The sequence below is a fragment of the Aythya marila genome (genome assembly GCF_965140915.1).
Source record: "Aythya marila genome assembly, chromosome: 1".
In the NCBI taxonomy this organism is placed as follows: domain Eukaryota; kingdom Metazoa; phylum Chordata; class Aves; order Anseriformes; family Anatidae; genus Aythya; species Aythya marila.
Genome location: NC_139042.1, coordinates 66,466,188 through 66,538,276, shown reverse-complemented (window position 1 = coordinate 66,538,276; position 72,089 = coordinate 66,466,188). Strand labels below are relative to the sequence as shown.

The 72,089-nt window shown below is 38.0% G+C and overlaps 2 protein-coding genes across 10 annotated transcripts; both read left to right on the top strand.

Annotated features, from left to right (window-relative positions):
- The first annotated feature begins 14,851 nt into the window (after positions 1-14,851).
- Positions 14,852-46,293, top strand: IL1RL1 (interleukin 1 receptor like 1). Of its 9 annotated transcripts, XM_082755366.1 has the most exons (15): positions 14,852-14,968; positions 20,171-20,321; positions 20,779-20,849; positions 23,031-23,232; positions 23,532-23,700; positions 23,788-23,950; positions 26,475-26,543; positions 28,488-28,620; positions 28,706-28,857; positions 35,352-35,495; positions 36,176-36,334; positions 39,579-39,800; positions 43,965-44,111; positions 45,538-45,630; positions 46,247-46,293. In XM_082755366.1, the coding sequence occupies exons 3-13, from the start codon at positions 20,783-20,785 to the stop codon at positions 44,003-44,005; spliced, it is 1,521 nt and encodes a 506-aa protein (XP_082611492.1). In that variant the 5' UTR covers positions 14,852-14,968; positions 20,171-20,321; positions 20,779-20,782; the 3' UTR covers positions 44,006-44,111; positions 45,538-45,630; positions 46,247-46,293. The 9 variants fall into 9 exon arrangements, with proteins under 9 accessions (XP_082611492.1, XP_082611491.1, XP_082611487.1 ...); XM_082755363.1 differs by lacking the exons at positions 43,965-44,111; positions 45,538-45,630; positions 46,247-46,293 and adding exons at positions 16,695-16,842; positions 19,252-19,348 and having other exon boundaries at positions 14,895-14,968; positions 39,579-41,419; XM_082755362.1 differs by lacking the exons at positions 43,965-44,111; positions 45,538-45,630; positions 46,247-46,293 and adding an exon at positions 16,695-16,842 and having other exon boundaries at positions 14,895-14,968; positions 39,579-41,419.
- Positions 46,294-48,050: 1,757 nt separating this feature from the next.
- On the top strand, positions 48,051-69,741 carry IL18R1 (interleukin 18 receptor 1). The gene is made up of 11 exons (XM_082755351.1): positions 48,051-48,095; positions 49,097-49,167; positions 50,223-50,460; positions 57,648-57,825; positions 59,081-59,234; positions 59,799-59,861; positions 62,098-62,254; positions 62,431-62,564; positions 64,053-64,214; positions 65,465-65,623; positions 67,189-69,741. The coding sequence occupies exons 2-11, from the start codon at positions 49,119-49,121 to the stop codon at positions 67,587-67,589; spliced, it is 1,695 nt and encodes a 564-aa protein (XP_082611477.1). The 5' UTR covers positions 48,051-48,095; positions 49,097-49,118; the 3' UTR covers positions 67,590-69,741.
- The last annotated feature ends 2,348 nt before the right edge of the window (positions 69,742-72,089 follow it).

Below are 72,089 nucleotides of genomic sequence, written 5' to 3'. Positions count from 1 at the left end.
CCATCCAGTGTAGCTGAGTACTGGGAGAGGTGTGACACTTTTTCCCTCTTCATCTGGTGTAGTTTGACTGGTGCTTATGCTCTGGGCTTGCTGGCTTGGACTGTCCGGCTCACACTTGCTCCAAGGCTGCCCCTTCTGTTGTACCAGCACAGCTGTGAAGTTGGCCCAAGAACTAAACCAACTGAAAAATAACTACGGTTTTCCTGTTCCTCTTGGCCAGTTATTTCTTAGGCAGATCTATTTTCTGAAGGTCTGCCATCTAGGAAAATACAAAGTTTTTGTTTTGTTTTGTTTTGTTTTCTAGTACTGAAAAGGCAGGGAAGTCAAAGTAATTGGTTAGGATAGCATGAGAAGTACTGCTCCTAAAGTATGGCTTTGGGAGGGTTAAATGCCTGGGTGATGTTCTGTCCTACCGTGGCCACACCATTTCTAGCACTCAAGCTCTACACACTGAAGTGTCGTGCCAGGAACACATTGTCTGATATAACATCTCCCTTATCTGGTCCCCCATTTGGGTTTGGGGGATTTTTTTCCATGCATTGCATCTGATAGACTTTTAGTTGCCTTGGTCAAGGGATTGAATGAAAAAGGTTATAAGCCACAGGGAGCAGCATGTTCTAGGACACCAGTATCAGATGAGGGGTATGTTTTGCAACCCACACAACTTTTCTTGTTTTGCTACCAAGTAAGCTTCAGCACAATTTTAGTGCTGGCAATCCAGTTCATTAAACTGAAATAAATGTCAGATTTTATGAAAAGAATAGCAGTACTGTAGCACTCCTTGCAAAAAAGACATTGCAGCAGTAGGAAGCCTACATGGGTTCCTGGGGAAGCCAGACTTGGAAGAGATATCCAATAGCAGGTGAATGAACAGACAAATTTTAACAGGCTCAGGGATTTCCTGGTACTGAGAGCAACTGGAAACTAGGAGAGTGCTGTGGAGGAGTGATGGTGTACGCTGGCCCTGATCTTACTCTTCACTTTTCTTAGTAGTCATTTCTGCAGAAAAAGTACTGAGATAGATGGTGTGAACCTGCACAGCTGTTTTCATATTCCTATGACTGGAAGTATAAAAACATGACAATGATGGAGCTTGCTCTGTCATTCCTTCAGTTCGCTAACACCACTGTAGACATTCTTTCATATCTTTTTTCATGTAATTTATTAATGGTCTTATTCCACAGATATCAAGGCTTACAGGAAATCCTCTTGTATGAATAGTAAACTCTTCAAAATTTGTCATCTGTTTCTTCTGTCGGTCACTACCTGTTCCACTGTTTCAACAAAGTCTGCTGTCATTGTCCATTACATTGCATCAACAGGCTTCACCATTGCTTTTTATCCCTCTGAGAATTTGTCATTCTGGCATTATTTCAGTCACCTAAATAGCTATTTTTCGACTCAAGATGTGAGTTTTCCAGTGTTTGTAGCTTTTTTTTTTTTTTTTTTTTTTCTTTGTCTTTTCAACCTTTAATGGACCATCAGATGAAACACCGTTGGTGAAAATCATCTGGAATCATTTGTGTAGAGCAGGCTCTTTTGTCATCATTATTCTATTGTATTAGCCTTTGAGATATAAATATTTATTTTCTCTTGGTGCAGATGATGCTGTTCCAGCTTCACATTGGATATTATTTTTTGATTTAAACTTCTCACTTCTCATTAATTTACTGTGATTTCTGTCATAAGATGTTGACTCTTTCCAAAAATATTGCCCAACAGTGAGATCACTTGGCTCTGACATATATAAAGAAAGAAAAAAAAGAAAATAAAATAGGATTTGGAACTTCCCAGACTTTTCTATTGCCCTGTTGTAGGGAGATGCATGAACTAGATAGAAATGTTCCATAGTGTTTGGAATGAAACACAAACTGTTATGGTGAATACTACTTATAACTTCCTTAAATTGCACATTTTAAGCTATAATGGTAGGTGAAATTGACCATAATAACAAAGTGCAGCTGTTATTTAATGGTGGGATTTCCACTATAGGTTTTGTATTCTCCAAATCAAAAGATCTCCTCTCTCCTCCTCCCAAACTCCACCCTCTTCTCTCCCCCCACCTCCAGGGGGAGAAACTTTCAGGGATGGGGTATCCACAGCTTCTAGAGGTAAACTCTTCCAGGGCCTCACCACCTGCCGAGTGAATAATTTCTTCCTAATATCTAATCTAAATCTCTCCTCTCTTGGTTTAGAAACATTACCCCTTGTCCTATCACTACACTCCTTAACAAATAATCCCTCTCCAGTTTTCCCATAGAAATGCTTTAGGTACTAGAAAGCTGCAATGAGATCTCCCCAGAGCCTTCTCCTTTCCAGGGTACGGTTGGCTTTTTGGGCTGCAAGTGCACGTTGCTAGCTCATGTTGAATTTTTCATCCACCAACATCCCCAAGTCCTTCTCCTCAGGTCTGCTCCCAACCCCCTCATTGCCCAGCCTGTATTCATGTTTGGAATTGCCCTGACCCAGGTGCAGGACCTTGCACTTGGCCTTACTGAACTTCATGAGCTTCATATAGGCCTTCACTGATCTATCAACCACAGAGTTGCTATTCTATTTATGACTACTTTTAAACTCTGTCTTTCCATCCTTTAGTGTATGAATTCGTAGAAGAAAAAAAAATACCACTTTGCTAGTGATGTAGAGAGAGATTAAACTGATTTTCTGGTTTTATTTTTTATGATGAACTCCCTTTTCTGCTGAACTATTCAAACTCAAAGTCTGTGTCTGTCCAAAGGTCAGATCTGACACCTAAGGTTTTTCTGGGGCACAAAACCAACCTGACAGAAACTTTATGCTGACTTGACTGTGTAGATAAGCTTTGTGATGGCAGTAGGCAGAAAGGCTGTGCAAAGAGCTACCCAAAAAAGCACCCCCCTTCAGAAGACTTCTGGTTATCTGAACTAACTAGGATAATTTAATTTTCATGAATGTAGGACTACTTCTGTGATATCCTGCAGAGTTAGAAACATGAGTGCCTTGGGCAATATGTTTGATTGAATTTCTACACACAGGAACAAAAGGGAAAGCGAGAGTCTGATATGCTTATCTAGTCAGCTGCAGAAGGTGAGGACCTCTAAGACCTTCAGAGGGAGCCCTTCTCCCTTAACTGGCTACCGTTGACCCTTGCTGTTGACTGCATAGGGAAATAATAAAAAAAATTTCTATTTCCACCCCCAGTCATGTTGTAAGCTGGCTATATATGTTTTCTGAGAATAGATGTTACCAGTGAACTCCCACTCAATTCTTCATTCTCATACTAGCTTTGTGGTCAGAGCAGTCAGTACAAAATACCAAAGCAGATCAAACTAAATCAAATGAAAAACAAGAAAAAAAAAAAAATCTTGCCCTGAAGAATGTGCTCTCTCACAACCTATTTGGACACTTCCTGTTTCTTCTGAGGTAGCTGGGCTCTTTTGTGCCTGGTAGTTAAGTTTTGCCTATTGAAGGAAAACAGGAGGGACCCCAACCCACCTAAGAGAAGTCAGAGTCTCAGAATAAACATTTTATATTAATGTCCATCCCACATTAATTTGGCTAGAGTAAAATTAATTCTTGCCTGTTCTTTTTCTTCCACGTGATTTATAATCCACCAATACATAACATCTCAGTTTCAGTGGGCAGGGGGGAGTGTTCTTTCAATAATGTATACACCTATACAGAACTTAGGAGCTGAGTCTTCTGGTTTCTAGATAAGTATTTGGACCGAAAGTCTTCTCTGGCCATTGTGGATTTTTCTCAGACCGAGTTGTAAATGATTTTACATAGGAGAGCAATCTTTGTCATGTCCAGAGGATGGGATTCTGAGTGTTTAGAGTACCTGTCTTTAGCACAGAAGAGATCCTGAATGAGTTAGTGTGGTGGTTTTACCGTGCTAGGCAGCTAAACACCACAACCGCTCTCTCACTCCCCCTCCTTAAATGAGGAGGGGAAGAAGTAAAGCAAAGAACAACTTGTGGGTTGAGATAAGGATAATTTAATTAAAGAGAAATAATAATAATAATAATAATAATAATAATAATAATAATAATAATAATAATAATAATAATAATAATAATAATAATAATAATAATAAAGCTTCTGCAGCTGTCTAGATACATGGAGACAACTGGGTCAGACAGAGTCTGTCCTATCACATCCACAGCGGTGTGGCACCTCTGCACAATTGTTGCTGAGGCAATAAGGAGCTGGCCAGGGAGCATCCTCAGCTCAGTGGCCTAGTCTGTGATCGGTGTGTTATGTACTGCACATAAATGCAATGCCACCTGAGGAAGTCAGACAATTCATGGAAGACACAAGCCTCAAGATCATTACTAAGCTAATCAGAAATACAGAGACAGGCTGTAGCAATCCTCATGTACAGTTACCTGAATGAACAATGCAGGGTGACTGGCAGTTGCTATGGGGTCCAATAAATGGTACACACTGAGTCTGTGGAAGTGCAGAGGACACGAGGGCACACCTGCCATGATTTGTCATTCTTTGCAGGACAGACTTTTGCTGAACAACCCACATGCATTTTTAATAATGTTTTTATCAGTTCTAGTACTTATGCTTCTGCATTAGGAATGTTCATGTACCCTAACAGGTACCAACATATGCACAATAGGTAATTAAAAAAAAATATCCTTTCTTGTTTCCTCTTTTAGGTTTGATTTCCTATTGCACTCACAAAGTGCTGAGGGACTGGTTCAAAAAATATCAATATATATTATAAAAAAAAAAAAAGAAAAAAAAAAGTATAGTGATGCAACCCCTGTAATGGAAGAGCATGGCTCCAGAAGTGTAGCTTACCTGCCACTGAGAAGGACACCCACAGGCCCTAATACCTAGCACAGGTGAGTGAAATGGGTGAGGCTCTAACAGAGCTCAGTGAGGTATTACTAAACTGGCTAGCAGGAAACAAAAAAGATGACTGTGCTGGAAACTCTGTTTCCTTTGGCACTTCAGTGAAACTGAGATTTGGAACAGAAAACTATCTGTTGGCATAAAATAATAGGTTTATTTCCTTAGAAATGAAAAAAACCTGCTACTAGTTTTTGCTACTCTCAGAGCTCAAAATCCACCAATTTAGGTGGCTCCTCTATGGAGAGTATTTCTCCATATTTTTGCATTTCTTTATATTTCTGAGCCATAAAGAATGAAAATTTGTTACTCTGGAATCTGTTACTGTCCTCAACCATTAAACTTGCCTCTTGCACTCAAGCTGTAGAAATGCAGGGCGTTTTTTCATACTTCATTCCCTAGTGTTTTCAACAAATGGCAGTAAATACATGTTTCTATAACGTATATTTGAAATTACTGTGATTTTTGAGGTATGTTCACACAAGTTATTTCACTCGTGTAAGAAGATAAAAAATTGCTGTCATCTTTGACCCCAGTAATGCCAGGGCAGGAAGCATGAAGCAATATCATCTGCTTCAAGGCTAGAACAAGTGGGAGGAAGGAAATGAGCTTTTTCAAAAAGCCCAACTAAAGACCTCAAAAGATCAGACCTCCAGGCTCTGCAGGATTTCCAGGTCTCAGGGAAGGAAAACCATCTTTCTAGCTCTTTGCAGAATTATTAATCACAGCATTTATGAGACGAAATGAAATAACAGACAAAAAAAAAAAAAAAAAAAAGAAAAGGCAGGGAATTTAAACTCAAAGGAGTTACCTCATTTTTAGTTAGTCTGTTTTGTTTGCTTCCTTATTAATGTAAGAAAATAAGAATTATCATACCAGCTCACACACATATATATGCAAAAACCTCACCTAGGTCTTTATCCTTTTGCTAAACAAAACCACGACGGGAAAAAAAAAAAAAAAAAAAAAAAAAAAGACCAAAACCGAAAAACAGACAAAGGGGAGGATCACAGAATCACACAGAATCACAGAATTTTCTAGGTTGGAAGAGACCTCAAGGTCATCGAGTCCAACCTCTGACCTAACGCTAACAGTCCGCACTAAACCATTTCCCTAAGCTCTACATCTAAACGTCTTTTAAAGACCTCCAGGGATGGTGACTCCACCACTTCCCTGGGCAGCCTGTTCCAGTGCCTCACAACCCTTTCAGTGAAGAAGTTCTTCCTAACATCTAACCTAAAACTCCCCTGGCTCAACTTAAGCCCATTCCCCCTCGTCCTGTCACCAGGCACGTGGGAGAACAGGCCAACCCCCACCTCGCTACAGCCTCCCTTGAGGTACCTATAAAGAGCGATAAGGTCACCCCTGAGCCTCCTCTTCTCCAGGCTGAACAAGCCCAGCTCCCTCAGCCGCTCCTCGTAGGACTTGTTCTCCAGGCCCCTCACCAGCTTCGTTGCCCTTCTCTGTACCTGCTCAAGCACCTCGATGTCCTTCTTGTAGCGAGGGGCCCAAAACTGAACACAGTACTCGAGGTGCAGCCTCACCAGAGCTGAGTACAGGGGGACGATCACCTCCCTAGCCCTGCTGGTCACACCGTTCCTGATACAAGCCAGGATGCCGTTGGCCTTCTTGGCCACCTGAGCACACTGCTGGCTCATATTCAGCCGACTATCCACCATCACTCCCAGGTCCTTCTCTGCCTGGCAGCTCTCCAACCATTCCTCTCCCAGCCTGTAGCTCTGCTTGGGGTTATTGCGCCCCAGGTGCAGGACCCGGCACTTGGCCTTGTTGAACTTCATGCAGTTGACCTCAGCCCATCGGTGCAGCCTATCCAGATCCTCCTGCAGAGCTTTCCTACCCTCAAGCAGATCGACACACGCACCTAACTTGGTGTCATCTGCGAACTTACTGAGGGTGCACTCGATGCCCTCGTCCAGATCATCGATGAAGAGATTAAAGAGGACCGGCCCCAGCACCGAGCCCTGGGGGACGCCACTAGTGACTGGCTTCCAACTGGACTTGGCTCCTTTCACCACGACTCTTTGGGCCCGAACCCTGTTAGTCCTTACCAGTGTCAATCAATCATATGGGATGGATGTCCTCTGTATAAAGTAACTTCTCCAATGGCATCTTAAACGTTGATCAATGTATCTTTTCTTCCTAAGTTCATGTCATAATTTGGAACACATTTGTGTATCTATTTTGGCAACTTCATGCAGCATCAAATTTCATCTTTATTTATGTGAAAGAGTAGCTTTCTCTGTTTTAACCATGTGGTGATAATTTCCCTATTTCTTTTATCATGAAAGGTACTGAAAAGTCATTCCCTGTGTAATTTTTCCTCATGCTAAAAGTCCTCTCTTTTCATAAGCGGAGAGTGCCAGTCTATTTGTTTCATCCTTGCAGCAGAAGTCCTCTGCACCTCTGATAGCCTCACCACTCCTTTCGGTAACATTTGTGCTGTTACATCCTTTTTGTCATTGGTGACCAGAATTGCATCCAGTGCACAAGATAAGAATATGCTGCATCAGTATAACGTTTCCTGTTTTGTTCTTTATTCTTTTTCTAATAACTCCTCACAATCAATTTGCCCACTTGGCAGCTGCTGAACATCAAGCTGTTTTCAGGAGAATAAATAAATAAAAACAAGTGCAAGATGTCATTCCCAGGTTGTGGAAGCTGATAATTTTCTGTGTGTTGGTAAGACCATTTGTCTGAGAATAGTGCTTTGTGTATATCAATGGCCAACAACACCAAGCACAAGAAAACTAGAGAACACCTAATTTCATGGGGTACCCCATGAACATTTGAACACACTGTTCATAAACTGCCTCACTGATGCAGAGCTGACCAACGGACTGGCATCATATTTCAATTAGTTTCACCAGATCTATGAAACTTCCAGCATCTGGGAACTAGGGTTATTTATGTATGGCTGTAGGTAGGGTTATTTAGTATGGCTGTCAGGCTCTGGCATGGGGTGAGGCTGTGATGTAGTGAGGGGAGGAGAGAGATGTACCTGCTCACATTGTACAACACACAGCATGCTCTTCACTGCTGATGTGGGAGGTTTGGGGTAAATTTGCCTCTGCAGGCTGTTGAGCGAAAAGTTTATGAATGGTTTGGCCAGTGGTCACAGATGCTGAGAGCAGTAAGATCTCTAGGAGTTGGGCAGGCTGCCTGACAGGAGTGATTGACAGCTGTAGCTTTTGAAGGTGGAGATGTTCTGCTGCGGGCTGTGGAAAAGAGGTAAAGCAAAGATGTTTTTAACTGAACACTTTTAGCTAAACAGATACTAACTGAATTCTATTCTGTTCAGAAATTAGGAGTTTGACCTTGCGGTGAATACAAAGATGAGCAATTGATACACCAAGACTGTGTTATGCAGGAGGAGTAGGCATGGTGACCATGAATGAGCAAAAATAACTCCTTTTAGAGTGATGGGAAAAGAAATGTGCTTCCTGAAACAGCACATCTCCCAAGAAGACTTGCAGTAAGTCCTGTGGAGAGCTGCAAGAAGGTGCTTTCAGAGGAATTTTTGGTTAGTGAAGGGACAGAAGGAAGGATGTATTAATTTTATATTTTCATGGTGAAAGGAACAAGAAATTCCCCAAACTTCTTGCAACTGACCAAGCCAGATGCTTGCATTTCTATAACAATCAGCAAAATCACTGACATATTCTATCCTAGTTTCCATATAACTAGAAGTTGGAAATCAGGGTCAAAGAAGGTTTTACTGCTCATAGCCCTCCCTATGTTGATAAGTGTTTTAATGTCTAAGGAGAAGAACAAATTTCTGAACACTAGCAGAGGATGTCCAGACACTTGGGTTAACATCTGTATACTACAGTTACAGAAAAAAAAAATAATAAAGTGTTGTTGTTGTTTTCTATTTTGGAAAAAAAAAAAAAAAAAGAGTTGGGTGACATTTCCTTTTCACAGGAAATGTTCTGGCTTTCATGGAAAACCTTGATTTCCTTTCCAAAATGCTTAGAACTTTTAGGGAGTGAAAACTCCGAGTGGCAGCCAGATCTGATGCTAAATACAGTGAACCAGTTCTCATAAAAAAAAGGTTTGTCTAAAAACTCAGTCCATAGCCTATAGGTAAAACAAAACATTTTCTCAAATAGCAATATTATTAAAAATATAAATAATTATTAAAACTAAAGCTCTGTTCCTACGTGCTGTCGATATGTTACGACCCTTTTTTATCAGTAAGACATTCACTTCCACTAATTCATATACATTTAGGAACAAACAAGGCTATTTATATGGAGTCACTATAAACTGTATCATTTGTCAACAAAGATATTAAACGACTTTTCAAAGAATCCCAATTTGGTTCAGTCTTGTAAAGTAGGAAGAAGTGTGTCATTCCCATCCAAGTCACAATTTCCAGTATATGATATATTTATAGAAGTTTCTTCCTAAGAAATAGTGTGGAAGAACTCTTTATTTTCAGGGAAGAAGTCAGATATGAACAACAAAAAACTGATTAACTTTCAATTTCAACAATAATGGGAAATAGAGAAAGTGCTGCACAAGAGGTTAGGCTTTTGCTGTTACACTAAGCAGTAACCTCTTGGATCAAGTTGTCTTTAAATTAAAACTGGAAGATTTAACTTGGGTATATCTTGTCTTTGTTCTGGACCTGTTTCCTAAAATTATTTGGACACAGGATGGTTGATTCATTCAGCTTTGCTTTTGTGGATAAACTTTGGATAGGTTTCTTGCCCAAAGATATTTGCCTGCTCAGACTCACTTTTGTCTCTGTCCTGTAAAGCAGTGTGGCATCCAAGGCAGCTTGACAGGACGACTGGTGGGAACAGAAGACCCTGGGAGCTCAGCGTAATATTTTTATTTCCATAAAAAGCAGCAGATGTACTGCAACAATCCTCTCTGGTTGCTTTTGTGGTCTTTTTATGTGGATCCTGCTGGTGACCCGATCACATTCAGAACAGCTGCTGCTATTTTCATTCTGGCTACGCTGTTTTCAGCCTCCTTAGGATGGCAGTTCAACTGCTTTCTGTCTGGGACAAGGCATGGAACACAGAAATTGAGAACTTTGTTGTAAAGGGAATCTGGTTTTAAGATGCAAAGGTAATGGTGTTAAGATTTTTGTTTGAACAATATCATCCCTAGCCTGACAGCCATAACTACCACTGTCAAGATTTTACAGAAACTGCTGGTGATCAAAGGACTTCCCAAGTAACATATCAATGTGCAAACCAGAGGCAAATATGTGCCAACCACATTAAAAAAAAAAGGCACACAATTCTTAGACAATTCTCTCTTTCAAGATACTCTCACCTCCATTTTGTATCCTCTGAACTTTAATACACTATTTAGCAATTACAGGAGAGCTGAAAGCCTGATAAGAAACTTAATAGCTGTGCCTTAGTGGGATGGAGGAGATCGATGAGTATGATGAAAATGCTATTGGCTCTGTAACATTTAAATTGCCATTAAGCCTTTTCTGTCCACATTCATGTCCTCATTTACTGTTGCGTGGGACCCTGCAATGCAATATTCACGTGGTCTATCAGTCACCCAAAGTAGCCCCCTGACTCAGTGTCGTGATAGAACTGAACGACTAATGATAAAGATCAGGGACGACTCTTACCCTGGGGAAAGATGAGTCCAGCCCCATCAGAATATCTACAACCCTTGAAAATTTTTCCGAGTCTTACTTCCCTTTTTACAGAAAGAATGCGATGAACTGTGTTGGGTTTATGTGACAAGGCTTTGGCAGCGGCGGGTGTGTTGGAGTGTCCTCTGTGAGCAGAACCCAGCAGCAGCCCCATGTCAGATCAGAACCAGCTCCATCTGGCTCCAATGGGGACCTGCCGCTGGCCAGAGCTGAGCCAGGGAGCAACACTGGGTGGGCTGCGGGGACAGCAGATTGAAGGAAAACCTGATGTGCAACAGCAGCTGGGAGAGAGGAGTGAGAAGCAGCCCTGCAGCCCCCCAGGTCAGTGCAGCAGGAGGGCAGGAGGTACTCCAGACAGGCAGCAGCAATTCCCCTGCGGCCTGTGGAGAGGTCTCTGGTGGAGCAGGCTGTCCCCCTGCAGCCCATGGGTCCCACATGGAGCAGATCTCCACGCTGCAGCCCCCCCATGGGTGGGGGAGCCCCTGGTGGAGCAGGTGGATGTGTCCTGGAGGAGGCTGCGGCCCATGGAGAGCCCCCGCAGGAGCAGGCCCTGGGCCGGAGCTGCAGCCCATGGAGAGGAGCCCATGCAGGAGCAGGGGGTCTGGGGGGAGCTGCCGCCCACCCGTGGGGGACCCGTGCTGGAGCAGTTTGCTCCTGGGGGATGGATGGACCCCGTGGGATGGAGCCGTGTGGGAGCAGTGCTTGAAGAGCTGCTGCCTGTGGGCAGCCCCCATAGGATCAATTTGGGAAGACTGGCATCCCGTGGGAGGGATCCCATGGGGAACAGGGGCAGAAAATGACTGTGAAGGAGTGGTGGAGACCAAGTATTAGGGACTGACCATAACCTCCATTCCTCATTTTCCTGTGTCACTCAGGATGTGGGGAAGGTGGGAAGTTTTTTTTTTTTTTTTTTTTTTTTTTTTTCTTTGTGTGTGTGTGTTGTTGGTTTTTTGTTTGTTTGTTTGTTTCATTTTGTTTTTAGTTTCTCACTGCCCTAGGAGTTGGGGTTCTTTTGAGAAGGGGGAATGAGAGAGCAATGTGGTGGAGTTCAGATGCCCATCAGTGTGAAGCCACCACATGCACATGCAAGCCCCGGGCAAGGTGCCAAAATGCACAGGAAAAAGAAAGTCTGCACGCTCAGTAGGGTGGATCTCCATCAACTAAAAAACATGAGACCTACTGTGGGTATGGGCACACATAACAGCAGCTTCCCCTGCCAGTCTGCCATTTGATGGCTTTCTGACTCATCCTCAAGAACTCTATGTAGTATAACCTTCTCTGCCAGGGTCACTTCTGTCCAGATGTTCTCTACGGTGGGCAATGGCAGTCTGCAAGCAGGCTGTAAAAAAAATACACACCAATTATTTCCTGGCTTATACAGACGAGTATTAGACTATCACATCTGTAAGCTAAGCACACTTTTTTGGAGCAGAGTGGATCTTGGTGTTGCTGAGTTGCTGTTTACCTATCTTGGCTTTTTATCTCAGGATTTTATTTTTCTCATGTCATCATTTTTTTTTTTGTCTTGAACTCTTGAGCTCCTATTATCATCTCAATAACATCATTTGAACTATATTTTCACTTTTCTTATCTAGCATGGCTTTAACTTGTGTACTTTTCACAGCTCAGGAGTAATTTTGCAGGCACAACTGAGTTAAGTTCATACAGCCATGCAACATCAAAACAGCCATTGGATCATAGCCAGCTGAGTCACAAGGCCATTGACTAGTGTTGGTAGAGACCGGTGGAGCCGTCTACTGCATCTTGTTATCAGTCACAGATTTATCTTTATGGAAAGTCTGGTGGCAACTCCACAAGGTTCTCAGCAAGCTATTGCAGTGCTGCGCTTTTTTTTTTTTTATTTCTTTTTTTTTCCTCCGCTGTCTTACCTAACTATTCCCTGCTTCAGTTTAAGCCCATTACTTCTTGATTATTTTTTTTTTTTTGGCGGACTGATGATTTTCTTGCTCATTGGACTGCTATGCATACAGTCTACCAAAGGGGTATGATGCACGTAACTCCTTAAAGGAATTTTTCCTTTTTTTTTTTTTTTTTTTTTTTTTTTGTAAACACATTTTTCCACATTTATACTGAACAGATTTTTTTTTTTTTTTTTTTTTTTTCCAAGCTGGGGGTTGTGGTTTAACCTGGCAGGCAGCTAATTATCACACAGCTGTTCACTCACCACCCACTGGCCTCAGGGGAGAGAAATGAAAAAATGTGAAAATTCGTGGGTTGAGTTTAATAAGAAGGAAGGGAAAAACAATACGAAACAGAAAACAGAAAACAAAACAAGTGATGCACAACACAATTGTTCACAATCAGCTGACTGATGTTCAGCCAGTCCCTGAGCAATGGCAGCCACCCCCCATGCAGCCAACTCCATGTAGTTTTCTTGCTGAGCATGACACCATGTGGTACAGGATATCCCTTTGGTCAGCCTGGGCTAGCTGTTCTGGCTGTGACCCCTCCCAGCTCTTGGTGCACCCCCAGACTCCTGGCTGGCAGGGCAGCACGAGAAGCTGAACAACCCTTGGCTCTGTGTAAGCACCGCTCTGCATCAACTAAAATGTCAGCAAATCAGTGTTATCAGCAATATTGTCATCGCAAATCCAAAACACAGCACCATAGAAGCTACCGGGGAAAAAAATTTACCCTATCCAACCAAAAACAGGACACTGGATCAAAAATAGCAAAGCATTCAACATTGATTGTGACTTCTTACAAAAGCTGCAGGATGGCTTTTGCTCAGCTGCTAACTTTAATCTATAGCCATGAGCTCAGTTCCACACCTGCATCATGATCTGGGAATGAACTGGGCTTGAAGAATGGTCTATGGGATAAAGGACTCTTCTGAGGTCTGGAGCAATATTGTCAGCATCTCTGATTTCACTTTATTACAGATCTAATTCTACATTCAGGCAATGGAAGATATCTTCAACTGAAGGTATTTAACTTTATCCTAGAGTGACCTGACATGTCATGGTGAGAGGAGGCTGAATATACACTGAATGCAGATAATTTACTGTGTATTTTCTGCCTGAGTCTCTAAGGAATGGCATGAGGAAACAGGGAAGGCCTTGATGCTGATGAAACTCCACGAATCTTAGCAGGAAGTGGTTTGTCAGCTTTTCAAGCTATCGATCTTAACAGACGCTGACTGGTTGACCAAAGCACTGTGGGATTTCATTGTTGCAGAATGTCCATATGACACTTTGCATTTTCTGTGTCATATGGAAAGTGCAGCCTCTAGACCACTTCATAGGAAGTGACATGCCAAGATCAGGGGAAAGCATGGGTATGGACGGCAGTGGCAAGACACTTGCCTACTGGCGTATAATTGTTACATCTTTGTATATTAATATGGAGTTGCTGACAATGCTAGTGACTGCAGCTCACAGCAGATTCCCAGAAACACTGAAAGTTATAAAAACTATCAGCGACTCTGTCAGGGGGAAAAAAAAAAAAAGTGTTTGAATGACTGTAGTATGAAATCCTCTTGTTTGGTTCAAGAAAGAATGAAACATTGATTCTCAAAATGTCTTTTTTATTTTATTCTGCCAAGATGTACAAAGCTCATTCATCCCTTGGAATATGGCTGATTTGTTACTGAAATCTCCCCTTTAGACTAGCAGACACACATAAGGGGACAGCTTGGGACGTTAGGGGTCCAGGTTTAGTGCTGATGCTTGGAAGGCATCAGCAGTCTTGCACAGTGCTCCTAAAATGTCTTTCTGACATTAGGTAGTCCATACTGTCTCCTGAGTACCTGCTCATGGCTGTCACAGTGCACTGAGCCACTTCCATCCCTGTGGGGACTTCTCCTGCTTCTGCTTGCTCTCCCAGATTTTCTCCTGGAATTCTAATGAAACTGCCCTGCTCTTCCAGCCTTCTTTCCTTCACTGACTTAATTTAGTCATTGTGGTGCATTGTTTTTGCAGGAGCCTTCTTTTATCAGTTTACCTTCCGTGAAGCAGTTTCCCTTGTAAAAATCATTCCCGGTGTTCCAGTGATGTGTACAGATGTTCTGCAGAAAGTGCTCCCTGACCAGCCCTATCAGAGATACCACTTGTTTTCAAAGCAAATCGGTTTTAAAGCACCCTCTGTCGATTGAATGCTCCTCCTTTGTTCCCCTCAACTATGTAAGAAAACCCCTAATTAGGATGCAGGCTTTTAGTACAATCACACTAAAATGGCATAATTTGTGATTAATGCAAAACCTGTGCTCTCAGTAGAAGAGATCTGATTAACTGTAACTAGAAGATGCCATCTCTGATAGGTACCTAGAGTCACTACAGTCATTTGCATATTCTGTTCTGTTCAGTGGGAGGCGACTAAATGAAGCTGTAAATCATGCTCCTCCAGATACGCGTTGCAGAAGCCGGTTAAAAAGAGGTCCCAGTAGTCTCTGGTACAAGCAAAGGATCCAGTCACAGGATAAACTACTTCTCTGCTGTCTGAATTTTCCAAATGGTAAGTCAAACCTTTATTTTATCATTTAGCCAAAAATAAGTGAAGCTGTTGGAAGAACTATCTATTATTTTATAAGAAACTTTATTTCAGTTCACTTACATCTCTCTCTATCCCAAGAAAAAAATGTTAGATTAAAATTGGGGATACACTTGTGATATACAAGTCATCTGGGGACCAACCTAAAATCTTATTTATAATGAAGTGTATGGAAATGGATTTGTCTTCAGTATATCTGAATATCTGACAGGTATTTTTGCCAATTACTCAACAACAGAAAATATTCATTATGCAGTTCAGTATAAAGTTTTGCTTCAAAATATTTTATAAAAATAATGTATATATTATTTCTATCATTGTCATTATTTAATTTTAATTAAATTTTAATATTAAAATTCCTAAATTTTACATTAATAACTGTAATTATTGTAGGCATCAACTATCATGACTGTTCTGGAATAATTTTAGTGTTACTGTTTCTATTTTAATAGCTCATTTTCAGTTAGACTGGATTTTCTGTTATAATAAGAGACTGAAAATAACTTTCAAAGGGAGAATGAGTGAATTCTATGTCTATGTAAACCTATCTCACACACCTGCTATTTCATGGTATTTTTACATTGCGAAATCTCTTAAGCTTCTTAAAGTAGAAATTACAATAACATTTTCAAATTTTGTTGGTATGCTATTTTTATAATGTTTGTTCAGTTTTATGAACAGCAGTACAGTTTGTTGCTAAACACACCTTTGGGAAAAAAAGAATGCTATTAATACAATTGCCTTTGGAGAAGCAAGGAGTTAAGCCTTAGAAACTAGTAATTCTGTAACATAACAAGGTAGTTCCCAGTTCTTTCATCCTCCTTTGATATTGGATCTTTAGGGGTTAGATTTTGACTTACGTAATTATGGCAAACCCTTGTATTTGGATCTAGTGCTTTTTCAACCTCAGACTGAAGTTTTCCTTAACAGAGTGAATTAAGCTTATTACATACAGGTACTGTGAACTATATGGAAGGAAATAATTTATGGAAAGTACATCCTTTCCTTTTTATCCCTGAATATTAGCAATCTAAATTTACTGTACACTGAGAACCTGAAAATGCAGATTTTACTATAGACAAATATATATAAGTTACAAATTATACAAATAAGCAAAAACAGAGAGAAGGAGACATCTTCTCATAAGTATTTTCAGAAGTCATGGCCTTTGTCTCACAGTGAGTTGAGCTGCAGGAAGCACTTTTGGTTGTGGGATGTAAGGTGTCAGTGCTTTTGTCTTGTGCTGTTTGCCTTTTTATTTGGTCTTAATATCACAGATGAGTGGATACTTTAATTTTGCTTTGCAAAGGGTAATGCCACAAGCTTGAAGCACTAGTTACTCAGTCCCTGTCTTGCCATGTACTGTCTAGAACTGCAACTTCTGCCTCAGTTTTTGTTGAGGTAATTGGGTAGCTTGCAGCTGACCGAAGTGGAAAATGCAAACAGAATTGCGTTGTTCTTTTAATTGTCTGAAGTTTTTATTTATTTATTTATTTTCAAGCAACAGTTGTCTTTAAGTAGAGCCCCATATGTTGCCCATATTTGCATACACAAACTCTACTTAAACTGATGCCAAACATAGCAAAACATAGCTGCTTAAAAATGGGAGAGAAATTAGTAAAATGATCATCAAAATTATGGGGAAGAATGTGTTCTTTCAGCACAACTATTTTGCATTGTTTTGGTGCAGGTTGGTGGCCCAATATGTGTAAGGTTTCTTGAAGTCATACATTTTCAAGAAACAGAAGGCTAAAGACAACAGCCAACAAGTACAACCATAGGCAAATACAATTTCTTACCCTGTGTTGTTCTGGCACTTGTTCGAAGAGTTAGTGAGGGTAAGTAATTGGCTTTCTTCATCTCTGTACAAAGTTGTCTCTCAAAACAAAGGAAGCACAGATCCTTGAAACTTTTTTAATTGCCAACTTTCAGTTTCTAGGACTGGAAACAGCACTGGCAATAAATGGATTGAAAGGATCTCCAATAGTTTTATTACTTTGGGTCAAATATGAAATAAAATATCAAATGAGAAAGAATCTTTCAGACAGTCTCCAACTGAGAAACTGATTTTCCTTAAAAATCACCCACCTCACTTTTTTGTCATCTTGCTTAAATATGTGCTTGCTTAAAATAACTCTAAAAAGTATTCAGACAGTTAATAATACCAGTATACTTTGTCTGGGACAAACAAGTTAATGGAAAAGAACAAAACACTTGGAGGGAAAAAACTCCCAGCAGAGCTGCAGGGATATTCATGCCTATATTAGTACCTTTTCCCATGCCTATATTAGTACTAATACTCAAATAATCTAATAATAATAAACTCTAGTTATTACTCACCTCAGTTTTTCACTTAGCTGATTCTTAGGGTCCATTTGCAAACTTCACTGTGGAGACTCATTTGATATGGATGTATCCAATCTCAGCTGTATGAGTTAGCCCTGCTGCAGCTAGGTTTTGCATATCAAGTTTGCGTATGCATATACACAATCATGTATTTGGCATGCCTGTCCTGGTTTCAGTTAGAACAGAATTAATTTTCTTCCTAGTAGCTGGTGGAATGCTGTGTTTTGGCTTAGGATGAGAAGAGTGCTGATAACACCCCGATGTTTTAATTGTTGCAGAGCAGTGCTTATACCAAGCCAAGGACACCTCAGACTTTTGCTCTGTCCTGCCAACAGGCAGGCTGGGGGTACAGTAAGAGCTGGGAGGGGACAGACCCAGGACAGGTGACCCGAACTAGCCAAAGGGGTATTCCATACCATCTGACGTCATGCTAAACAATATATAGGGGTGGCTAGCCGGGGGGAGGGGGCCGGACTGCTCGGGGTTAGGCTGGGCATCGGTCAGCGGGTGGTGAGCAATTGCATTGTGCATCACTTGTTTGTACATATTATTAGTAGTAGTACTATTATCATCATTGTATTATTATTATTATTATTATTATTATTATTATTTTCCTGTCTTATTAAACTGTCTTTATCTCAACTCACGAGCTTCACTTTCCATTTCTCTCCCCCGTCCCAGAGAGGGAGGGGGGAGGGTGAGCGAACGGCTGCGTGGTGTTTAGCTGCCAGCCGGGTTAAACCACGACACATGCCGCACGCATTCACAGAATCACGCAGACTCACAGAATAGTTGAGGTTGGAAGGGACCTCTGGAGATCATCTGGTCCAACCTCCTGCCAAAGAGGGTCACCTAGAGCACATTGCACAGGATGGCATCCAGGCAGGTTTTGAATAATTCTAGTGAAGGAGACTCCACAGCCTCTCTGGGTGGCCTGCTCCAGTGCTCTGTCACCCACACAGTAAAGAAGTTTTTTCTCATACTCAGTGGGAGCTTCCTGTGCTTCAGTATGTGTCTGTTGTCTCTTGTCCTGTTGCTGGGCACCACTGAAAAGAGTCTGGCCCATCCTCTTGACACCCTCTCTTCAGATATTTATATGTGTTGATGAGATCCCCTCTCAATATTCTCTTCTCCAAGCTAAACAGTCCCAGCCCTCTCAGGCTGTCCTCATACGACTGGTGCTCCAGTTCCCTACTCACCATTGTAGCCCTCCTCTGGACTCATTTCAGTAGCTCCATGTTCGTCTTGTACTGGGGAGTCCAGAACTGCACACAATACTCCAAATGAGGCCTCACCAGGGCTGAGTAGGGCAGGATCACTCGACCTACTGGCAACGCTCTTCCTAATGCACACCAGGACACCATTGGCCTTCTCGGCCACAAGGGCTCATTTCTGGCTCATGGTCCACTAGGACTAGCAGGACAGCCCCCAGCCTGTACTGGTGCATGGGGTTATTCCTCCCTAGGTGCTGAACCCTGCCCTTGCTTTTGTTGAACTTCATGAGGTTCCTCTCAGCCCAACCCTCTGGCCTGTCCAGGCCCCTCTGAATGGCAGCACAGCCTCAGCGAGTCCTTCCAGCTTTGTGCCATCAGCAAACTTGCTGAGGGTGCTCTGTCCCTTCATCCAGGTCCCTGATGTGTAAATTGAATAAGGCTGGGCCCAGTACTGACCCCTGGGGGATACCACCAACTACAGCCCTCCAGCTGGACTCCTGAGCTGTTGTGTTAAAAAGTAACTTCTAAATATCTATTAATTTGGCCTAAGATTTCCTTAAAATTAAAGAAGTCAATGAACTGCAGGTGCTTGTATGTGGTGCTTTTCTAAAGAAAAAAAAGCTCTAAAAAAAGCTCTTTCTAAAGCTCTAAAGAGAATGAGCAGCTCCTCACACAAACTGTTTCTAGGAGATCCTGGATGGTCACTGACTTCCTATAACAGGCATGGCAACAACCTCGCTGGGATGATGCATTTTTGGTCTAAACCTCATATTTCCAGTAATTTGTGAGTATCCCTGCAAAACACCTACACTGAAACACTCATGCTTTTCTCTTCCAACACTACATTTTTTTTTAGAGTATAAGAATAAATCCCTGGGTGTAATTAAACTTTAAAACAGAAGAAGTTTCCCACATCAATATAAAAACAATGGCATTTCTGAAAGAAATTTCAAAATTAAGCATTTCAAAATTAAGCTTGTTCTGAATTTCAGACTTGGCACAAATGTAGGCCAGTGTTTGTTTAGTCTGGAAATCTTTGGCACCAAAATAAAAATTCCTTGCAGTTAATGTGACGACAGTACTTACGCTGCCTGTATTTTTTTTTGCCTATTTTTTCACTGGTGTTCCTGTGCTTTCTATCCGTGGGATAAATTATAACTCACTGCTAACTTGCTTTCTCTTTAAAACTTATCTGCCATCTGTTGCACCCACTCCTTCATTATATGTGATAGTAATAGCCACCACTCTGTAATCTGCAGTTACAGATAACATTCAAATGAAATCTTTATTAATGGTAAGTAGAATTCTTATGATTGCTTAATAGATCTGGATTGCATGTGTGCTGTTTCCTGGGATATTCACAGATTAGGTCAAAAATAATGTCCACAAACCAATAACCAATTTCTGAGATAAAGTGTTTTTCTGGAGGGTTCCTGAGCCACACTGCCAGCTGCTAGTTGCATACACCTAATTATAGGAGGTGTATGTCAAATAAACACAAATAAAAACATCAGTGAGGCACAGGATCTGCCCTACTACTATTATGTGAGGATAATATATATTCCTTTACCTACCTTTCCAGTTCATTTCTTCACTTACCCTTCAGGTTTGCATTGCTGATGGTGCTCGTCTGTTTCTGTTCTTGCCGCTAAACCCTTACCTATGAGAACCTGTCTCTGAAGATACCTCCACAGAAAACAAAGCAGGTGGTGTGCAACTACGCAGTAGATTGGATGAAAGCTTAACTCAAAATCAAGGTATGTATTTTCAAATCCGTGATCTGTCTTTTTCTAAATCAAGGTATAATTTTTCACAGTTGACTATGAAGAAGGTGCCAAAGTACATATGCCTTCCTTAAAAATAAAACTAAGAAAAAAAAAAACAACAACCAAGGAAGAATAGGCTTCTGTATGAGGCCTGCCATGGCAGAGTAATTCCCCCACCCTCAAATCAAACTAAGTCATAACAGTAGTTTCGATGGAACATCAGTTGTTGCATTGACTGTAGCACAAAGAGCATCACCTCAAAGCTGTAGAATTGCTATTACAGGCACACACACATGTTCTGCACAGAACAGCCCACATGACTCAGCTTATCTCTGCATGATGCTGTTATCTGCTAGTAGATGTACATCAGCAACGTGGCAATAGCATAACCGATGTAGTAAGAGCATATTCTGAGATATCTTTATTTTATTTTTTTCCTTTGGTTTAGAAATATGGTGGGGTATGTACATTTGATATTCCTATCTACCTTCCTCTTGGTTTCCGTGACATCAGAATCATGTGAGTTGCATTTAAAATTTATTTTCTAATTAATTTTATTCTGCATAAGTGTTTAAGATGGTACTGAATTAATATTTTTTAACCTAAAATTAGCTAGTTTATCTCAAACCATTGATCACAGCTTAAAAGTTAGCTCTACATGTTGTTTTCTCCCAATATTAAAATGCACAGAGTAGTGTCCATTTCTCTGACATTAAGTATAGGTTCTACTTTTGCTCTTTGGCATGTCTGCAAGCAGAAGGAAAAGGCTTCTTAGATTTAGAGTAGCTGATATTCCTGGCCCCAGCTGGGCAAAGTCTCTCAGAGCATGCTTAAATCACACTGAGCAGGTTTAACACATGCACTTTGTTGCACAGTTCTAGTGGCCCTGCAATCATTTCCTACCAGTGAAACAACATTATATAGCACTCACATTGTACCTGGTCTCCAGTTGCACTGCATATTTTTCTGAAAAACAGTGTAAGATACAATCTTACACTTAAATATCTTAAATATTAAATATTTCCCTGTATTCTCAATTTTACAATATGAATAATAATTTTTAGAACAAACTAGATCTATTAAGAGATCGAATTCTGCTGAAGAATTAACCAAGAAAATTTTTGCAGATGTCACTGAGTTTACATAAGGCCTCCCATTTTATCTTTGTTTCCTTTCTTTTATTTTTTCCTGAAGAGTGCTGTACTTCCACTATGTTCCTCCTTTGGTGGGGCAAGAAAGGACTTGTGGGTGGGAATGCTGTTACAATGATGGACTCAGGGTTGTGTATACCTGATGTGGATAATTTAGGTGTCTGAGTAAATGAGTCTATATGTAATGTCAATGGAGAAAGACCACTTCAGAGAGAATGGGAAGGAAGAATGAAGAAGGACTCACCCATGACGTGATCTATGCATGCATCTAAAGCCAGGCAGTGCTCCCCCAAAGTGTCATTTTTGATAGAGATTCTCTGTTTTGATTAGCTATTTGGTTACATCATCTTTTGATTAGCTTTTTGGTTACAACATCATTTGGTTACATTATCCCTGGAAGTCTTCAAAAGACGTTTAGATGTAGAGCTTAGGGATATGGTTTAGTGGGGACTGCTAGCGTTAGGTCAGAGTTTGGACTCGATGATCTTGAGGTCTCTTCCAACCTAGAAATTCTGTGTGTGATTCTGTGTGTGATCTCATTTTCTTGCTCCCTCATTTACTGTAGCTCTTGTACTGATATGCCCAGTTTCTATCTTTGCCAATTTTCTCATGTTTCTCTTCTCCAAAACTGCATTTGACCTTCAGACTAGAGTTTCTATGTTCAGAAGTCAGTTTACAGTTCAGGTAGCAGGGCACTTAAATAGCTGTCAAAATGCCTGTTTCAAATTTCTCTGGACCAGTTTCAGTATTCAAAAGTTTATTCAAAAATACATGCAGTTTCTTTAATTAAAAATTAGTTCCTTATGCCCAACTTTTTTTTTTCTTTCTTTTTTTTTTTTTTTTTTTCTTTTTAATTTTTATTTCTTTATTCCCAAGCTGTTTACTCCTCTGCTTACTCCTCTCATTCCTCTCTGGTGTCTTCAACTTTTCATCTGATTCTTCCTTTCAGTCTGTTGCATTTTTTTTTCTTCACATTTTCATGATTTTAAGAAAGAAGCTCTTCTCTTTGTTGTTGTTTTTATCCATTTTCTGCATTGAAAAGGTATAGCAAAAAATCCCCTCTGTTATGTAAATAAATATTGTTACCAGAGTATGGAAAGCTAAGTTTATAAAACACTATTAAAACCAATACTTTTCTTTGTGAAATATTCATGTTTAGAACTCTGCTTTGAATAAATACAGGATTTCAAGCAAAGATTTGCATGAGTTCATTTCAACCAATCATACTTTCCAATTTAAAACTTTTTTTTTTTAACTATATGTCTGCTTTGAACCCAGGTATTTTTGTTTGTTTGTTTGTTTTCTGTCCCACACACTATTTTTGCATGTCTTCATAGTCTTCATAACTGAAGAAGAACATTTTGTTTTGTTTTGTTTCTTGAAAAAAATCTACTGGGAATTCATTTGCTTTTCATTATCTCTGAAAGCCTGGGGATGGTATTAGAGGCATTTGAATGGCCTACTGATCCAGAAATGCTAAGGTCTCCTCAGTCTTCAATATGAATAAGGTTTAATTCATCTGAGATTTTAATATTTTGTTCATTTGCAGATGATGCAATGGACGGTGAGGCTTTAGTTGTAAAATGTCCCCGAGGAAATTCAGCTGTGAAAGTCACCTGGTATCACACAGACACTAAGAAAATAATTCCCGAAGAAGAAGAGGGATCACGAATATTTTCATTAGGAAGATTTCTCTGGTTTCTGCCAAATTCTGTAGAAGATTCTGGAAACTATACTTGTGTTACACATTAGTAAGTAGAATATTAAAAAGATAAAAACTTAAGATTTGGGGAAAAAAAAAGCATAAGTATTTTAAAAATACATTTTGATTATTATCTGTGCAAATTATGTGATTTTGATGGTGTATGGAAATTTATTTAACTTTCATTCTGCAATTGTTATTTTTATAACAGGCCCAGTAAAAATCAATATGCAATCAAAATATAGTAACCACACATGTGCTTTTAAAACAAGACTCACATGTTACAAATATTCATTCTATTCCATATAATAATACTGTCATTAAAATACCTTCATTCATTTCTTAAAGCCCGAATAATAGCACAAAAGAGTTCAACATGAGCGTGAAGGTGCATCCATACAAGGAAGGAATATGTTTCCCAAGCCGGATACTTTATCCAAATGACACTAGAAGTGGAAAAATTGTTTGTCCTACATTTGACAATTATAAGAATGCTACTATGATCCAGTGGTATAAGGTAAAGAAAATCCTGATGGTGCCAGCTGTAGATCAGATTACTGTGAGAAGTTATTTGCAGCCAAATAAAGAAAGCTATCTTTTCCAGGATTGCAGACCTCTTCAGGGGGAGAGATATTTGAAGAAAGATAAATATATTTTTATTAGTGACTTGACAAAGGAGGATGATGGTTATTATACTTGCCATTTTACCTACACTCACAGAGGAAATGTGTTCAATGTGTCGGCTACAAGGATCTTTATAAGTGAAGGTAAGACAGTCATTTTCTAGCTTGCTAAAGTAGAAAAGATTATCATCTCCTTAAAGGAAATGAAACTCCTTGTACAATATTACCAAAAATAAATAAATAAATAAATAAAAATATCTTTGGTTGGTTAGTTATATCTTCTTAATGAAACTTTAGCTCAACTTTTTTTTTTTTAGATGAATTTTGTGGGAGGGAATTCCAAAGGAGAAAGCTGGAGATACAGTCAGACCTGTCCACATTTGTTTTCTTGGTAACATTTTCTGAGGGCTCTGGTTTCCTGCTGCAGTTGGCAGGGCTCATATTTTTGAGGTGAAGGGTCTTTTTTGTGGGTTACCACAAAGCTCCACTTTATATTTGTTTGGCAGGAAGAAGGACCTTAGCTAGCGACAATCTGGTGATCTCTGGATCACTGATATGGTGATGGCATACAACTCAATACCTGCTGCCCCATCTTGATTATCTAGCATTTATTTTATAGTTGGACCGGAAAAAAAAAAAAAAAGAAAAAAAAGAAAAGAAAAAAACTTTTAGATTTCTGTTGACTGAGATAAAATGAGGGACATATATAGATGGAAAATTAATGGAGCTCCGTGATTACTGTCTTTGTTAATTTGAAAGTGTCCATCATAGCTGAGTTGTGTGGACCTAGGGGTGTTTCTAGGATTCAATGTCCTCAGGGAGGCCTTGAATTTTGATGGCAGTCAGGGAAGAGCATGCCAGCAATCAGCAGTGCCAGACTGCATCAACTTACAAGACTTCAAAATGTGTTTTCATTCTGCAATAAGATCAATACATATATATATATATATATAATTTTTTTGGCGAAACTAAATAATGTTCATTTGCAGACCGACATCACAACTGTTTGTTGTTGGAAGATGCCCAACTTTATGGGAGAGATACTGATCTGGAGTGTAGAAGCCTCGATTAGTTTTTGCTGCTGTACCCAGATCTCAGTAGCAGAGTTTGTTCCAATTATTCTGAGTTGGATAGAAGAGATTTGAGCCAAGAGCTAATATGGTAGTTTAGGAGGCGCCACACCTTTTCTCCGCGTCTTCCATGTAATACCCTGTTGGTCTACATGACAATCTCTGCCTAGCATTCCATTTTTGTTTGAATGTACTTTCATTAAAACTTTTCTAACCAGTCAAGAATTTTGTTCTGCTTGGGTTATAACGGAAATAGCTATTATTTATTTGGCACAAAGCCACCTAAAATTACACAAATCTTTGTTGCATCTAGACAGATTATTTCATTTCAAAGATAATCTGGCTTTTTAAATAATTCTGAAAGAAAAGATTGCAACATAACATGTGAAATCTCAGAGTGGTCTGTTGAGTCTGCTTTTTTTACCATTCAAAATAATTAACAGCATCATTCTTGACTTCTTATTAGCCCTTAAAATTATTATGCTGGATGAGTAAAGCTGTTACATGTTGTTAATATTGGTTTATGATGTAAATCCCCGTTGCCTTGCAGATCCATGCTGTCCCAGAGGATATTCTGCCTCTGAATGCCAGCATCTAAATGCTTAGCATTGTCAGCAAGCTACGAAATTTCTGCATTTCTCCAAGTTCAGATCCGGCTAAAGAAACTTAGACATGGTTAGGATAAATAAAGAGAATGGCTTTTCTGGCAGCCTGGGAAAGTGGTGCTAAATATGTTCTTACAGATTTTTTAGGGAAATATTGTTATGGGATTTACAGAGGTGCCTTGAGAAGGAAAAGCTTATAATGAGGGAAAGGATAGCAAGCCATGTGTTTGGAGTGTGATGTATGCAACAGTATGAATGGTAAGAAAAGAAGCAAAATACAACACGGGAAAAAGATGCCTAACTGAAGCATCTGGATGTAGTTTGGGACCTGCCCATATCAATTATTACTGGAGATGAAACGTAAGAATATCAGAAGAAAAGAAGCACTCCTAAAAGCTAGTGGCAAGGGATGTTCAGTGTGAGGGAAGACAGATGTAAGAGGGAGTGGTTGTGTGCAGCACCAGTGTGTAGGGAGCCGGATGTGCTCAACGTTGGGAACAGAAGTCAACAGAGGCAGGCATCAGGGGAAGTGGGACTGTATGTCATATATTGCACAGAAGTGTATATTCTAGCTATTCCATATCATGGATAGGAGTCATTTCTCAAATGTCTGAAGGAATTTCATTTAAAAACAAAATTAGCAACTGAGAAAACACGCAACTCCCAATATTAGCTTTTTTTTTTTCCCCTCCCACTCAGCATCTAAAAACAGTATTTGAGAAACTGAAACTTTTCCTTGCTCTTTATGTACAAATGTAAAAATCAAACAGGCAGAAAATATTTAGACTATTGACTTGTACTGTCTCACCAAAAATATCTGGTCATAGGAATAAAATCAGATAACACTGACAGGAATGTGAAGCACCGTTGTAATGTTTGCAAATCTACTTCAAGATGCTAAAGCATTATCAGTACAAATGATAGTCATTATTTTACAAAATGAAATTTCAAAACTTTCTAATCGATACTTCCTTCTCTCTTTAATTTCTAAAGCAAAACACCTGTCTCTACCTGCTCAAATTTTGTTTCCAAAAGAAAAAGATGTGATAGAAGTAGAGCTTGGTAAGTACAGATCTTAAATTGCTTTTAAAACAGTTTGTGATGGCCTAATGAACATGGGGATCTTGAAGAATTAATTATGGAAATGTTCATTACTTTTTTTTTTCTTTTTCTTTTTTTTTTTTTTCACTGTAATTTTAACCAGATTTCATGCACCCCAAGGCAGAGATGTGAAGTTAGGAATAACTGATAGGGTAATGCTTAGGCATTAAGCAGCAATTTCAGGACTTAAATAGTTTATTCTACTTTCACTGGGATAAACTAGGATAACTCACATGGTCAATTATCACATCTCAGCTGAAAGTGTGACAGCTTCCATGCACTTCAAAGAGGGCCTTAACTAAACCCTTTGAAACTGATGGTATCCTTAAGAGAGGATAGATGCGTGGTGGTATCCTTAAGAAAGAATGACGGTAAGAGAGAAAGACAGAGCAACTAGAGATACTCTTTACTTGTGATTCTGGTCGGGACATAGCAGCTGCATCTCTGCTGATGAATGAATGAGAACAAGGGACTAGTCATTGGTCCTGCCATGGTGGCTGGCACTGAGCAGATTGCTCTGATCGAGGGGTGAAAGAACCAGGGACTGAACAAGCAAATAGTAGGCTGAACAGCTCTTGGTGCAGAACATGTGCCCTGTCTCCCATTTGTTTAGGACTGGGGATGTTCTCCATGGTTCAGATTCTTCACCCCTTGTAACTTGTGGTAGGAGCAAGGGCCATCTACGTTCTTTCTTTGTATAGTCAATGGAGAAAGATGGGCTTCTCCAGAAAGTGACTCTGCCCATCTGAAACATTAATAGGTTGCCTAAGAAGCCTGTCTCCCAGGGGAGGTAGGATGAATCTGGGCCACTGGGAGCTGGGATCACAATTACAGTTCCACAGTTTCTGCCCTCCAGCACTTGTCCTACAGCAAGACTGCTCTAACAGCATCTACCTTGGGGGACCTGGGCTCAGGCTCCTTTTCATGTAGGCTTGTATTCCTGTTCTTTTTTTTTTTTCTTCTTTCCTCCAGTTTCTTTGTCACTCAGAATTAGTGCACCAGATGGCTAGTCTTTAATATTCTCTGTGCTCTGCCTAACCTTCTCGGACAGTATGTAATCTTGCAATGACAGATTAAAAGTAAAGTAAAATTAGGTAAGAAAAATAAGATTAAAAGTAAAGTAAATTTGATTAACATCTAGAAAATACTTTCTGTACTGGGTCTATTATATCCTCTTTGCAGAACTGAAAGGACTTCTCCGTGATCCTTATTACCAATTCAGGATGTAAATTATAAAATTTGTTAACCTTATCTAAGCCCTGCTTTGATGCAGATTAACATGGAAATAATTTTAATAGTTTTAAAAATAAATAAAATAAATAAATAAAATAAATAAAAGTAGTTTTAATTATATTTTCTTCCAGTGCAACAGTGACTCTTTTTTTTTCTGGAATAAATATTTCCTGATGGCAAATACATCGTAGGACGTTTCCTGTTTTAGTTTTGGTTGGACTAGTTTGCTCTAGTCTTGTCCAGTTTGAATAAAATCCAAGATAAGAATCAGCAAACAAGACAAGTGAAATACTGTATGCTGAAATTAAATTATGCTATTTTCATATGTCTGTATGTAAACTAGCATTTCCTTTCCATACTCCTCAATAGTTGATTAGTTGTGTTAAGCATCACAAGTAAAGTCTACTTTCCTTTCACAGTAACATATATAAATAATTCCTTTTATAATCCTTGTTAATGTATTAGATATTTTGTTAATATCTCCATTTACTATTTCAAGTCCCTCCTATGCAACATTTTCTCTAGGTTAACTCAGAAATATGTCAAAATTGCTAAGGTAAAATCAAAAGTGATATGGAGATTTATAGAAAAAGATGTTATGAGGAAAATAATGTTATATGTTACATATATTTTACATCGAGGAATGTTTACAGCTCTCTGAATCTTGGTTAGGTGCTCCTTTGTCTCTGAAATGTCAGGCCCGTCTGGGGATTAAGAAACAGCCTATAGGTGTTGTCTCATGGGATGTGGATAACAACCCAGTAATATACACAGATACTTCAAGATTTCATGAAGAAACTCATTTGTAAGTACATATAATGTGGAATAATCCTTTTCTTAATGCAAACTTTGTTTAAGAGTAGCCAATACCAACTCTTTCTCTCTATTAGTTTTGAAGGACAAGCACGAGAATATTACAAAGAGGCAACTTTACACATCAGTGAAATAAAAGAGGAGGATCTGCAGTCAAATTTCACATGTGTAGTGGTGAATGAAATGGGAAATACAAGGGCCACGGTGACATTACAACTCAAAGCACAATGTAAGGGTAGAATTTGTTCATTTTGTTTTCTTACATACTTAACTCTCAATTTGAAATACATTGGTGGTTTTATTTTTATTTTAAATTTATTTTGCATGTTTATTTTTAAATTTTATTTATTTTCTGCTGGTAAGAAAGTTTGTTGTTTAGAATTAAAACCAGTCTTCATCCTCCCTACATCTTCAAATTAATGGCCAAGTTCTTGTGGCTTCCTTAGGCTATGAAAGGCCTTGGTGTAAATTCTGCTTTGGGGGAAGGAAAAATGGTATCAGTGAGAGATTAAATGTGCAGAGCAGAACAGTGCACCACCCATGTGACAAGAATAACCTTTTCTAGGATATTCCTGCCCTCTCCCTCTAAGTGCCACTGAGCTCACTCTGTGCCACACAGAGATGAGAGTGACAATTTGAAGGCTTTCTCTCGGTTTCATTTTGAAATGCATTGTTCTAGTCATTTCTGCTGGAGAAGGAGAATTAAGGTCAGTGAATGGTGGGATTGTCTTTATCAGTTATGGGAATTTTTTGTTAGGGATGGTCAAATCCCTGAATTGTTGCCAAATCACTAAGTTTGATTCTTATGACAGGAGTGGTGGTCAATGGTTTCCTCTCTTATCCCTTCAGATGGGCTGAACCACCTTGAGATGAAATCCCACGGCCTTTAAGATTAGGGATTAGTTTTTTATGAGAATGAGTAAAATCAAGTTTATTTTGATCACAGGATTTGCACAATTACATGTCCTGCTGTCTTCTTGACTGTTCCTAACTGCCTACAGGATTATGGCTTCAAGCAGAGTCATAATTCTGTGCTGCAGCCTAGACTAGACGGGATGTAGTTGATTTATAATGGAGAAGGGAGCATCATTGAGGAGGGTAGCCCAGAATTCCCTAGCGGAAGGTGAGAGGGGATGTTCTGGCTGGATATTACTGGGTGAGTGAGAGCGTGGCCTCTCTCAGGAGGCTGGGCACACTTCAGAAGTGTGCCAAGTTATGAGTGTGGGAATGTACTTACCATGAAGGGGAAGGAAACTGAGTAACACTTCCTGTTCACTCTAGTTCAGTCAATGCAATCATTTATTGACCCTATACTGCAAACTAGAAGAAGGAAAGGCTGCATGAAGGAACAAGTATATTTGATATTCCATATTTGTGAAGTGATTCATTAAACCTTATTTCTGCTGTAGACAAATCTTATTTTATTTTTATCCATAGGTCATCCGTAAATGTTCAGGAAAACTCTTGACTGTGACACCCTTTGCAACAGCCTATTTTATGTGGATGTCTATGCCTTTCTTGTTGCTGCTATTGTCAAGATGCCTGCTTCTGCTACTCCTCATCACTGTTGGTGTGAGCAAGGCTAAATCCAGAAATGGCTGTGCACTGCTTTAATTTTCTTTACTTGCTCCTCATACAGTTCAGCAATATATTTTCTAAAACATTGATAGCTTGCCTCTGAGTATAATGAAAGTGCTGCATAGATGTCTTGTGCCTCACATCTTGTAAATGTGTAATAAAGACATGTACTCTTCTTTTTTGTTTCTTTTTGTTTTAGATGATTTTTATTTATTTTTTTTATATCTATGGTCATCTCTTAGTTTTTCTTACAGCATAACTCACGTCTCCTAGCTACTGTCTGTTATTGTGCTTTTTACACAAGTTTCCTCTCTGTATTGTGATTTTTTTTTTTCCCTAAGTTTTTTAGTATGGGTTACATTGTTATTATTTGTAGCACAAATCTGTGATAGGAAGTAAGAGATCAATAGATGGTGCATTTATTACTGAAGTTACTTGCAGAAACTGCATGGACTAGTTAAATTGTGTTTAGCAGCACAGGTGGCAGGTTAAAGAAGGAAACAAAGATGCTGTAGGTGACTGCATTTAAGCTCCTCTGCTTGAATCTGTTCCATCTTACAGTCTTCAAAAATGCTGAATGAATAAATCACCACATAGAAATTTTCCTGGGAAACCAGGAATTAAATCTAATCTTCTCAGTCATAATCAAATACTTTAAGAACTAGCTCATTTTTAGCAGTATCTTTATAACGAATTTTAGCAATTTGATTTGTTAACAGTTGTCACCTACATAAGAATTACTAATTGCCAGAGAGGAGTGAAGAGAAAATATGGGGTTTCTGTCAGAGTCAGAGTCAGCTGTTTGGTTTTGTCTCCATGACAAACAAAAATACTAAATACTGCCAGGAAAGGACAATATGAAACCCTTCCTTCAAAATTATTTCCTGTCTTTTCCCTCCCCACTTTACCCGACGCTGTTTGGTATCTTCTGACTCCTTTACTAACACTAGCTCATAAAAAAATACCATTTATGTCTCATAATGGTTTTAATACCTTAAAGCAATTAGTAATTAAAGTAATACCTTTTAGTATTAGCCCATGACAAGGGCTGTCTCATTTCCTCCAGATCTTTCAATCCTGTGCCTCCATTTATAATCCCAGCGATGGTGATCATCCCATGTTTTACATTCTCCCCCTGCCACAAGACACAATCTCTGATGTGCTCTGAGATCATCTCCATTACTTCTCTGTATGGTCAGTATAAGGAATTTGCAAAAAGTTTTCATTACATTTCTTCCTCCTTTCCTGGCCAAGATGTAGCTAGTCTTACTGGACACCTGGCAAGAGGCAGCAACTCTGCCTGCAGCTAAACTATGTTACCCTCCACAGCCGCTTGATGTCTCTCATGCTGGAATATACCACCTCCTTGCACCACAGTGCTGGTGTCCAAGCCAGCTCAGATCACTGATAACTGCAGTGGGTAAATGCGTTGCTGTCAGGGTTGTGGTGGGAGGTGGCACGACACCGTCAACCCCTGACAGGGAAGCCATGACAAGTGGAGAAACACTGGAAGTTTTAACTCTTTCTACCAGCACAGCTCAATCAGGACAAGAACATTACCTCAGCATCACATCTAATCTGTCTTCTCAGGAATTCAGAACCTGTCAGAATATCTCCCAAGTGTTTACCTTTTTATTAACAAATAAATTGCCGCTAGCTTCTAGTTCTTCATGAAATCACAGAATGGTTTGGGTTGGAAGGGACTTTAAAGATCATCTAATTCCCTGCCATGGGCAGAGACACCTTCCACCAGACCAGGCTGTCCAAAGTCCCATCCATCCTGGCCTTGAACACCTCCAGGGATGGGGCATCCACAGCTTCTCTGGGCAGCCTGTTTCAGCCTCTCTTTATAGGAGAGGTGCTCCAGCCCTCCAACCATCCTTGTGTCCCTTCTCTGGACTCATTCTATAGGTCCTTCTTGTGCTGGGGTCCCCAGAGCTGAATACAGGGTTCCAGGTGAGGTCTCACAAGAGCAGAGCAGAAGGGGACAATCACTTCCCTCGCCCTGCTGGCTATGCTGCTGCTGATGCATCCCAGGATAAGGTTGGCTTTCTGGACTGCAAGTGCACATTGCTGGCTCATGGTGAGATTTTTCTTCATTCAGGGCTGGTTAAATAACTGGTGGTTGTGTTTCATGGTTCTGACGCACAAGTATTGTCTCATCTCCCCCTGGGCATTGCTCAATTCTCATCTGCAAAGAAGTGTAAAATGTCTGGGGTACCACAAATCCTTCTGGTGTGAATGTTCTGCTCTGGAGAATGCTTGAAATTCCAGTTGTTCTGAGAAGAGATAGAGTTCATCCCAGCACATCAGGTCTGTTTTTCCTCAAAGTTATTTAATGCTGTACCTAACATTTTATCTCATCTTCAGTAAAAAGATGTGGCCAGGAATTCCAGATCCAGACCTATGTCTTTGCTATCTGGAAGTGTGTTTTCTTTAGAAATTAAATTTAGAAAAATATGCAGTTCTTACAGAATCTGTCAGGAGGTGCCAGACCACTGTGGAGATTCTTGTCTGAGGCTTTACAAGTTTTATAAGCACAGGAAATTTATCTTTTTTTTTTTTTTTTTTTTTTTTTTTTCCCGGACTTGGTCTAATCACTGCAAGGCCAAGTGTAAACAGCTTGTTTTAGGTTCATAATTGCAGAAGTTGTTGTTGTTGGAACCTGTTTCTTTTCTATTTGTTTTCTAAACAATTGCAAATCTCATAGTTCTTGTGGGGGTATTTTTCACCAGGTGCCTGATGGCTGGATGTTTCTTTCTCCCTTTAAATGGCAAAGAAAGAAACAAGAAGAGTGAAAATCATGTCAGATTTGTCTCATTTCCTACTAAGGGAACTGGAAAATGTACTTGCAAAACCTTTGTTTATCTAGCTTTTCAGTGGCATTTCTCAGGGATTTATTAATTAATGCTTTAATTTAAGGTTGTCTCCAGAGGTACTACTCAATGTACTGACTTATTCACCATCTCCTGGAGAAGCTAGGGAACCTGTAAATATCAATATATGAGACTCTTCACTGATATATATTTAATCCTATTTCATTCACTTAGGGCAAGTCCAAGAGAAGCTCTGGAATTGCTTCTTGGTGGTGGTAGTCTGTGCGTTCACCTGGTAGCTTGCTGGCGGCATTAAATCTACAATTTGTTCCACTGTGTCTTGCTGACTCTTTTGTAGAGAAAGTTGAGACTGGCCCAACAGACTGCTGTGACATGTAGCTCCTCAGGTGCTGGTGAACAGCCTATTGCTGTAGCCACGTGTGATTTGTGTATGTTTTGCAGGCAGAGGGAGGCAAAGCCCTGAAAATCTGATCCCTGTATAAAGCTGGTCTGGGTAGAGTTGCTACCAGCACATGTGAACACTGTCCACCAGCTGGGATGTTGTAAAGGTTGTCTACCGTGTGAGAGCCAGACCCACAAATTAGTACTGCCAGAATGTCTATATTTCAATTTATGTGTGGCCAACACTCAGTGGACTATTTCTTTCCTGAGGCAAGGTAGTCTGACATCGCAGCATACCTCAAACTTCACTGTAAGACTGAAGGGATGGTTCTAGCCATACTCAGAACCAAGTTATTGCACCAGACAATTGTTATATTTACTACATTGTACTAAAAAAAATATTCATGTTGTCACTTTTATGCACTTTTAAAATCACTTTTGTGATATGCTATCTGGACTTTTCCATTTGCATTTCTTTTGGGGTCAAAGTTTGTCACCCACTCTGACTCTTCTGGAGGTATATATTTTTTAATCCAAATCTTTTTAGTGGTCTGAATCACAGAAAAGTCACCAAAGTGGTTGCATTATTACAACTATAAGACAATGAATCATCATGATGGATGGGAATAAATAGATTAAGAAGGTGGACTGCAAATGGAACTCTCTTAACTGGTTTATCTGTCAGAGAAAAATGTATACGGAACTGCTCTGTGTCTGTGTGTTAAAACCAGGTGGAATTAATTTGGGTATTTTTATTTGCTTTGAAGCATATTTCTACTATGAGGCAATTGCTGTTAATCTTCCATCCAATGGAATAATGCTTCCTCTTTGTGTAATTGCTGTATATATATTTTTTTAAATATTTTAATTTCAAATGTGGCTATCTAGAATTCACAGTGTTTTCTATACCAAAAACTGTGAGAATTCAGTATGTCTGGGACATAGGTCAAAAATACCTCTTCAGCTTTTTGGGTGTAATAATCTGAGGATTAAGCTTCTAGCTTTCTAAACTGGAGAGAGCACACAATGACCTCATTTCTATCTCCCAGCATTTTTTTCTGCAGCAGAACCAGATGTCATCTAGAGGCTGCCCACATCTAGACTGGCTTCTGCTATGCGAATCACAAAGAGAGAGGAGAAACAGGCAATTACAGGAAAATATCTGACTGGATTGCTATAGAAATATAGCAATCCCTAGAAGATATAGCTGTTCCCTAGAAGAGCGATAATCACAATAGCTATACTGTGAGCATATGATAGCACAAAGCTGATGACAGCCATCTTTGATAGCTTTCATCTCTGAGGATGAGGTGATTGGATTCAAGAGCTCTTCCTTGAGGGAAGCTGGAACTGCAGTGGATGACTTCTTTCTTCCCAGTTTTCCTTACTTGTCGTAGTTTTTTTATGCTCTTTGACCCTCAAAGGAAAAGAAGGAGGAGAATCTCATCTGCCACTGCCATAGTTTATCTTATTTTTAAGGCCAGACTTGTTCTGTTTTCCTGCTTGTCTTGTGTACTTTGTTCTTATCTTGCAGATTTTATTAATTGCACATGTTTCTCCATACCCTGTTTGCGCAACAATGCCCCAAGCCTCTGCTTGCCCCTGCATGGACGCTTACTGGTGTCAAGCTTGGGCTCAACTGCCTTGCAAAGTAATTGAACATTGTTGTTGAGCAAAATACTTAGAAACATTGCTCCCAGATGTGGTATTTAATGAGCTTTGGTCTGAGTGCAACACTCGCAGATATTAATTGTATACCTCTCAGTACACTTCTACTTTAGGGGTTCAACAGGCCTCTGTGCTGGCTACATCAGCTAGGGAAGGTAAAGGTCTTGTCTTCTTAGTTGTGAACTCCTTAAACCCATAGCAGATGTAAAGATATGAGAAGCTAAGGCTGCAACTAACACTTCATTTCTCTTCTTTGCAGCAGATCATCCTAATGTCCTCATGACTGTTGGATTTCTAGTTCTGCTAGTGATAGTAGCAGTCTCTGTTGTACTTTATCAATTCTTCCGAATTGATATTGTCCTATTTTATCGGGAGATATTTCAGCCCTACTCAGTCAAAGATGGTGAGTAAGCATTGCATAAGAAAGTTTAAAGGACAGGAAAGGGCAAACCATGTGGAAACAGATAAATCTGATAGTTGTTTACTAACTCAAATGACACTTGAGCCTTATTCTTCACTTTCTCATGCTTCTTGAAATCATTTATATAAGGGGGAACAAGCATAGTTCTAGTAGTGCTTTGCATTCACTGCAGAACCATGTATTGGTTCTATAATGATGTATTGCAGAAACAAAGGATTCAATCCTGGTTTCACTTTTTTTTTTTTTTTTTTTTTTTTTTAAATATTTGTCATGAAATATTGAGTGACAGTGAAAATCTGATTTAGCAGCCTATTATTCCACTGAAATAACAAACAATCAGACTCATCTCTATTTCATGTTAATATGCATTGATTAATTGAACTCTTATTTTATACACCATAAGATACAGCTTTCAGAATGCAGCAGTCAAATTCTCCAAAGCAGCAAATGCATAAGACATAACAGTTCAGCATGGAAAACACAAAATGAGCACAGTCTCTGATTTCCAAACATGTATCCAAAGACGCACGTCATTATAATTATCAGGAAGATCTACTTAAATCTATTTCAAAGACTGTATAGTTGTTATTTTACTCAGCTTTACAATAGACAGCTCTAATTCATGTTAACAGAAGGCACTTTCCTCTTGCTCTACCTTGCAGATGGGAAGATATATGATGCATATGTGATCTACCCCGGAAGCTACGGCAATGAGGCTAATTTTGTGGAATATTTTGTACACCAAATTATGCCAGATATTCTAGAAAATAAATGTGGATATAAATTATGCATTTATGGTAGAGATACTTATCCCGGAGAAGGTGAGTTTCAACTCAGATAATGCACTGCATTACTTGTTAAGTTGGAGCAAGTTGTGTTCCTACATGTAGACCCTTTCATTCCTGAGTGGGCTGCTCATCTCATCAGCAGCTGTGTGTCTAATGTGTCAGGCAGGGTGACACAATGGCACTTTGTGCTTGTTGGTGTTCTATGAAAAGCAAGTTGTAGGTTGGGGACAGAAATTTTTTATCAACTTCTTGGGTGATGCAGGAAATGTGACTCAAAGTGTGACTCTCAGACATACACCTATTCTTTGGGTTGTGTAACTCTGCATTGCCACTGTCTGGGCAAAGCCATGACAAACCATTCATGAGTAGGCCTACAAGATACCAAGAGAAGAAAACCACAAAGTTGAAGAATTAACCTTGCTGTTATCACTCAGGGTTTTTCAACCTGTGACAAAGGATGCCATAGTTACAGGAAGTTCAGATTCTGTTCACAGAGATGACCTACTTTCATTTTTTACAATTCCCAGAGCTACTTCAAGAGACAATCTGTGTTCTCTATTCCCATTTCCTTGTCATCCAAAATGAATTTGTGTTAATTAATCTGTGTTAATTTTCACAAGGACAACCCTACACTCTCATATTAGCTGTCATCTAGATATTATCTGCTTTCCTCCAGGGCTTAATTGTCTGTCTTGTGCTCTGGTGTTCTGTGGACCACATGTTCTCTTCTTGTCATAAAACAGGCATGAAACCAAAGATAGCCCATTCTGAGTTATACACTGCTAAAATCATCTGCATTGGACCAGATGTGACTCATTTGCCCAGATCTGGGCCAATATCTTCGATGTTCTCTTCTGACAAGTGGCAAAAGTTCTGCCTGGACTTGAGAAAAAACACTGCAACAAGAATGAAAACAAACAAACAAACAAACAAACAAACAAACAAACAAACAAAAAAAAAAGCAAGAATTGCTGATCCAGACTATAACTATCATGTGAGTTTCAGAATAAGGAACTAACATTGGCCCACAAAGATGTTAATGGCAGAAATTTATGCCACCTGCTTAGGTAATATTCTGTTTTGGGATGGTATTCTTAAACTTTCCTGGAGAAAATGGAGCACAGCGTGCAACTGAAATGCAGACTGGGACTAACAGGGATTCTCTTGGTTGAAAACAAAGACATTTTCATTGTGCAAAGGCATGAATGAATGCCTGTAGCCCAGGCAGTATGAAGACCCACCAAGCCAGCCTCGAACAACTAATAACTCCTTTTTTGACTCATTCAGTCTGATTTTACTGAAACTCTAATAATGTCTTGAGCATTGACTGTTGTCTTTTTCTCTTTGTGTTTATATTCACAGCCTTCTGCTTTTGTCTTCCTTGTTCACTTTCAAGTCCCCAAATATTTACACTTAGGTGGAAAAGTTATTCAGAATCAGTCTGTCATGGGGAGCACATAAAAGTTCCCTGCTTCCAGGCAGATGGACTTCACGCATACACTCCTCACTCTTGTTTACCTTGATTTTGATCTTGATTCTTTTGTTATCAGATTTCCAAATCTAAAACCTTACAGTTAAAATATGCTAAACACAGAGTAAATCAGGAGTATTATCAGTAAATACCACTGAGTTACTGTAAACTTTCATGAATATGTATCATATTATCTGATGAATCATCATTTTTCACCATTAAACTCCATGTATTTCCAGAAAACAAAATGCAGCAAGGATATAAAATGGGATTATTATTTGAATGGGATTATTATTTGAAGAAGAGTTCATGACTCTTGGTTTCAGAGGAAAGCTTTGTAATTTATAACTTGTGCTCTTCCAGTAATAAAAAAGATGAAGAGAATGATTCAAGCAACAAACAGCACTACACAGCTGTTGGACTTCCATTGGTTTTCCTAAATTCACTTTTGTTATTGTTGTTGTTGTTTCCTGTTTTTACTGATTAAAGGCATTTTCTGTGACTTATCTGTTGCCTGAAAGAGGTGTAAATGCAAGTATTACCCAGCAAAGGAAGAGGTTTCTGCTCCATTCTTTTCACGGTCCCATTGGCTTGCCCCAACTACATTCCTTGACACAGAATCTAACTAAACACTGTCAGAGCTGCTGTATCTGTAGCACACACACACACAAAGAGAGAAAATAACATAAAAATGATCATAAGAATGATGATACTTCACTGCACCAATGTTCTGTGCAGCCAAGTGTCCTACCTTCAGCAGTAACCATGGGCAAATTACTGTAAGAACAGTCTTTTCCTGACCCAGGAATTGCAAATGCTGGGCCTCTCTGAGACTGAGAAGACCCTTACAATGGGCTGGCAACCTCTAGCAAAGGAAAAGAGGTCACATATGCAGATGATAGATAATGTCTCTTAAAAGTGCCTTTAAAGAAGTATAACAGCTGTTTAATAAAGAGTGCTTTTATTAAATAGCTGTTACATCAAAATTCCTTAGCTCAGCTCCCACTTTGGGATTCTTTGGCCCAGCATCCCATACTTCCAGTAAAACAACTCCAGTTTCCCTTCTGCTGACCACAGGAAACTCTTCTGACTGGGGCAAGTATTTCACCAGATAGGTACTCATCTGCAGTGGACAGCAGGTCATTGAGAAAAGCAGATCCTAGATGTGGAGCTTTCTGAGCTGGCCCAGAGCTTGAGTTTTGTAGGTACAACACAGCTAACATCACAGTCCTAACTGTGGTTAATGAACTGTCCCTAACAGCTTTTCAGTGGGAAAGAAAAATACCTTTAGTCATGGTGATGATCAAATTCCCTGCAAGTCTGGATCCAGCCCTGTTGGGTTAACGTCTAAATTAGCACACTATAGCTCAGGAGTATTAGCACTCCCTCTACAGGAAAATAAGCCTCTTAGAAGTCACCCAAATGGATCCAAATGACTATTTTTTAATGGCTAAGTACTGAAGGATTGTTTTTTAGAGCACTAAACTGAAAGAATATGATGCCTTACATGCAAATTATTGACTAAGCACAAATTTGATGTAATACAGATCTACTGAGCTTGACCTGTGGATTAGAAATTCCTAACAATTCCTAACAGTGTGAAAATATTAAGATTTCAGTTAAAGAAAACATCTGAAAGAAAACTGATTACTGTGAGTTTTTTAATCTCTTTTTCTAATGAATAAACTGTATCTGACTGAAGTGAGACAGGTTTCTTTTGGTTGAAAAGCAATGGAAATGAAATGCCTATGCACAAAAGAGTCTATAAAAGAAATTTCAGTCTCACCATTTTCTCGTGCGTTGTAGATAAAGCCAGTGCAATTGAGAAGAGGATACAGAAGAGCAGACGGCTGATCATTCTTTTAACACACCAGCTGCTTAATTGTAAAGAATTTGCTTATGATCAACATGTTGCTTTATACAATGCCCTCATTCAAAACAATACAAAGGTGATCTTGCTGGAAATGGAGAGGATGGAGACGTATGAGACTCTTCAGGAATCTCTTAAATATATCATCAAGAAACAAGGTACTGTCAAATGGAAAGAACAGCACACTGTGCACCCACAGTCATCCAATTCTAAGTTCTGGAAACGTGTGAGGTACCTTATGCCACTGAGACTCAGGTCATCATGCTCAGTTAATGCTGTATGAACAGTCTGTCTAAGAAAGCTCTAGTATGCTGTCAGGTCAAACCATATACATGCAGCTTCTTTTGCTTTCAGTGGGAACATTATTTTGCAGTTCGAATGTCTGGCTGCATTTTTTTTTTCACTTTTTTGTTTAGTCCTTCAATTGAGTAGTGATCAAATAAACTGATAGAGGAAGGCCTTTGGGGCTGAGGGGAGTCTGTGGAGCTTTGAGAATTCTGCAAATGAATTATTCCAGATGGTGTACAAAATTTTGCATATCATTGGAAACAAACCTACCTTTACTCTTCCTATATGTACTTGGATATATAACTGAAAGTTTTGATTCTGAATAGTTGAATATTCTGCAGGTTTACTTTACCTTTCTACTGTGGTTGATCAAACATAAACACCTTCTATATTACTTGACTAGAAAGTATGATGTTGCAGTTTTCTTCATTTTATCCACCATGTGTTTGGTTTTGCTCCAACAGTCATACTTCTATCATGAAATTTTATTTTTCCTTAGTAGGGATGCTTCAGTAAAAGCTCTTTTGAAACTAATGTGAATAGAGCATTTTAAAAAAATACAGTGTTAAGGAAAGTGCATACATACTGATTGACTGACATATATATGCATTTATATATACATAAATATATTTATGTATACATAAATGAATCTCATACAAAGGGGAAATTATCTTATAGAGCTATTACAAAGTGATTTTGAGATTAAAGATACACATAATTAAATTCTTATAGCTAGTAGTATTTTAAATCTTTCAGGCATGATAGACCGTACAGTTACTACTACTGCCTGATACAAATAACACATTAAAATTTATGTTACATAAGTATATATATATATTGTACATGGCTAGCATTCCTTTAAGCTACTGAAAAAAAATAGAGACTGCAATTTTATAACTGTCAGTATTATTTTATTTTTTTTTTTCCTGCTTTGATATTATGCCTGGCTTTACTTTGTTCTGACAGAGAATAGCCTGAGATGCAAAGGTCAGAATAAAATCCCCTCTGAGTGCAGGAGTGCATGATCAAAGCATGTTCTAGTGCATATATCCTTGGGAGATTTAATGTTTTTGGGTTCTAAAAACAGGAATTTTTGTACAGTCAGTGAAGGTTTGTTTTTGAGCTTCAGATCAGCTACAGAGATGGACTTGAAAAGACAAAATTAGATGCAGAATATCTAATGTTACCAAGTGCTTTTATTGTACATTGTAGGTTTTTATTGAATATGAAACTTCAGACTTATGGATGGCCATTTGGAATAGGAAGAACATGTATGAAATACATGTATAGATTTTTATTTCAATGTGAAATAAAGGTCAATGGCAAACTAAAGAGCTTTTCATTGATTTATTATATTTTCAAATGCTGGTGAAAGTGAAGTCATCACTCACTACACCACAACTGTAAAACATACAATGCTGCATTTTATTACTGCCTTACTAAACCATCTGCAGTACTGGGACCCATTCCTGAAGGGCCCTCTAGTTCCCCTTCACTGTTTTAGGAAGATCCACAAAATGTATTTACGTCAATGTAAGAGATTTGGTTTATTATAGACTCAATAGGGGTTTTGATAGTTCTTATGGTAAGAACTTTCACAAAAAGAATACTAATACTAAGTCATGTATAAAGGCAGGAAAGCCTGTTGGTTTTCACTATGAAGATTTTTCACAGGAATTTCTGATCAAGACAAAATATGAACTTTCAATACTATTACGAGATGATTTTTAATAGAGATTTTGTAGTAGGCATTTATGAGAAAGAAAGGATAATAACCAGGTATCCATCTTGGAAACAATTTCTGGGGTGAATTTTGAACTTGGAAAAGAGTTGTGGAGGAGAAAGTATGATGAGGAAATGCAAAGGGGACTACAAATATTATTCTGAAATTATTCTGATTATTCTGAAATATGGGGATATCTCATTGACCTCTCTTCAGTTGTTGTCTTCAGGGCTGTGGTTAGGATGGTGAAAAACAAACCCACTAAATGGATCTTGTGGTGGCAATCTTTTTGCATCAAACCTCATGGCCAACAAAGGATAAAAAAATAAAAAGAAAAAAAATACCAAAAATGCTTGAGAACTCTTAATGTGATTTATCAATAGTGAACAGTATAGCCTTGACAGAAAGAAAAGGGGTAAATTCTGAGAGTGGCAAAGACCTTTTACCAAGCCTAGGGGTGAATATGTGACTGCAGTAATGATAGAGAAATGCAGAAGTTGTTGATTACCTTTATATTCTTTGGTGATTAGTACAGAAATTGGAGATACACACTCAAATTAACATCTATATATAACTATTTTCACATTTGTAATGTGAAAGAGGCAGTACAAAAAGACTGGTGGTATATTTTTACAGCATAAGTAGCTTAATAAAGATCTAAATTTTTGAAAACATGAATGGAAAATTGGCATTTTTTATTTCATATTGTGTTGGATACACACACATTACACCAGGCTACCTGCTTTAATGGAATAGCAAAAGAGAATTCTGCCCTGTGTCAAAATCTCATTTCACTGTAAAAATTTTATAAAAGATTGAGTTTGAATGCTTAAAACATAAACTACACAGAACAAAAACAATTTTTGTAGCATAATTAGAACTTCCACCTAGATATTTAATACTTTTTAACTTCTCTTCTGTGCTCCCCTATTTTTGGTGCCATTGAAAAAATGGATCAGGGTATCATTTTGCTTTCTTGTAGTAGAGAAGAGTCAGCGTGCCATCTAGTGGATGAACACGTATCAAAAGATTGTGGCCAACTAGAAATAAGTCAATTTAAGAATGCCATTAGAAATATTCACAGTGAACATTTCAGAACCTGCATACTGCTATAATTTCCTGACAACCATACCTGTGAAGAGCATCTCAGAATCTGGCACAAAATCCAGTGCTGAATTTCTTATAATATACTGTGAAGAAACAAAAGTGTCTTTGTGGAATATAACTGCTTTCTGGATACTTCATATTTGACAAGTGTATGGTGTATTGCTGGCAACAAGGAAATATCAAAGAGTCAGGAATGAGCATTGACTTTGTGAACCTCTTGATGTCAGTGCTAATATGAAGTACGATGATTGTGTGGTTACCAAGCACTGACACAAGTTACTCAGAGAGGTTGTGGTGTCTCCCTTCTTGGAGATATTCTGTCCTGGGCAACCTGCTCTAGATGGCCATGCTTGAGCAATGTAGTTGGACTGGGTTGTAATCCCAAGGTTCATCAAGTCCAACTCCTGTCTCCACACAGGACCACCACCACCACCCCAAAAACTAATAATAATGAGATGTCTGAGAGCATTGTCCAGACCTGGTGACCTCCAGAGGTCCCTTACAAGCTGAATTACTATGTGATGGTATGATATGGAGGAAAGTTTGCAAAATGTGCAACCTGAATATTCCAGTGCTTCTGAAAATCTTATGAGGGTCCTACAGACATGGTATCAGTTGGGAACCTGCTTTTTTGACATCAGGTACAGATAATGCTGAAAAATGATTGAACATAACATCAGCTAAGAATTAATGTGACTGGTATGCAGATATATCAGAGGTAGATTTAGAAAGACTAGATAGACTCAAAGAACACTCAGACTGTGATGACAAGAGCTGGATGTGTCGCTGTTTATGATGGAAACAGTTTCTCAGTTCAGGTTTTCATTTAGCACCTCTGAGTTATGTATGGTGGATGGAAAAGTAAGATATGAAAAATTGTGAGAAGTAACTGGTCTTCCACAGCTGATTGGTCAGGCAGTCCTAGGTTCAGAGAAAAAATAAAATGAAATCTGTTTTCAGTATTAGTGTGTTTCCATTTTCATCATGGCACTTTCATCATGAGCAGGGTGACACACTGAGCAGCAGTTGTTTTCATTATTGAGTTACATCCCTATTACAAGGCTATTACTTCTCCATTAAAACTTGTATTATTCTGAGCTAAAAATTGTAAACTTGATTCCATCTGTGTACATTCATACATCTCAGAGCGAGCTATGACATTAGTTAAAAGGACTAATTGAACATGGTGCTTTCTGCCATACAGCTGAAAGTTCAGAAACTGAAGAGCATTTTAAAAGGACATAAAAGCAAATGAATATGAGAACAACTCATGGAAAATATTGCTGTGAAAGAGTGAATAAAACAGAATAGCTGTTTCCAAACTGTCACTATCAAGGCTTAGCTCGTCAAAGTAAGTAACTGATGATATTTGACTGTACAGTTTATTTGCTGTCTGCTAAGTTGCTTTCAGACTCATGTAAAATCACTGTCATCTTTAAAATGCATGCGCTATATATCTAAGTTTTAGAATCAACCACATAAGAACAATAAACTCTGTGAAGCACCTTGTACACATTTTAAAAGTAGTTACACTGGTTCAGATTCTCAGCTGACTTTCCTGAAGTTGCACTGATTTACATTAGCAAACAGTCTGATTGTGTTTATATGCATATTGTTTAAATCTGTGATGAGGGAAACAAATGAGGTGAGGCAGAGAAACTCTCCGGGGTTTCTTTGCTTCACCTCAGCAGCAAAATGTGAAAACTGCCGGCTCTGTGGAATCCCTCCTTTTTTATTGTAGTTCGCTCATTTCACCTCCAAAGTGACATCTCCTGTTGTTACTGGGAAATTCTGTCCTGGGTGAAAAAGGAAAAAAAAAATAAAAATAAAAAAAAAAAGGAAAAAAAAATGGGGAAAAAAATATGTGGTTGTCACCAGACAAGTTTCTGAAGCTGAACCATTACTACAGAATGGTTTCAGTTGGAAGGGGCCTTAAAAACCATCCAGTTCCAACACCCTTGGAAATAAAAGAAATTCTGAGGAGATGAAAACTTTCCTGCTGCTATCAAAATAACTTCATTTACAAGTGTAATGAGTCATTGCGCAGTAAATATCAAATAAATCTGTGTGAAGTAAGCAGTGTCAAATGTTCATTTACACTGGAAGAGCACTTAAACAGGTAACGCTGCTGTCAGAAATCCTTCATAGAAACACAGTTCCAGCAGACCAACATATGGTTTAAAACTGGCCAGCTGGTGGCACAAGGGTTTCTTTAGAGGTAACTACCAACACCCCTTTCACAATAATGGAATTATAAAATGTTCTGTGTCTTGAAACCTTGCATCACTCTACCCCAAAAGCAGATGCTGGCACAGAAAAGACAGCAGCGAAATCAGGAAAATCAGATCTACGTGTCAGTAAATCTTTTAGAGGATCATGTGTTTTGCCTTTTCTCTTTTGCTGCGGGTCATAATTTGTGAGGTTTGCTTTCTTTTTTTTGTTTGTTTGTTTTCTTTCCCCTCCTCCCCCCCCCCCCCCCCTCCTTTTTCTTTCTTTTTTTTTTTTTTAATAATCTTTGCAGGGTATCAGCTTTTCAGCATCCATCCTCAATACGGCCAGTGAGGAGGGATGGAATTCGTAGCAGAAACAACAAGATAAAAGCTGCCTTTTTTAGCTTAATATGTATTTAGGTTACGTCCCTAAAGCTCCATACTACTTCCATCACGCTTCTTGGAAAGGCATCCCGCCGCCAGCGTTCAGCAGAAGAGCAGAGGAAGCGGTGTTTCGATTACAAATACCAAAGCCATGACTTTCTTGTGCCCTATCCTCCCACGAAGGTCGTGAGAAGGAAGAACCCCCCACTGCTGCCTGCCCCTTCCAACCCCTCCGGCGCGGTGCTGAGCGGTGCTGAGCGGCTCCAGCAGAGCCAGGTAATGTCCGGGGGCGGCGACGGGAGGGCAGGGGAAGGGCGGTGGGGTTTGGGAGGCGAGGACCGGGAGGGGCAGCCCCTGCTCCCCCCACCCCACGCACCTCGGGGGAGCCTCTGGCCGCATCACTGCGCGGGGATGTGCACGCTGGTGGGCTCCAGCATCGTCCCGCCGTCGTCCCCAGCACTGCTTGTCACCCCTAAGGCCCCCTCGGTTTTCCTCCCCCTTCCCCCCACAGGACCTTGACATGCTTCTTCCTTATAATAACTCAGTATAATTTAGCCCTGGAAATGGCTTATTAGGTTATGCAGCCCCTCACTGGTACTACAAGGTCTCCCCCCTCTCCAGGCTGCCCTGGCCCTTTCCTTCACCCCTAGGTAGCTTTGGGGTAGGTGGCAGGAAGAGAAAAAAAATAAATAAATTAATTAATTAATAAAAAGATTCCCAAATCATTTATATGTCAACCCTCAAATGCCTCATTTAGAAAAGTTAATAATCATCTTTTGCTATACTTTTCCAATCAGTACTTGTAAAAGTAAATTTCTCACTTCTACCTTTTCCATTTTCCTCCATGCAGTCAACAGTTCAAAGTGACAAATTCTGCTCTTGCTTTTTCAAGAGGTTTTTCAGACTGAGCTGTCTTTGCATTGAATCACTTACTGAGAGTGATCGCTCTCTGTTTCTGTGAAGAATGAAGGTTCAGAACATTTGTGAGTACAAGTTGTGACTGTCTGCAGTTTGGAAGATTACCTCTGCATCCACTTTCAACTTGACAAAACCTGCATGGTAAGTAAACACTTATGTTGTTTGAAATGTAGGCAAATTTTCATTTTAACCAATAACTAGAAATCCCGGCAGAAAAGTGCTTAGACCTACTAAGGTTGAGACAACTGTTTGCTAGATCTTTTTTGCTTTTCTGCATGAATGTTATTTGACTTGTGGCATATTTAAAGTCATACCTGAAAAAGACTTAAGTTGACAAGAAGCCATCCTTAAAGATGTAAGACTAGTGGCTTCCTCACTTGACCCCAAAATGTTTGTTCAAACAGTCTGAGGTTCAGAAGAATCTGATATTTAAATTTTTTTTTAATTATTATTTTTTTTTATTATTTTTTTTTTTAAGGAGGCCACAGCCCTTTGGGTAGAAATTAAGGTTTCCAAAAGTGTTGATCAAAATGAGTGATTTTACCAAACTGAAAATCACTTAAGTGTATCAACACCCTTTCATTCAGAACTCCTCTGGTAATTCTAGGAAAATGAGGAATTTCCTAACAAAGTTAATGATCATTAAACACACTCAGTTGTCTACTTTGTGAGATATCATTAATGCAGTTTGCAGAATTTAAAATATTTGGTTTGTTTTAAGATTTTTTTTTGGATTCACAATGGCACAATGATTTTTAGAAAACACTTTTAATTATTAAAAATTCAACTGTAGCTTTAAGCGTGTACAAAATTTGAAAAACACGCTTAAACCTATTGTCACTTTAGACAACTAATAGACAACTCTTATTTTATTTCTGTCTTTGAAACTGTCATTCGCTGGTATTGCCTTAGCATTTTGTCCATTGAATATTTTTGTATTCCTTCAGAGACAGAGAATCTTTGCCTTTTAAATTATCTCCCCATTTCTTTTTGAATATAAAAGACCTTATTCCAATCCTTGAAGAATATTTTTATAGTAGTTGAATTTCACCAAAAACTATACATTTTTTGTTTGTTAGTTTCGTTGTTTTTTTTTTTTTTTTTTTTTTTTTTTTACCCTCCTGGTATTTCATTAAAGAATACTGCAAACCATATTGCTCAAATGTAAATACTGCTAGCCTGGAGTAGAACAATTTCAAACAAATTGATCAGGTTCAATAGCAGTGTGAGAGTAAGACTAAGGCTGTGTGTTTTGCTTGTTTATTTGTACCCACCAATCTCAAACATGGCCATCATTAAGTAGCTTGAATAAGACTTTGTTCTTTAATCCCTATTCAAAGAATCAAGGGCTTTGATCTGCATTCACTGAAATATCCATATTGTGCTGAAGTGATGTGCCAACAAGGAATGGGATTTAGAATTAACATCTGATGATATGTGATTTTATCCTTATGTAGCGGATTGTAGTTTCATGGTCTGTAGCAGTTGTACTTCTTCTGGATGTGCTAGGGTCAAAAATGAAAAGTAAATTCAAGAAATGAAAACAGAGAATGTGTAGAAGGGAACTGAAACCAGGTCTGAGGAGTTTACTGTATGGTCCCTTAAAGTTGCTTCTTTAGCTGCTTTCTAAACTGGGGTCTGTCTACCAGTCAGTCTGAAAAAGGGGATGTGAAACAGCTCTTTCATCTTCTTACAGTGATTTATGGGATGGTGGCACACTTGTAATGAATTGGAGAGAATAAGAGAGGGAGAGGAGCTACACATCTTGCTGTCATTCAGGAATATAAAATAATAAAAAAATCTCAGGCAGGTGTCTTACAACAGTAAGTATGTCTTCTCAAACTGCAAGTTTTATGTAGTAAAACCAAAGAAATGGAATGCTAAAAGAGATTACTTTGGACAGCTCTCTGTGAAATATCTCTTTGAAGTATGTGTCCTATTTGTATATTCACGTTCAGATGTCTAAGTAAGGACATCTGTCTTGGCTGAGCTCAGGTTATTATGCATCTAAGCTGTCTGTCTTGTTAGCAAAATTGAGGCACAGTTTTAGGATTGGCTTTGCACTTGGTTGTTAACCTGCTGTTCAGAGGAATCTCAGAAGAGATACTCCACACTGGTTTTATTTAGTAAAGTTTCATGTTTGTCTGTGAAAGAACAATTGAAAATGGGTTTCTTTATCTTCCCCCCTTCCCCCCAGATGGAAACATGAACACTCTCAACTGGTACTTATCTGTTCTGTAGGTGAAAATGTGTGGCAAAATTGCAGACCTCATTGTTTTCCAACAGGATAAAATTAGACAACAAGATGTCTGATCCATCCACATTCTGCTGTTCTCATGAAGTGTAAGGGAAGATTCTATTAGCTGTGTTTCTTTAAGGTCCAATCCTGCAAAGATTATACTGTTTGTGGAGAAGAAAAAGCACTGTCCTGCTCACTGATAGGTGTTCACTGGCTTGGGATCTAAGTCTAGATGCTTCTATATGATTGTCAGTTTACTCAGGAGTACAAAGGGCCTCTAGTGAACATGTAAATGGAGGGAGAAGACTGTGCATTGCTTTCTGAATTTGGAATAAGACTTGCCAAAGAAAATATAGATATGTTGCCTGGCACATAAAAACACCTGGTACAATAAAAATGAGTAACTTCCCAGTTGGAAAGCCTTCTTCAGTAACAGGCATTAGTAACACTGCTCTCAGTGCTTAGAGTGGTCTATTTCATTGCACTTGTGATGATCTGTGGATCTGTTTTTCTTAGGCTTTCAGAACCAAGAAGAAATCACCTTATTTATTTATTTATTTATTATTATTATTTTTTTTTCTGTAGAAGTGAGAATTAACTCAAGAAAATGACTCTGCTGATATTTTTAGTAATGTTTATTACTGAATCTGCCATGGGTAAGTATAAATCCTCATTTCAACCATAGAGCCTTTAAAATATTTGCCAAATATATGACAGCTTCTTGACAGTTGCTCAGAGTGGTGAAACTTTCATACTTCTCTAAGAACAAAATCTTTAAGGTTTTCCAATTGCAGACCAATTTCTAGACTTGGAAAATTTGGTCCAAAGTAACAAAATTATTAAATAAATAGAACTGAGTTGCTATGTGGAAACACCTGATTATGTTGTATGGTAGCATGGCAATATGGAGAGCCACAACAAGAAAAATAGTGATCATGATTCTTTTTGTGACATTCAGAAGTGTAGTCAGAATGGTTGATAAAGAGAGAGAATCTCTAGGACAAAGAGACTGAAGGCTTATTTTGTTCTTGAATATTTGCACTAGACCATGTTTCCTTTTCTGTATTTTGTATGACTTCCATGTGTAAAGGTACATTTAGAAAAATTATTAAAAAAGCAGACTTTGAGGCTAAATTTTTCACATACAACCTTGTTCCAAGGGAAATTTTCTAAAAATATATGAAGTTTTTAAGAAATCTTATCATGTAACAATTTCGTTTTAATTAAGAAGAAAATATACATGTTAATTCATAGGATCTCTGCTTTTATGGCAGTTGATCTTTTCTGAGGATTAGCCACCTTTGTCAAGTCAATACATTTTCCTTCCCCTTTCCATTTGTGACAGCTGCTTTTTTATAAAGTTCTACAGACTGTGCTCTTTGGATTTGTACACTTATGGACCCGCATGAAAGAATCTTATGGAAATGTCTATTTTTTATCTTTCTATGCCTTCTAATTTTGCTTGGGTAAGGTAGAATGAAAACTTGGACAAGTGAGTTCTCAGACTGAAATAGATTTTGCTGGAACAAATAAATACTGCCAAACTTCTCTGCTAAAAGAAAGTCCTAAAGTATAAAAGACCTGCTACATAGCAAGTCACTTTAAAGTCAGGATAATAACATTTTCTGAAAGAGTATTGAGCCTCTTTTTTCCTTTTTTTTTTTTTTTTTTTTCCTTTTTCTTTTTTTTTTTTCTTCTTTTCTTTCTGAAGAGAAGCTGTGTCCCCTTCGCACCTCCATTGATGTACTAGAAGGGGAATACTTTTTCCTTTGTTTTCCTGAGTCGATGCTACATCCTGAGACAGAAGGATACACAATAAACTGGTACAAAGAAAATGCTGGAAGGCAGAAGCTGATACAGAAAACACAGAGAATTATTTCCCAAATGAATTTTCTGGAGTTTTGGCCAGCTGAACTCAGTGACTCTGGGAATTACTCTGTCACTCACAGGTGGGTACACAGGAAGTGGATGAACAACATCCTGCCCTTAAAGTTGTCTATAACGATGGTCTTGGTCTTTGTCTTGTTTGTGGCATTTATGTAAAGGAAGTTCACGCAACTACATTAATTATGGTGTCACTTCCCACATCATTTCACAATAACCACCCAGACAGACATATTTCTACAGGCTGATACAGCCTTTTAAAGGTTCTGTAAACTTTTGATAAAACAGGTAGTATTTCTGCTGTTTCATGGCTGATTCTCTAAGCACAATGAGAAATAGGCAACCCTTCTGTCAATGGCCAACTAGAAGGAAGCTTTTGCTTGTCCTCTCAACCAGACCTGTTCTTCCTTACTTTGTTGCGTGGTACTTACTCAGTGAGGCCTGCCAAGTAAATCAAATGTAGTAAGGTAATGGTGACAGAGCTGAACTTTGGTTTCTTTGCACAGCCTGGCATGCTTGGAGCTATTCAAAGAACAAATTAAATCACTGTATTTGAATTCTTACCATCATAGAATTCTTACCATCACGAGGCAGAAACGGAAATAAGAGTGGGCTTCAGCTGATGGTCATATTCCTTGTTTGATCATGAGGAATGACAGAAGGATGAAATCAAATTTTTGTTGTATTAAGTTTTTATGACTAACTTGCACAACAACTGTAATTCACGATTTACATTTGAAGTAACAATTCATTTTAAACAATTTTTTTTTTTTCATATAATTATTTGCGCTGTTCTTGAGGTAATATTTTTAAGGTTCTTGCCTGGTTCATAAAGGTTATTGGCTGTTATAGGGCATCATATACTGTAAAATGCTATCCACACTTCTCCAGCAACATTGCATAAACAATTTTGATAGTATATAGTTTTAAGTTAGGCTTCAATTGCTAATCTGTTAACTAGTTAATGTTCAAGTTAGAAGCTGAAAACCTCATGTTATATTTTTCCATGTATCATTATTGTTGTATTGATTTTATTTTAAAAAGAAATGAGTCACCGTATTTGAAAAGCTGAATGCTATAAAAGAAAAGCCTACAGGTAGAGCAAAGACACACATGAATATTTCTTTTGGTTGCATGTGATTTCTTATTAATGGCAGGTCAGTCTTTCTCCAGTTAGTAAATAAAGCTTGAGAAAAAAAATTCCTAAGGTATGTTGAATGTGATATTAACAGAATTGGCCTTAGGGGTGATGACTGTGGTAGTATGGCCACTTTGTTCTGCAATGTAGTACAGATTTAGCATATTATTGGGTACAGATATCTGTCTAAATTAGCAGAAGTGAAGCCAGTTGCCTAGCTGTGGTACTTCGGGGTTAGACAATACCTGATATAGGCTTGTGGGTTGTCATGGACCTATACTTTTCATATCAAGTCTGAACTTGACTTTAAAGCTTTATTGCTTTATTGATGACCTTGAGCAGTCATCCATATACTGACTTCACTAAATATGGTGATAAAAAGTTATTAAATTTAAAAACTCACTCTACTGCCACAAATAACAGGATAAATAACAGGATAAAATGCACACTCTGGCATGTAGCAAGGAACATATCTGAATCACCTGCAAAAGAAGGTTGCCATAACAAGTCTTAAAAAAAGGCACAACAGAGGAAAGTTGTGATAACCCTTAATTCACAATACTTGTGATTTTGTGATTTTTTTGGGAATTTGGAATAATGGTAGTAAATATACAGTGAATTACAAGGACTATATAAAACTAATATGATAAAAATATAAACTCAATATTGAGGGAAAAAGTCTTTTATTTAGAAGAAAGAGATGAGGGAAAAAAATCCCAAGTAAAATTATTAAGATGAAGTTTCTTAAAATGATTAGTTGTTAGAAAACACAAAAATGTCTGATCCTTTGTGAAATGTTTTGATTTGCTGATTTGTCAAAGCAAGAAACAGAAGAAAAAGTTTTTGATTTTATCAAAGTATTTGTATGCAATTAAGAGTTTTGATTTTCAGTTATGAAACTCTATTTTCATTTTCTAAGATGCTATATTATGATACTATCTTATAAAAATGTGTTTTGAGAAAAGGGACTTTTATTAAGATAAAAGTTTCTGAAATAAAATATTTCAACCAGCATGAAACAATATTTATTTATTTATTTAGAATATCTTTCTGTTAGACATATATGGATATCTTTTTTTTTTTTTTATTTTTTTTTTCCTTATGATCAGAATGCAGAATGAAGGTCATTGAAATAATACCCATAAGTGGTTTTTTGTTTGTTTTTTTGTTTGTTTGTTTTTCTTGGGATTTTCATGGGATCTTGGGATTATTTTATCTGATGATTCCCACTGTTGGCAAACATATTAAAGGTGTTACATTTCAGAAAATATAGAAGGTTATTTTCAAAATCAGTTTCCTGCAGTGAAGGAGGACTTTTATTAGTCTCTATGGAGAGGAAAATATTGTGGAATAATGAATTGGTTTAAGACTTAGTAAGACTGACAGAATGGAGTTTGTTTTGTTTCAGAGCATTTATAATAGCCTTTTGTTTTAAAGTAGACATTCTAAGATAGTTTTGTTTATATATTTTACATGTATTTTAAAGTATTTAATTTATATATGATAATTTGTAAACAATATAGGAAAATAATTTTTTTAGCTGCTTAGGCAGTTTTAGTGAACAAAGTGTCAATCTAATTTACTGCAGATTTTCAGGAAGTGTATGACAACATAGCACTGACAGATTTTGCAAACTATTTTTTCCTGCTATGTTGCAACTGACAATGTGCAACAAGAAAGAGGTGAAAATGATGCAACAGTATGGTATATAGTATATATACTATATACTATATATATAGTATATATATACTATACATAGTATATACTATATGTATAGTATATATATAGTATATACTATGTATAGTATATATATACTATATATAGTATATAGTATATAGTATATAGTATATAGTATATAATATATAGTATATAATATATACTATATATATACTATATATATAGTATATAGTATATACTGCAGTATATACTATAGTATATAGTATATACTATAGTATAGATATAGTATATATATATATCTATATATAGTATAGATAGTATATAGTATATATATACTATACATAGTATATACTATATATACTATATATACTATATACACTATATATACTATATAGTATATACTATATACTATATACTATATACTATATATAGTATATATATAGTATATATACTATATACTATATACTATATATATAGTATATACTATGTATAGTATATATACACTATATATATAGTATATAGTATATAGTATATGTATAGTATATTATTCACTTATTTTTATTTTTGACTTAAAGAAGAATAAGATTTTTTCCAGTTAAAGTGTTTTGCTGAGACATAGCATATATAGCCAAAGATGCATATGTTGATGTGTTTTCACATTTCTTAGTAGAGTAGTGTTCAGCCATTATTTCAGAATTAATAGACTTCACTTGAAAGCCTGAGTGTGTGCATGTTCATCAAAAAAATCTTTAAAATGAAGGATTTCATATGTATTTGGTGTGGGAGTGGTAAGAAGAAAATCTGTGTCACACATATTTGGTAGGATTTCTAGTTTATATGGGTTTTCATAACTTATATCCTGTGGTTGTCCAAAAAAAAAAAAAAAAAAGAACACAAACCAAAACAACCAACCAAAAAAAAGCAGGTCATCTTGCTGCTCTATACTTATGAACTTGAAAATCTTGCTACTCTGTATTTATGAATTTGAAATAGAGAGAACAACAATATTGTGCACTGGAAGGCTGATTGTCACTTTCTTGATGTAGATAGAAATACAGTACTGGGTTTGTGCAGTGAAATAACTAAAGGATGACAAAATTGGATATGCATGCAGTCTTTATGGCAAACTCAGATTATATTCTCTAAGGGCTTTCACTTCCTTGTATTCCCTCTTGGGTCAATCTATTTTTTGTTGTTCCTTCTTGGTGGGTTTTATGAGTGAAGCTGAAAGGCTGTTAAGCCAGCAGCCAGTTTTATAGCCCCAAAAGTATCACTAAAGAATTGCAGCAAGTGAAGACCGAGACAGGAATATAACAGCTCAGACACTAGCAGTTTAAGCAATACAATTATTTTTTTTTTTATTTTTATTTTTTGGTGGTGAAAATCATGTATATTGCAGACAAATAGAAATTATATAAGCCAAATTAATCTCAGTTTTGCATAGGTATGTTTTTGTCACCTTCCAGAGTGTTGGTCCTTGCCGGAGTTTGTCTTGTCAGCTAGAATATCGTGATCCACTTTGGCTGAAATCCTCATTTTTTTGAAGTCATTTCCCTAAAATAATGACGGAAAAAATCCTCTATGGAGTGATGGTGCTGAGGAGAGCATGTGGTTTTATTGATCATTTTCTTCCATTTTCTGAATCTAGGTACTAAACTTATATTTATTTTATGGCCAGATCCATAATTGCATCTCCAGCAGTATTCAGATACAAGTGTAATATCTAAAAGAGCACACAGACTTGGTGAAATTCATTGGAACTAATATTTATGACTACACCTTAGCTATTTACCTTAGGTGCCTTTAATGTCATGGAGAGAGAGAAGTCTCTCTGGGGCACAGATTATCTTGTCCTAAAAAACACTTGTGAAATAGGTCATGTAAACTGCACTCTGAGAGGTTACCGAGTGTCATCCCGCTGCTGACTGTGGTGTGTAGGTCTGGTTTAAATGTGTAAATGTGATGTTGAAGAACAGATGAGAAGGACTCCACCTACTGTGAATATAACTCTGATGGAAATGTTCTGATAAGGCTTTTCCTGTTTATGACACTGCAGTTAACTGATTAAGAAACCAAACCTTGTTTAGATTTAGATAGTCAATTGCAACTATGAATAATGAATACCATGAGTAAGGAGAAAAATCTGCAGGCTGAAAAAGGACTGCAATGTGAAGAGGGTGAGCAAAGCAATTCTGTTTTGGGGAGTTGATAAGGGAAAAAAAAATGAAATCTCAAGCTAAATTCATCATATAAGTGATGTTGTAATGGTTCTTCTGACTCTTTTAACAGTAAAAGGTATATCACACTAGAAGGGTATGAAAGCTGATACACTTGTCAGACTTGTTTCTCCATTTCAACCTCTTTGTCCCTTAGCCATTTTCAGTGAAATAGTTCTTTGCTTGTTTCAGTTCTCCTGGGAGCAATTCCTTTTTCTTTTCTTGGAGGCAGGAAGATTCAAACATATTTATGAAGACGTCTGACACCAGAAGGAAGTGTTCAGTGATTACTACTTTTGCTTTGTCAGACCCTGTTTGTTTAGTAAAAATGAGAGCTGAGCTTTAGGCATTAATTGTAAAACCTCACCCATTAATTTACAGGCAGAAAAAAAACTTTCTCTTAAGCCCTAACTTTGCCAAAGTGAGACTAACTTCACCAAAGTTAAGCCCTTCAGGTTCTTTTCCCTTTGTAGCCATGTATTTGGACATATCCAGCAATGAAATAACTCACAGCTATAATCTGAGTCATTAGGGAAATATGTGGATAGAATATATTAGATACCTGAATGATCACATTCAGCTTCTAGATAGTCAGAAGAGGCATTTTTGGAACATATTCACCTGACTTTTTATAGATATGGGATATGATGAACATGCTCTAGAAGAAAGAGTTCATGGCTTTTCCATCAACCTGGGGTAGCCATTAAACCATAGACCTCTGATCAGTAGAGAATGAGAGAAAAAGAGATTAATTCCTTCCAACATGACTTCTTGGGCAGACATAGAATCATGGAACACCTTGGGTTGGAAGGGTTCTTAAAGATCATCCAGTTTCCATACCCTGACATAGGGATGCTGCCCACTTGGGCCTCATCCAGCCTGGCCTTGAACACCTCCAGGGATGGGGCATCCACAGCTTCTCTGGACAATCTGTCAGTGCCTCACCACCCTCTGAATGAAGAATTTCCTCCTAACATCTGATCTAAATCTCCCCTTTTAGTTTAAAGCCATTCCCCCTCATCTTGTCATTGTCTGCCCAAGAAAGAAGTTGCTCTCCACCTTTTTTATAACCCACCTTTAAGCATTGAAAAGCCACAACGAGGTCACTCCTGAACCTTCTCTTCTTCAGGCTGAACATCCCCAGCTCTCTCAGCCTTTCTTCACAGGAGAGGTGCTCCAGCCCTCTGATCAACTTTGTGGCCCTCCTCTGGACCTGTTCTAACAGGTCCACATCCTTCTTGTGCTGGGGGCCCCATACCTGGATGCGGTACTCCAAGTGGAGCATCACATGGGCAGAGCAGAGGGGCACAATCACCTCCCTCACCCTGCTGGCCACTTCTCTGGTGATGCATCCCAGGACACAATTGGCCTTCTGGGCTGCAAGTGCACCCTGCCAACTCACGTCGAGCTTTTTGTCCATCAGAACCTCCAAGTCTTTCTCTGCAGGGCTGCTCTCAATGAGTTCTTCTCCCAGTCTGTACTCATATCTGGGATTGCCCCAAACCAGGTGCAGCACCTTGCACTTTAACTTGTTGAACCTCATTTGGTTCATGTGGGCCCAGTTCTGAGGCTTGTCCAGGTCCCTTTGGATGGCATCCCTTCCTTCTGTTGTATCAACTGCACCACTCATCTTAGTGTCAACTTTAAATCCAGAAGTATCATGCTTGAATCCAGAAGTGATTAAATAATTCATGAGAATTGCATAGTTTGGAAATATTTCCAAAATATTGGTAATTATCTACGCAGCATCAAACAATGAAAAATGTGACTTTTTGAACAATAACACAGTAGCCTGTTTTATTTTTTATGTTTAAAATATATATTTCTTAGTTACTGCTTTAAACCTTAGCATAAGAGATTAAACCTGCCAGATCACATGCTGATTTAAGCTACTAAAACTCTTTTGTTCTCACTTGTAACTATATATCATGCCACAGACAGTTAAATTTTTATTCTGGTAGATATGGAATATATTGTCATATTTCATAGGTATAATTTTATTGTCAAGTGTTTTGTGATGATTTAGTTTGGATAACCTATTTCATTGTGAGAAATAATGCATTTGGAATTGGAAAAGCAGTGAAGGGGAATGTAAATAATCAGTTCATTACTGATGTATTTTTTACCTAACAGATGTATTAAAGAACTTGTTTTTGTTTTGCTATGAGCTATATTCCTTTAAAAAGCTCCTAACACTGATTTCACAAATGTTTTTTCATAGCAATGGAAGACAAAATTTCACAATTCAGAAGTGGACCTTGAATGTGCTTGAAAGGAATAAAAGCAGCTGTTTCAACAAAAATCATTTGACAACCGAAATTCAAAATGCTGGAACAGGTCATTCACTGAAATGCAGTGATTTGTCTGTCAATGAAAATGACAGTGTAACATGGTACAAGGTAATCGCTCAAATCGTTGGCTGTAGATCAAAAACATCTGCAGGAAAAATTAATTATGAAGATTTTTAGAAACATTTACAAGTCTTATAACGCTTTAATTTCTCATGGTTTTGGTGAAAAAAAGCCTTTAGACAGATACAGAGAATAAAGTTTCTATGTGCTTTCAGATTTGTTAGAAAAATGAACCTGCAATCAGAAATTACTGTTAGTTTGGAATGGTAATAGATCTGATGTGCACATTTGTTGGCTGATTTAGCTACTTTGTTAATGTATGTATTATTCCGACATTAAATTAAGTGCCAAGATATTTCTTTTACAGTTGGCTTGTGCTTGTAAAGTAATTGAAAAACTTTTACATTTTGCCATTTCTGAACATTTTTTCCAAAATGTAGCAGATCTAGTTCAGTTTAGGCAAATCATTGGTCTTCTCTGGACCAGTCTTTGCCCGGGCATAGACAATAGCTGTATAAGCTTTTGTAACTGTTGAGTGTTGGTGTGCTCAGCCATTGGAACCCTGACTAGGTTTCTTCCACCCTGTCCCTACTCACCACCTTGAGCAGTGCTCCTTATTCCTCTCCGTGTGCCCTGCTTGGAGTAACACCATTCCTTCATGTACATGTTGAATCAACTTCAGGAAAGGATTTTGGTGTCTTAAGTGCTGGCATCTGTGTTCTGCCTGACACAACCCTCCTTCCTTGTCCTTGAGAGGGCAGGACCATTGATGGATATGTTTTCCTCAGTAAAGGGGTGTGCTTTGGACTGACCTTGCTCATGGCTGACTATATCGATGCCTAATATTTTTATGACTAATATTGTATGAGACAGGTGAAGCAGCCATCCTTAGAGTTAAATATCCTTGGGTGAAATTTTTGAAAGCTTTCATATTACCCTTGAAGCTGAGATAAAAGAGGGATGATAACACATCTTTTTGTACAAGAGCCTGGTAACAAACGTATGCATCCAGGAAATGTTAATTCCCTGATTCCACCAGTGACCATTTCCCTTCTTAATCTAAGGTAATTCAGACCAGAACCATATTATAGTGCTCTCTACTTTTAATGGGTTGAATATTCAGAGATTGTGTTTAAATGACTCTGACTAAACACTGGGCCTCACGTCCTTTGGGTCAGGTAAATGGCGTTGAGAAAATAAAAGAGTGATGGTGACGATTTATTTCAAAAATAAAGTTTGTCTTTTTTAAGGTTTTGAATATATCTTTGCTACAGAATAATATTTTCTGCATTTATTGATGTAGGACTGTAAGAACTATGAAAATGAAACAGAACGGGAACTGGATTTTAAAACCTTAACAGTTCAGCACTCTGGTATATATACCTGTAAAATTTTGATCAGTCATAATGGAAGGATATACCACAGCACAAATACAATTAAGCTGGTAGTAGAAGAGGGTAAGAAAACTTTCTGAAAACTTCGAAGCATGCTTTTGGTTCTCCTTACTACGGAAAAAATTCCCTGTTAAACTTATTTGTTTATGGATATGGTTCATTATCCCCTAATTATAGTTATTTGATCAATAAATAAATATATAAAGGTGATCAGATCTGGAAATCTGATCTATTTTGCAATAATTTAAAAATAAAAACCAGAAGTTTACATTTCTTATTACCAGTTTGGAAAAATGTATTTAGTATGTCTTCCCTGAAGTTGTAATTTTTTCAAAATTCTTTGCTGTAAGTCAGACAAACTTACTAAGAGTTTTGTGAGAGAGCCTTTCCAACCATTGCAAACTTTATATTGTACATGTATGCAAGTGAAAAAAAAAAAAATCAACAGGACATACTGCTTTTTAAACTGCTTGGTAATGACAGGTCCAGATAACAGATCAAGATATTTCTCCTTGAATCAAATGGAATCTATATGGTTTGTTTTAGAAATAATGCAAATGTCATTTTTACTGTGGTAGAACCTAAGAAAGCTGTTACTTCAATATCAGTAATTATTTTTTTTTTTAGATGCACCAGAGGCTGTAACTTTGGAGATAGTTGGACGCGATGAAGAAATTGAAACAGAAATAGGTATCAGATTAGTTCAAGAACTAATTATTTTAGCTGCATCATATATAAGATTTTGTTCAGATCTCTTTATACTTGATTGTTTGGTTAAGTCTGATTGAACTAATTGTCTGTGTACCATTCTGGATGTGATCTATCTTCACATATGGTTACATTTTGCTTAGTGGATTTCATGATTGATATACATTAAATTCACCCTTACAGAGGCCGAAGATTAGGTTGTTGTTATGACCAGCAAGAGAAAGTGACAGTGATGATAAACCACGACTTCCCTTTTTAGACAGCAAACCCCACAGAATGATGTGTGAAATATATCTGGTTTGTCCAGTGAGCAACAATAAGTAATCTCTTTAATATTTGATGCAGTCAAGGACATCATTCTGCAGAGAAATGAGAAACGTGAAGGATGACAGTCCTGGCAATGCAAGCATGCGGATCTGTTACTGTTTCAAAGAATTTGTCGTATTGTCAAAAGCCAAAAAATTGACTGTCCTCTTGTCTGGGAAAAGGTTAGATAACATGGTCTGTAGGCTTTACACAGTGTTGGAAACTATCCAAGATTTTGACCACAAAGCATCTAAGAGGCTGTATGTAATTCTTAAGAATATAACTTCACCTGTATTTTTGCTCTCCTGTGTCTGAGGGATTCTCCAATTTGATTACTTAGTCTTCGCACATTTCTGCAAACACATATTCACCACCTCTGTGGCTCATATGTGTATCTCATCTGCTCAGCTAAGACACCAGATGTTGGCTTACTTTCCACCCCACAAAGAGCAGCTGGTAGGTCCTTTTTTCTAATGCCAACACCCCAATCCTATATCGCCTTATGTCTCCCAGTCTCCCAGAGCACTGTTCCTACACAGTTCTTATCACTTACTCTGCTCATCCGAACCCTTACATGGAAACGTGGTTCAGCATCAAATGATTATGAACCATAAGTCTTCTACATTTTATATGCTTTGATCAGATTTTTTGATAAGATCATTGAACTACCTGATGGTGCCCTATAGGATCTCCTTGGGGAAAAAAAAAAACAACAACAAAACAAAACAAAACAAAACAACAACAACAAAAAAAAAAAAACACAAAACAAAACAACAAAAAAAACTTTTGTAGCTGTTGTGCACAGTGAAAAGGCTAGAGTTGTAAGGTAGATAATAATATTCTTTTAGGTCTATGTTTCAATCTGTGCAAATGTGATTTGGATTTGTAAGGTCTAAATCTAAGGGTGCCACATTTTCATCTTGATCTAGCTTTAAAGATTCTTAAGCAGTTTCACTGGAAGCATCCACTCTGTTAAATCTTGAGAAGTCTGTTTATAATGTATGTTCTCAAAATATTCCTGGACATGCTGACTTACTGGAAAGCATCTGTGCATAGTGTCCTGAACAAGAACTAGTGTGCGGCTTTTGTGGTTTACTGAAACGTGTTCTGGATGTGTTCCCTGGAAATGGTGCTGGCATAACCTAGAAATGGTGATGCAATGTTGTAGCTAACCTCAGGACAAGCTTTCCATGACAATGTTTAAATTCAAATGCCTTACAGATCATCAGATTTTACACTCCACAGATCCAGATCTTTCCTTTTATTTTCCCATGTGCACTGTTGTCTTTTTACTTTTGCTCTTTTTTATAATTAACCAGAATCTAAGGTGTTGTTCCTTTACACTTCCAAATAGTGTTTTGGAGTGGTACAGAGCAGCTATACAGAGCATAAATAAAAATATTATTTATGCATTCAGGATTATGCTGATTTCCAGGTGTGGTGCTGGGAAGAGAATTTCTCTGTGAGAGGTCAGCACGGGTGCTAGCAGATTTTGTTACTTCTTACGTTGTAGTATACAGTTTAGCTATCATCATCAATCATTCCCCTTACTAGTTACTTATTTTATATGTCCTTGGGGCACTGGTGTTGGTGGTACGCTCCTGTTTTCTGCCTGCAGCACACAGTTTTGTTCTCTGAAGTCTGAAATGCTTTGGCCTATTTAAACTTTTCTGGCTGTTACAGTTAATCTGAGATAAAAGAGTGGATGACTCTCCCTCTACAGTGAAGTGCAACAGAGCCCTGTGCTTGGTTGCCAAAGCCACTGCCATCATGGCACACATATGAAAGGGGCTACTAAGCCCATAAGGAAACCTTTCTGCTTGGATATGAGACCTGGAAAGCTGACATTTTATTGCACTGTGAACATGAATGTCACTTTTGACTACATCTTCTTATGTTATGCTTTGTGTAGGTAAAGAAGAGATACTCAATTGCACAGGTTTCTTGGGTTATGATATGCAAGAAGATGCCAGCCTCTACTGGTTGATTAATGAAACATTTCCAGAAAAATGCTCAGATATCCCCAAGAATGACCCTTTGATATGTGAAGAAGAACTCAAAAAATTACAGTAGGTTTCCAGAAAATACTGAACTTCTGATGTATGTGATCAATTCCTATATTTTGTGTACTGCAAACTCATTAAAATGTCTGAGGTTCTTCTACATACTTTTCCTCAAAATCTGCCTCTCAACTTATTGTAGATTTCTATGCAGGTAGTGTTGCTAACACCATTCCTCCTTGCAGTTTGGGAAACAAGTTTTATGTCACAAGGCTACTACAGATTAAAAAAGTAAGAGATGAGGACTTGCATCACAATTTCACCTGTAAGCTTCAAGCTGATGAAGCAACGAAAATAAAAATAGTGAAACTGAAGAAAGGTACAGTATTATCTATGAACCATACTTCTCGTTTTTAATTACTAATCATGCCAGCCTCTCAACAGAGGAAGCAGGGTACTGATCCAGATATGGGTGTGTGCTGGTAAAGACCCTGGTTCTTCTGGGGTTTGATTTAACAAGCTCTTTGGGTGATTCCTTATGCTCTGAGATGGGGCAGTGGGGATTGCTTCTCCTTCTGCTACATCAGCCCTAACTGTGCGAGGGCTCCACAGTTAAACTGATGATGGTTTGGATACAGATGGGGGAGGCTGAGCTAAGCTCTGTCTGACAGATCCCTTTGCAGCAGTTTGTTAGATTCCATGATAAAACATCCCCTGTCATCTCCAGCACATCACATTGGTGGGATCATCAGGGTTGACTATGTAAACCTCAGTGCAACCCTGAGTCTGTTACTGTTATTTGGGCCACTTTGCTTATTAAGCAGCTCTTTTTTTTTTTTTTTTTTTTTTTTTTTTTTTTTTCTTCTTTCCTTCATTCATGGAAAAGGTAGTCTTTGATATTCCTGTTAATGTCTCATACATTCTGGTTGATAATTTCTCAGAAGGATACAGTCGGGGACTCTATCTTTCTAGCTTAGGAAAGCTGAGCTCTACTTTGAACTTGTAGTCCATACAACTTGGAGATTCATGGCAAATGGGCATACTCTGCTTGTTTTCCATCTCTCTCTCTCTTAGACCTTTTCAAAGTTTATTGAGAAGAAATATTTAATTCTGTATGTGTGAAAGTAGACTAGTCGATCTTAAAAGATGTAGTATATAATAAAACAAATGAAATACAGACTACAATGAGCATGACATGATGTCTTCACAAAGGACTTCACAAAGATTTAATACTTAAAAACCTGTATTTGGAATTGAAAAGGGGAGGATAATAGAACAAACCAATTTAAAATAAAATAAAATAAAATAAAATAAAATAAAATAAAATAAAATAAAATAAAATAAAATAAAATAAAATAAAATAAAATAAAATAAATCTTTTAAAAAGCCTGAAAGAGAAGGGAGACAGACACAAAAGAAGATCTTGGGCAAAGAGATTAAATGTGTCATTAAGGGCTGTTATGGATGGGCTGAGAGAAGGGTAAAGAATAACACAAAATGATAGAGATCCTGAAGAGAACTCATCATAAAAGTGGTTGTATATTCCAGTGTATTCCTCCAGTCTGGGATGCCATACATCTTTGAGGACTTGTAGTCTCAGTACTGATTCCACATACATCTCATTTATGTATGTGCAGAATGTGTGCAGACATGCACGATCTCCACTTTTTAGAGTAATCTATGTTCTGTAGTTTTTCTCCATCTCAGGATGAATGGGATGCATATGTACTTGAGATACTGGCAGGACAGAATTCACACAAACATTTTAGTTTGGGTAATTTTAAGATGCCATGAGAATTTACTAAATGAATCTTGTCCTATAATACTCTTTGTTAAGGCCTTAATTTCCTGGGATTCTCTTTTACAGAAAACACCCGAGATCTGCCAGTACACCTATTTACAACTGGAATGATTCTTGCTGTACTACTTCCATGTGTTTTAATAGCCATGATAGTTGTCTGTGTGATGTTCAGAGTAGACTTAGTTCTACTTTACAGGAACATATGCAGAAGAGATGACACTGCTGGAGGTATGACTTAGCTAATGCTGACATTGAAAGAGAGTGCTGATTAAAAAGTAGCTTCTGGTAAGCTCTAAAAAACAATCATCATAGACGAAGGGGCAAAATAAGTCCAGGATTTTTGTAAGTTGAAACAGCGAGGAATATGTGAAAGGGAACTTGATTGTCAAGTTAGTGTGTTATCCACCTTGGGGTAATAAAGCGGATGAACACAGTCAGGAAGTTGCCTCTGGAACAGACAGTAGAAGGGACACATTTGGCTGCTGATCCAGCATGCTTTATTGTGCAATGTTCTTTATCACAGAAGCTGAAGAATTGTTGGCAAAGATATGGAAGTATATAGGTAATCTATCTTCAGGGAGGATGAACACCCTGGAACTGACAGCCCATTTTTAGTTTCTGTTTCCAAATTTGTTTTCACCTCACTGATGTCTTTCTGCTTGAGGTTAAAATGCTTCCTTGTCTGTAGAGGTCATTGCAGTGTTTATAGGTTTGTCACTAAATGCACTTAAAGAGAGTACACTGCCAGTGTTTTATCAAGCAACTTTGCTGGGACCTTGACTTAAGGAGCAAGCCTGACAATTACCTAACTCCGGGTATAATTTTCACTCTGTGACTGTGTTTCTGAGAATTGCAGTTTGCTGTCTATATGTACCTAATTTCCTTAGACCTCCTCAGTCTCTAAATCTGCTTGAATATACCTTGAATGAGCTGCAGTGGTTGGAGTTTTCTCAGTAATGGGTGAATGTCATTTATGCCTGCCAGGGTTATTTATTTTTCCATTCATGCTAGGGAAGAAGCATAGTTTATGATTCAAAACCATGTGTGCTATTGCATCAATCCAGACAGTTTTATTGCAAGTTTCAATTAAAGATTGCTTAATGTGGTAAGCCTGGTTTCTAAATTGGTCTTACTTGGATTTTATGTTTATAATTTACTGGCCAATATATGACCAGACACAGTATATTCTTATAACTCTAAGTGGTTAAAATAATAAACTAGCTTATTTTTTTAGTACCTGTTCTACAGAACTACTTGGTAGCATTAGATGAAAGATAAAATCATTGTGAAAAAGGGCAATAGGACTTGTATAACTTTCTTATCAAGTTGCAGACATGTTGAGCATACTAGTCTGTAATAAGGAAGATGTTTCTGGATGCTTTGATACTGAGACAATAATTTTGTAAGCCAGAATGGTGGATCAGATACTGTATTTCTAACGGTTGCCAACAAGACAAAAATTGGTGATTTCTTTCCAGATGGAAAAGAATATGATGCTTTTGTGTCTTATCTGAAAGACTGTGCTTCTACTAGTGAAGAAGAGAGAGAATTTGCTTTGAAGATATTACCGATGATACTAGAAGAAAATTTTGGGTACAAGTTATGTATATTTGAGAGAGATGTCTCTCCAGGAGGAGGTAAGTGTATTGAACATTCTTGTCATTAAATAGACATATCCTTTTCATGAATATGTAAAAGTCTGCAATGAGAAAGAAATCTGACAGAAGTTCTATGCATTGAAATGGTACATATTCATTTTATCTAGGCTGTGTTTGCATGCAACGGCAGCATAAATACATTTTATACATTTTATATATTTTTATGAATTCATATATACATGTATACATACCTTTAATTACACAATCAAAATAATGTGAAAAAGCAATCATGGAGAAAGTTAGGGTGAGAACACAGAGAATATAATGTGCATATTATATGCATTCTAATAGTAAAGGTAATAGCATTCTTGCTCTGCTTTTGCTGAGGGCAGGCATCTGTGTGTGAACTCATGCTTACTGCACTGAGCAGTTGATGGTTCTGTTACTCAGATCCTCAGATAACTTGCATTTTTGTCTGTATCTTCAGTCTGGCAGTTGATAGCATGTTGTGAATGCACTGGGAGCCATAGGGGTAAGAAAATAAGAGAAAATGCCATGAGAACATGGCATTTTGTTTCCTTATATTACTAATGGCCTTTTACAAGTGCTTAAAAAAAAAAAAAAAGAAAAAAAAGAAAAAGAAAAAAAAAGATACTGGGGGATTCCATTTAGTTTGAAGGCCTATTTGGAGAATTGGATTTTCTTGTTAAAAACACAGAACAATAAGCTCAGTCACCCTCCTTCCTACGGCAGGATCTTCTCTTCATGTGTCCTTTCCTGACACATTCTTCTAACCTGAGAGAGATACCACAACTTTCCCAATCCATTTTGAGTATTAAAAAAGGCTTTTCTAAGTGTTCAGTCTGATTCTTCCTTGCAGGAGTTCTAGCTTATTTCCTTTTCTCTGGTTTGATCCACTGTGAATATGGAAAACAGATTGTTTCCCTCTATTTACAGGAGCCATTGGTATATTGCAATACCCTTTCCAGCCTTCTTCTCCTCTCTGTTTTCTCTGTATTGTGTTACTACTGCAGTTTGCTTTCTCTGTCCCTATAAGGCATGTTTTCTAGACCTGTTGTCTCTGTAGATCTCATTGTCCCATGGTTGTGGAGACAGAGTTGGAACTCATTCTGTCATCACATGATGATCTTCTCAGCCTTGGATTACTGGCAATAGATTTGGGGATTCAGTGAAATAAAGGAAGGAGTAAATTGAGATTTACTGAATAGTCAGGTGGCTGCTAGTGACTTTGTGTGGAATCTCTCTAACGGTATCCATTACGAAAGAACAAAGAGACATCTGGCTGGAAGAAGAATAAATTTTGCTGTCACCTTCAGTCCATGTGACTACTGACAGACAGCTGTCTCAGGTAGCTGGAGACTGTAGGTTTTTATCTGTCCCAGAGAACAAGCTTTGGCCCTGTGAGAATTCATTTTCACAGACTCATGATCTGTAATGCACATTAATGTCTTAAGGGCAGGATGTTTCCTTGCTGTCACTTTATAAGGGGAACATTTTTGGTACATGCGCAATTGTTGAAGGAAATCAATTCAATGCCTGTCCTTTCAATTTAGTTTAATAACACATTTATCTTTAATTTGCAGCTGTTGTTGATGATATCCATTCATTCATTGATAAAAGTCGAAGATTAATCATTGTACTGAGCCAAAACTACATTTCTGACACAGCCATATATGAACTTGAGAGTGGACTACATAAAGCTCTAGTTGAAAGGAAAACTAAGATCATATTAATTGAATATATGCCTATAAGTGACTACAATTTCTTGCCAGAATCCCTGTCTCTTTTACCATCAAAGAGGGTTGTGAAGTGGAAAAAGGATAAATCTCTTCCCATGAATTCCAGGTTTTGGAAGAATCTTCGGTACCTGATGCCAGCGAAACCTACCAAGTCAAACACCAAAGGGCACTGTAACAATCTAGGTCTAGGCTCAGACGGGACTCAACCATGGATTGGGGTCTGTGACTGTAATGCAGTCATATAGCAATTACGGAGATTGAAGATGCTGCAGAAAATTGCCAGTTTTGCTAAATCCAAATAGAAAACACAAACTGTGCTTATTTTTGGGAGATAGTGTTCATAAGAGGCCAAGTCTGAGATATAAGAAGAGTATAAGAAACGTCACAGTGGCTAAGATGATGTTAATTCCAGTGCTAAATGCTATTCCAGAGACATTTTCCTCAGTAGTCTACACAAGGAGCTGAACTTTGATTCTGCATAAGTCAACACCTGGCACCAAGAATAACACGTAACCTTTTGGTTTCACTTTTTCCTTCTTGTAGAATGATGTTAGTTATACTTGCATACTTCTTGAGACCCCTCAATGAATTTATAAGTATTTACAAAGTATTATGAATTAGATGGTCTCAGTTCTGTGTTTTGATATTTCCTAAGAACCCTGCTTGGGAGCTGATCCAAATGGCTCCTGCCCTAGGGAGCTTGGCATATAGGGTTTAGGCAACATTGAGCATAAAAGTCAAGTGAAAATGAAGACAAGGAAGGATAAAAGGAATCAGACATTTACTCAGGCTAACTGCATTCACTCCTGAGTTGCGTGTGGTATAGACAAGCTAAGTGGCAGTTATTTGGAGGAATGGTAAAGTTTGCTTTCATCCTCTAATTTAACTGAGAATACTGTAAATTGTCATTTTGGCAGAGAAAAGAGAGGAATGGGATAGAGCTAATAATACTTTGTCCATGGACACCAATATCTACGTCATATCCTGAGGTACCTTCAGCTGATAGCTGCAGAGGATTTATGCAAAAATGAGATCAGTATACATACATCTATTCCTAACCCTTTAGAACATTAATACCTAGCATTATTTTCAATAACAAACCTAGCAATGTCATTCAAAATCATGATCATACTCTGTTACTATTAGCTGCCTGGCAGAAGATTACAATCAGACATATAAGTACCTGGAAACTATGGAACTCTATTTCCTCCTAACGCCAATACAGAACAAGTATTGGAAAATTATTTTGGAAGAACGTCAGTCACTTTGCTAGGAGACCATCAAGGCTCGTCCCACCCTCATAACTGTCTTTTATTCAACTAATGCTAATTCTGAGGAGATATATCTTTGATACTGACATTTAATTCATGCAGCTCTGTTATCTTCTTGGTGCTCTTGAGAATACAGTTGTAGTGATGGATGTTATAACTGTCTCGGGATTTATGAGAATGAAATACATTTTTTTTTTCTTTTCAAATATCCCCTAATCACACAAATGAGAAGGAATAGAGGAATAAGACACACATTTTTTGTGTCTTTCATAGCAGCTTCATGAGGTCTCCCTATTTCTGTCATGCAACTAAAGAGCTGTCAAACTGTGGTACTTAGGCAAAAGCCTTCCTCTGGCTTAAGCTTTTACCAAAGAGGGTTTCTACTCTGTAGATAAGTGTGCTTTTATATTTCTAAATCTTTCTCAAAGTTCAGTTCTTTTCCACCAGTGTTTCCTGTTTTAACATTTAACATGTTTCCTTTTTAACATTTTTCAGCAGGACTAATGATTGTCCCTACTTCAGAAATGCCATTGGTTGTACCATGCATTTCCATTCCTTGGCCATAAAACTAAAAGAAATGGTGGTAACCTTTCTGGTACTTAACCAATATGTTATATTTGTTCCTCAGCCACATTGTTTTTCATACGTTGTCATCAACACATTGCCTAACAACTTAAATTGTCAAATGTGAGTATGAAGAGTGCACAGAGTTTATTTAAAGCTTTGGACTGAGCCTGCCCTCTACAAGAATCAGCTATTATAAAGCAAGATTGGATTTTATGTGAACTCCCCACCTCAGCTTGGAGAGGTGATATAGCTAATCCTCACTGCCCATGCCTTGGTAAAAGGAGACGAAGGAAATTAAGTCTACGTTAATGCCGGATGTTGTTCTTAGTGCTCTTATATCCAGAATTACTGACTTTAACCAGGGCTTGGAAATGCCTGCTTTCTGTTTGCCAATCTCTAGAGAAAAGAAGCTGCTAATGTGACTTATAGAATGTAGTTGTGCTGATTTGCCTAATCTTGTGTATGTCAATTTACAAGTGACTTCACATGATAGTTGGTTTGAAGTAATGGGTCATTTCAGTGATTTTTGTAGTATTTCTGTTACATTTTTTGCTCTTAATAAAACTTTATTTCCCCCTCCACACAACAGTGGCTTCTATTTTTGCTGCAGTTAGACAGCAGTAAGTGTCAAAAATTGTACCTCTAGTAAGAAAAATAATGCAAGCACTACAAACACTTCTGTTCCTCTATTGTCATCTGCATTCTTTACATACATGTGGTGAGAGGTAGAATATGTCACTCTGTATCCAAGCTTCAGGACAAATCCTATCTCTTCCACCTGTAAAGAAAGATTGTAAAGAAAGATTGTAAAGAAAGCAGGAGGTTTGCAGAAGGGCTGGAGTACATAGGGAACTGCAAGAGTCCTGGTAGAAGATTTGCTGGTTATGTTGCAGCTATACTGAAGATGAGTGCAGAAGTAATTTGTCAGTAGCACGTTTCCCAAGCTAGAAACTAAACAGAAAATTTTCAGTCAGCTCAAAAATGAGGTGTCCTACATGGTAACACACTGTGGGCACGTGTCTATTGCATGTGCAGGGCAAGGTTACTATATGCTGGACATGTCAGGGCGTAGAGGAAAGACGCAATTGATTTGTTCAGGAAGGTCCGAAATTTTACGTGTCACATCCAGAAGTTGATAGATTGATTCCTGGATTCATTAAAGGCCATAAAAAAAGGCAAGAAAGTAAAGATTGGCAGACATGAGTGTAGCCAGGAAGAGTACTCAAAAACTGTGCTTATATATTAAAGTCATACTTCTCAATCATGTTTTCTTGGTGAAAGTAAAAAAAAATAAAATAAAAAATCGTAGAAATTACTTAGAAATGAGCTTGCATGGAAGAGGCAACTTTTAACTCATTAAATCTTATGTTAATTTAATACAATTTTTGAAACATTGACTTTCTAGTGTTATGCTTGTGACATAGTTAAAACGTATTCAGTGTTTTGAAACAGAAAATGTGATTGCATTTTTGGGAAATACTTTTCTGGTTTAGTAGCTATAATTAAACATGGTGCCTGAGTGAAATGGTATTTACTAAGCTTTCTGCAACAGCCACAAGTTACATAAGATACAAAATTGAAAAAAGACACCACTAGAATCTGTTCCAGTTTTGATCAACTTGTGACAGCTTCATGTGGTTCAGTAATGCAAATTCCTGGACTTCAGTGACAGCAGCTGCAGATAGACCACAATAATCTCATTTTTGAGTTTCACTAAATGTATAATTATCCCATTACAGGGTTTTGTCTCTTAGATTGCATTGTTTTATCTTCCGTCTGGCCTCTATTACTGGGATATAGCATGTACATCAGTGAGATACACAACAGTCCAGTGTAATATATTTATTATTACCCATCGAACACAAAAGTAATAAAGTTCAGTGCTTTGATGGCTTAAAGTATTTACGGAAGACAATCAAATAAATTCACAGTTTATTGTTCTAATTGTTTTGATAACTTCCATAGTTAAATCAGTTTCAGTCATTTGCTGGAGACCTTATTTCAATATGTGGTTACAAAACTGTTGACTACATATATTGCAAGAAAATAGTAGCTGGTTGAGTTTTTTTGACTATGGTGAAGGAATGCTGTTCCGTAAGAGGATCCAAAACTGCTTGTAAAGCAGTAAGAATCTGACTTTTATTTAAACAACAACAAAAAACTACTGTGCAAATTTAGAAGTGACAGTGACTTTAGAAAACTCATAATATGGTGGTGGTCATCTGTGTTGGGTTTATATTTCTTGGCTTCCAGTAAGTGGACTAGACTAACAAGAAAGTCAAGAAGGGATTGCTATTGAATTTGAAGTACTAGGCAATCTTTCCAAATTAACAATGAAAAAGATTGTAAGAGTGAAAAGGTTTTGAAGGTCTGAGTTATGAGCATTTTCTTTGTTCTTTTTTCTGTTGTCAAGTGTTCTATTCAGTTATTAGTACCTCCATGTGGCACTGGTATTATTACACCCTAATACCCAAGACAGACTGTACAGCAGATTTGTGCTAAGTAACAAGACCTTCTCTTATTTCCCAGGGGAGTAATAGGTGAATTACCTTACTGTTCCATAAGCCACACTTGACAACATGCCATTCCACTAACTGTATAAACTAGTACAAACCAGACAGAAGTTCGTGTTTAGATATTGTTTAACACCTCCTGTGATAGCAGAATCAACACCACCGACTCAGTGTAGAAAATAATTGGAGTGGAAATTTTCTTACCTACTCAGTGTTAACCATAGCTGGGGAGGGGAGGATGTATGTGTGAATGTGTTAAGCCAGAATAGTACCAGAAAACTAGAGACTTAATTCCTCCCACTAGTACAAGACTACATACTGAGATGGTACATTTCCCCTTCTGCTTCTTGGTTGACAAAATGCTTAAGCAAAAGTGAGATGGATAAGGTAGGAC

Coding starts and splice junctions, on each gene's coding strand:
- IL18R1 (XM_082755351.1), top strand. CDS start 49,119: ATGACTCTGCTGATATTTTTAGTAATGTTTATTACTGAATCTGCCATG. Junction 59,862..62,097: donor AGAAATTGAAACAGAAATAG/GTATCAGATTAG, acceptor TGCTTTGTGTAG/GTAAAGAAGAGATACTCAAT. Junction 62,255..62,430: donor GAAGAACTCAAAAAATTACA/GTAGGTTTCCAG, acceptor TCCTCCTTGCAG/TTTGGGAAACAAGTTTTATG.
- IL1RL1 (XM_082755361.1), top strand. CDS start 20,783: ATGGTGGGGTATGTACATTTGATATTCCTATCTACCTTCCTCTTGGTT. Junction 23,233..23,531: donor TATACTTGTGTTACACATTA/GTAAGTAGAATA, acceptor CATTTCTTAAAG/CCCGAATAATAGCACAAAAG. Junction 36,335..39,578: donor AGATACTTATCCCGGAGAAG/GTGAGTTTCAAC, acceptor CGTGCGTTGTAG/ATAAAGCCAGTGCAATTGAG.